Below are 72,089 nucleotides of genomic sequence, written 5' to 3'. Positions count from 1 at the left end.
CAATTCTTTGTTCAAAGAGCCAAGAACCTGGACACCCTACACTGGTAACAGAACTGTAAGAGAACAGGACTGTGTTTCTTTAAGGCACTACATTTACGGTAATTTGTTACAGTAGCAATAGGAAAGTAATACAGTGGTTAAGAGCTTGGGCTCTGCTATCAGACTACTTGAGCTCAAGTCCCTTTTCTACACCCTACTGGCTGTATGACCTTGGGCAAATTAAATTCTCTATACCTCAGTTTCATCTTGATAAAAGCAGTGATGGAAGAACTAACTCTTCTGACTTATTGTGAGGTTTTGAGGAAGTGTCTAGGATCATCTGGAAATTAGTAATTTATTTTAAAATTGCTAATTTAAAATTACTACATTTATTTTAAAATGTAGTCATTGTTCTCTTGTTGAGAAGCATCTACTTTAGGAGCCGTGTATACAGCTTCTCATCAGATCCTTACAACCAGTAGTGAAATAGGTATGATGGTAAGTTTCCATATGAGAAAACTGAAGCTGTGGGAGGTGAATTTTTCCAAGTAACATAGCTAGTAAGTGGACAAATCAAAGTGGCTGGTTTACCACGAAATTAACTACATTTATGTGCCACATGATGGTGAATGAACAAATATGTGCAAGTAATCACAGCAGTGGGCACTCAACCACTAGTGCGGAGTCTAGACTAACTGCCACTAGGTCACCCCATCTGATCCACACTGGCGCCATTCCCTGTTCTTTACATTCATCCCTTGTTTCCAGAAAGGGCAGAGGAAGCGAGGAAAAAGTGCGTGGCCTGAAGTGACGCCTGGCGTTGCCCGAAGCCCGCCCAGCGCTGCCAGGTGACGCCACTGCGACACAAAGGCGGGGATTGCGTAGGGAAAGGCCCTAGGCCATAAACGGGGGTGGGGCCTCCCCGGAGGCCAGTGCGCGGCCGCGGTGCTCTACCGGCGTGTCGCTCCGCCCCAGGGAGAGCCGGCGCTACCATGGAGGAGTACCATCGCCACTGCGACGAGGTACCGCCCCTTGGCTACCTGGGAGCGCCCCCCACTCCCGCCTTCCTCTGCGCGGGGCTCTTGCCGGGTGGTCTCCCAGCGAGGGCGGTCCCAAGAGTTGGGGTGCGGCGTCCTCCGAGCCCGGGTCCTCTCCCCTGGGCCCGGGATCCGCCCCGCCCGACCCGTTCTCCCCACCCCAAAGTCCTGAGATTCGGGGTGGGAGGGGTGGCCAGGAGCGCGCGGATCAGACGGTGGGGTCGGGGCAGGGTTGGGAGGACGAGGCCTGACTTGGGTGCGAGGAGTGGGCATGGGGTGACGGACGCCGCCCTCCTACCGGGCGGGCCTCGAAAACGGGTCTTCCCGCTGCTGCCTCCGTCCCTTGGCTTCCTCAGCGCAGGTGCTGCAGCCCCCATGGCTCGGGGTCTCGGGGTCCTGGTGGCACTGCCATTCCCGCTCCCGGTAATGCTTGCCAGGATTAGGCAAGGAGGTGCTTTATGGATTACGAGCCCTTGCTTACTGACTCAGGCTTTCCCAACCCTCACCAGAAACCCATGATGTCAGTTGTTATCTCCCTGTTATTGATGGGGACTCCAAAGAAAAGACTAAGTTGTCAGACCACTTTATAGTACTAAAGTGATATTAATCTTGAGTTATCAAGTATTTTCATAATCTTTAATTTGGGAAAGGAATTTTTGCCTAGAAATTTTTGCCTAGCATAAGTTAAAAACAAAATTGAAAATAGTCTACTAAGCATTCTCTTCATTCTCTCACTTAGCTGAAACCATTTCTATATTCTTATGACACATAACATCCTCATAGTCACCTCTTGCTTATTTCCTACGTTTTACAATACAATGATTCTTAATCTAGGATGTTCATTAGAATCACCAGTATAAAGCATTTTTTTTTTTTTTAAAATGTAGACTTGCAGGCTCTGCCCCAGACCTCACGAGTCAATCTCCAGGGAGGTAGGTAGGGAAAGCATTCAGTATTTTTAAGTGTTTAGGGGCAAGATTGGCCCCTTCTGTAGACCTGATGCCCTTTAACACTTTAACACCTGTCTAGGCCAGCCTAGGATATTCTGTGTAGCGTCATACTTGTAAGCCTGTGTTGAAAGCAGCTTTACCTTTTGTTTTCCCTTTAGGTTGGCTTCAATGCTGAGGAAGCCCACAATATTGTCAAAGAGGTGAGTCATACATTTTGTTTCTCTTGAAGCTTGCTGCACTGGTGGAGATTTTTAAAAGCTATATTTTGAGTTTCAGCACAAACTTAGAAACCTTACTGTTAAAAGAAGAAGATTTTGTTTTATTTTATTTTATTGTTTTTTGAGATGGAGTCTCGCTCTGTCACCCATGCTGGAGAACAGTGGTGTGATCTCAGCTCACTGCAACTTCCACCTCCTGGGTTCAAGCAATTCTCCTGTCTCAGCCTCCCGAGTAGCTGGGTCTACAGGCGCCCGCCACCACACCCATCCAATTTTTGTATTTTTAGTAGAGACGGGGTTTCACCTTATTGGTCAGGCTGGTTTCGAATTCCTGACCTCCGGTGATCCACCCGCCTTGGCCTCCCAAAGTGCTGGGATTGCAGGCGTGAACCACCACACCCGGCCAAGAACAAGATTTTAAATATTTATCCACTAACTCTTTATAGGGGTCCTTCTATGTTTTGTTGTGTGCTATCAGCATCTTGAGGCTTATTCTGAAAGAGATGCTTAAGGATTTTCTTAGTCTAGAAAACTGGTTTAAAATTGATGCCCTGTCTTTTGGATAAAATAACTTTTATTCCAGAAAGCAAACATTATTTTAAATGTTAATGCTATAAAAGTATATGTACGCATATATGTGTACACACGTCAACTTTTATAATGTAAAGTATATGTATAATATATACGTATATTGTATAAAATAGATAACAAAAGCCCTAGAAATATCTGCCTTTGGGCATGTACACTTTTTTGCCCAATATAATTGGAAAAAATGATCATTTAACATATTTTAAGCATTGATATGATAGTGAATCAAAATTTTAAGAAAAATATTTGAAACTCCTTTTAGGCAAATAGAAAAGAAATTATTTTTGGGAATTAATTCTGGCAGGGGACCTTTCATTATTTTAGAGGTATCACATACAGACCACAGTGTGGGAAAGGTATTTTTTGACACCCAGGTCTGGCCTTACACAGCTAGAATTAACTCAAGGTCTGAGAGGAATAGACAGGCACCTGAAAATCCTGCCATATTTTGATACTTCAGAATTATGCATTCTATCTATGTAGCCTGAGAGTATTTAATTATTAAAAGTAGAAAGCAAAGGTTTTTAATACCTTTACAATGTAAAAGCACAAATGAGGGAAACTGGGAGGTGGAAGAGGGAGTGGAGGTAATGAGAAGGGAGTGATCTTAGTTTTCAAAGTGGCAAGTCAGGAAAGACTGTCCTTGGTTGATGGAACATAAAAGAAAGAATGCTGGGCTATTTGGGATTCCATTTAAATAGTGCCTTCTTCCTTAAGTTCTGAACCAAATGAAAAGAAAAAAGAGCCAATAGAAAGAGAACAAAATACCACCTTTATTATTGATAAAAACCAGTTTGATGATTGTACCTTGTTTTGCTAACTCCCATTCAGTTCAGCCCTGGGAAGAGTCATCCAAGAGAAAGTTTGAGTCAGCAGAGAGAAACACTTGTTCAGGCTGGTGCCTTTCATTGGTTTGGGTGGAGAGGGAAGGAGAAACTAAAGCCCAAGTTTAACACATTTGGGAGACTCCCAAATGAGATGTTAGAACAATGGTTATCACCCACCAACCAGGTAACTCATTCCACCTCCATGGGGAGGAATAACTGACAGGACAAGAGGCCAGGAATGTTAAAGAACAATCCTCTGCGTAGAAGAAAACATCCAGAGTGGAAAAGAAACATGTTTCTAACAGTGTAAATATATTTAAGTTAAAAAATCGTGATTTCACTATATTGAGAGAAGGGGGCGGGTGGTCTGAGGGAACCAAATTTTCATCTATCATAGTAGGAGTTACATGGATGTTGCCTATAATTCATAAATCAGGAAATAGTGAGATAAACATTATTTGGAGATACATAAGTAACCCTTGGAAGAAATAAAAACAGTTGTACACTGATGAGTTTCCTCTGGGGAATGGGACTGGGGATGGGAAAGGAAAGGGTGGGAAGGAGACTCTTTTCATTCTAAGCTTTTCTGTTCTACTGGAATTTTCAAACCATATGCCTGTTACTTTAATATTATATCAAATTAAAAGAATCATGCTTTTTCAACTGGGAAATACATACTTGGCAGTGGCTAGGTGGTGCTAGAAGTCACTGGATGCATTTTAGAACATCAGTTTTTCTTGAATATTTGTGAGAGGGAGTTAAGTAATATAAATAATATAACTGAAAACATTTTTGAATAAAAACAGACTCTGATGCATTATGTAGTCAAAAGCAAGCTTCTCTTGAATTTTTATATGAAATATGAGACTGCAAAGAAACTCAGCTTTGCTACAGGTTACTTGCAGCTAAATGTCTATCTTTCCTCTTCCCATGAACCAACCCTCTTCTGCCATTGAAATATTTCCATTGAGACATTGGAAATGCCTGAGAATGAGCAACATTTTAAAACAGTTTAGCACTTCCTAGATGATTACATAATTTCAGCAGTTATTTCTGATTTCCTTACTGATCTTATTTTCTTATTGATCTTATTTTCTTTCCTTTGATTTCTTGCTCTGAGCCCCTATGCTAATATGTTTTTCCTTCTGAACTCAGAGACACCCATTTATCAGTAATATGCATACATTTTCTTTAGTGTTAGTAATAGAAATTGCTTCCCCAAAAAATCGTCGAAGAAAAAGTGAGCTACAAATGACTTAGAATTTAGTCTAAAGTGTATTTGATTTAAGATACCCAGCGAGTATATCAAAACCAATATTGCTTCAACAACATTTGTTGAATACCTGCTAAGTGCCCAGGTCCTGAGTTTAGCACTGAGAATACAGAGCTGTTTAAGGACCTCATTGTCTCATGGGCCTCCATGTTAATGTAATTAATTAGGCTAGATGTTAATTAATAGTAATTAGCAGGGCTATTTACAGTGGCACCCACACCCCATGGTGTTTTCTGCTGTTTAGAGCAAAACTTGGAGTGGTCCTACTATATAACCTGAAAGAAAAATGAGTGCTCTTACTTTATCCTTAAGGAAAGGTGATCTCAAGAGAGGAATAGGTTTGCCCAAAGGTCACCAGCTTAGGAATGGTAAAGCCAGAATTAAAATTCTATTCCCCTGATCCTTAAGCCACTACCCTTCCTACTTTGTCATGTTATTGAGCTTTCTAGGAGAAAAATTTGAGCCATATTACTTTTATCAACCTTGCTAAAATATTTAATTTCTCTTTTTATATTTTATCATTAGTGAAGATTTTATACTATCCAACTTAAGATTTTGTATTAGTGCCTTCATAAATCTTTACTGTGGTCTAATTATAGTAAATAAAGCTGCATGTGTGTGTATGTGTGTATTATTAAGCTAGATTCTAAAAATGAATTAAATGAGTCTAATGATAGTAAATGAAGCTGCATGTGTGTGTTAGATTCTAAAAATGAATTAAATGAGTGCTTTATTATCCAGGCTTTATCACTCAAATATAAAATATAACAGCAGCCATATGATAATAGTAGTTAACATTATTTATATGCTAACTCTGTGCTAGTCCTGTTTGAGCACTTGGTATTCATTGTCTCATTTCATCCTAACAACAACCTGATAAGATGATGCTGTTATCCTTACTATAAGGATTAGGAAAATAGGGATTTGAAGGGGTTAAGTCACTTGCTAAAGGTCACACAGCAGATAGGTGTCAAAGTAGGCCTTAAAACCTAGGATTGTGATACTAGAGCCAGTGCTTTTAATCAGGTGTCAGAAGTGGATGAAATTAAGCACTATGGGAAATTATGATATTTGACTTTATCTTTCTAGAGCATCTTTATTTACTTTCAGTGGCAAGTGTGCTAGTTGTTTCATAGCTAAACAATCACATAGTATGAATGAGAATATAATCAGTTGTTGTTTCATAGCTAAACAATCACATAGTATGAATGAGAATATAATTAGTATACATAAGAATTATGTTTTTAAATTAGTCCCATCCTGTTTCTAGCATGTGAGCCCTAGTTCAAATCCCAGCTGTTTCAAAGCTACTTGTTAACCAATTGATATCACCTTTTAATTTCCCCACCATAATTTTTATGACATAATTTATCATTAGTCTTCCTTGTGTTATAGATATTCGAATTTTTTTATTAGCTTCCCTGCTAGATTAAGTTATTTACACAGAAGCCATGACATATTTATCTTTATATGGCCCATAGTATCTCATAGAGTGAGATAATGCAAGTGGAAACTCTTTCAAAACTCTTAAGCAATTAGAGACAGTGCATAATCAATGTTTACCAAGTGTATGTTTTCTAAGATGCCTTATTGAGCTATAAGTATATTTTATGTTTTGAATAAATTTTTACTGCAATTTGTGTAAAAATTGTTCTTTTTGAACAATTTTACTGACTAAATTAACTGCCCTCTGTGCCCTTTTAGTGTGTAGATGGGGTTTTAGGTGGTGAAGATTATAATCACAACAACATCAACCAGTGGACTGCAAGCATAGTGGAACAATCCTTAACACATCTGGTTAAGTTGGGAAAAGCTTATAAATATATTGGTAAGTATCAGTATCCTTCCTCACTAGTTCACTTGCTTTTGTCATTGTGATTTTCTCTGAATTTTGAGAAGGTATATGTACAATAGACATTTAAGTTGGATACTAAAAGGGTATAAAGGACTTCTGATTTACTCATTCAAAGATAATCTATAATAATACTTAAAAGATGAAGATCTTTCACTACTCAAAGGCAGTTTGAGCTACTTGTCTTTGGTAGCATCACCCTTTGCATTTCTATCAGTTCTTTCTTTCCAATGAGACCCCCCCTTAGCTTAACTGTGTTTCTTTCGGTAGTCCCATGCCTCTTTACCTGTAATTCCACACAGCAACTGTTTATAAAGTGGAGTATTTCCTGCATTTCTGTGTCTGAATTCTGCCCATGGTACAAAGCACAGAATTTGACTGATATTTTTCCTGCAATACAATCACCAATGGTAATGACAATGGTCAGAAAACCAACTGAATCCAGTGGGGTCAAAATCATGATGGTAGATAAAGATGAGAGTCTTTTACTTTTTTTTCAATCTATTTGCTGAACGCTTTGTTTTCTGTTTTTTTGTTTGTTTGTTTGTTTTTTGTCTTGTTTTCGGCTTGTAGAGCTCTGAACTCACACACTTTGACCTTGGTTCTCTTTTCCTTTGTCTGTAAGTGCCCTCATTCTGTGACTTTATTTGCAGTGACCTGTGCAGTGGTCCAGAAGAGCGCATATGGCTTTCACACAGCCAGCTCCTGTTTTTGGGATACCACATCTGATGGTAAGAGATCTTAAGCTGATTTACACAAAATCCAACTTTTAGCAAAGTCAAACTGCACTTTTTAATCAAGTACTTATTTAATTCTGATTAAATTCTGAAAAGACTATCAACAGTATTGCTTTGTACCTAGTAACAAGTATACCTTCAGACCGATATGAAATGTGAAAACTTAACAGGTTGAAGGAAATAAGATATTAAAACATGTGAAAAATGTATATATATATATGTGTGTGTGTGTGTGTTTGTGTGTGTATATGTGTGTGTGTGTGTGTGTATATATATATATATTCTCTGATAATTTTTATGTTTTGCTGGTATTTCAAAATCCTTTTTTTGTGTTTCAGGAACCTGTACCGTAAGATGGGAGAACCGGACCATGAACTGTATTGTCAACGTTTTTGCCATTGCTATTGTTCTTTAACTGACTAAAAATGTTGGGCTGAAGCCATTAACTTAAGAATTTGTCAGTGTATCCTTTCCAAAAAGAGTAATAGTTGTTTACTAGTGTGCTAGATGAAAAGCGTGCAATATGCTTTAAAGCTATCAACAAAAACTGAATATTATAAGCAAGCAATATCATAGTAATTGGCAGATTAGCTCATATTCTATACAGCATCGTTTAAATAGGAAAAATTTAATGCTAGCAAAAAATAAATTTAGAAATATGGCATGACATGAAAATACAATCTTATATTTACACCAGCTTTTCACTAATATTTTGTACCTAAGGTGATGGGGAACTCCATTCAGATAATAAAATTCTCTTTCAGCTAGAGAAGTTAACAGGAATAAATATATGAACAAAAAAGCTGCAAGGATAAATGTGGAGAAAATGATGAGAATTAGCTAACATTTTTAAGTTTTTTTAAACTTTCTTCCCCTCACTTAGTTGTACTTAATATTTAGTGGAAAGTAATAATTTTTTAAATTTTCTATCAACTAATAGTATAGTAACAACTATGATTAACTTGTTTACTTTTTCTGAGGATTAGTAAATCAATTTTTTTTAATTTCAAATTTTTGGATTTACACTTGAGGGTAAATTAAATCTGGTAAACTGAATTTCCTAGTTAAATAAAATTAGTTGCAGTATATGATGAACAGTGTATGACTCAAACAGCTGCCTTACAATTCACTCATTCCATGTGGAACAAACATTTATCAGATGCCTATTATGGGCATATGTCTCTGCTAAGCACTACAGTTGTCAATGTGCTGTGCAAACGCTAAGTTCCTTTTAGCAATTGTTCAGTTGGAAGACGTATTAATATTTGGGGAAGGAAAAGAAAATAGTTGTTTTACAAGGGAGGAAAAAAGTGAATCTGGTTACACATATGGAAGTAAGCAAAATGAAAAGCACTTATTGCTTTCTGACAGAATTATAGATGTAATTTTAAGAGTTGCTCCTAGCAAGTTAAAAGTGCATATAAAATATGCAACTCTTAGTTAAAGGCCTTATTATCAGTCTTACCTATACAAGTAGTAAATTTTGTCATTGCTTTAGTTACAACCATCTGTAAATAACTTAAAAGACTTATTATGTGGGGTTCAAATTGAGTGGAATAAAGTATAGATTAAAAGTATACAATCCTTAGCACATTATCTCAGGGCTTATGAAATGTAATTAAATTTATTAAGAAAATAGATGAAAAATTAGGGTACACAGCTGGCCACCAAATGCGAAGTCAATCTGCTACTTAACCCTGAAAACAAAATCAGTTTTGCATATTACCACTAACACTAATACATATAGAGAGTGGAACCATAACTCATTGAATTTTGGAGAGGAATAAGCTTAGCGTTAATATTGACAATATTAAGGCAATATTCTTGTAGGAATACTATGTGCATGTTTGATATTTTGCCAAATAACAATAATTAATAATTGTTCAATGTTTAAGAATAATATTAACAAAATAAAGGAGTTTAATGCAGTGATCTTTGTTTTTGGCACATCAAAAATTCTCAGTCATTATTCATGTTTCTTTATGCTGCTGGCTTTTGTGCCCTGGAAGATTATAATAGTGACCAAAATATACATGCAGACTTGTTTTTTATTATTGTTGTTTAAGCCTAATTTAAGAAAAAAAATTTTTACCTGGTGAACTTGCTATCTGCTCTGTTTCTAGTTAAAATATAATAAATATTATCTTCCTGTGCTGTACTTTTGCTTCTGGATAATCATTTAATAGTTAGAGAAATGACATTCTGCTTGCTCTTAGAAATTCTAAATAGAAGAAATGCTGGGGGTGGTGGCTCACACCTGTGTAATCCCAGTACTTTGGGAGGCAGGTGGATCATTTGAGGTCAGGAGTTTGAGACAAGCTTGGCCAACACGGTGAGACCGCATCTCTCTTAAAAATACAAAAATTAGCCAGGCGTGGTGGCACACATCTCTAATCCCAGCTACTCAGGAGGCTGAGGCAGGAGAATTGCTTGAACCCGGGAGGCGGAGATCGCAGTGAGCCGAGATCGTGCCACTGCACTCCAACCTGGGCAACAAAACAAGATGCCGTCTCAAAAAAAAAAAAAAAAAAGAAAAAAGAAAGAAATTCTAAATAGGAGAAATGAATATGGGACCACATAGATATATTATGCATATTATGCAGAATAAATACCATTAAAATAGCAGCCCAAATCCAGTATTTACCATTACAACATAATTAATAGCTTCTATTTTATGCTTTTTATTTTATGATTTGAACACAAAATTTCAATTTCAAAAATCAGTGTAAAAATATATTCTGTAACTACTAGTTTTTAATGATTATTTTTTGCAAGGGATTTTGTCTTATTTGTCAACTTGCAATTGTGTTGTTGTTTTTAATTAAGGACTTTAAGTTTGTAAAATTAGGGAATTCAAAGGATTTTTGTAACGCTCTAATTTTATGTTTGTAAAGTACCCACATGCTGCCTAAATGATGGCAACCTCTCATTACGATTTCTCTAGTGAAAGTACTTTTCTGCTCTTCTTTCCAAGTTGAGTGTTACCTGCTTTCATCATCACATTCTTTAATCTTAAGACGTCCAGGATTATATTTTCAAAGTTTAAGTAAAAATAGTTGCCTATTTTTGATAACAGTTTTTTTAAAAAGTGGGAGAAAAAGTGTGTGACTTTTTGTGGCAGAAGTCATTCTTACAGCAGATACCAAAGCAAAGATTAAGGCCGGGCATGGTGGCTCATGCCTATAATCCCAGCACTTTGGGAGACTGAGGCGGATGGATCACCTGAGGCCAGAAGTTTGAGACCAGCTTGGCCTACATGGCAAAACCCTGTCTCTACTAAAAATACAAAAATTACCTTGGCGTGGTCGTGCATGCCTGTAGTCCAAGCTACTCGGCAGGCGGAGGCAGGAGAATCGCTTGAAACTGGAGGTGGAGGTTGCAGTGGGCCAAGATCGTGCCACTGCACTCCAGCCTGGGCGACAGAGCCAGACTCCATCTCAAAAAAAAAAAAAAAAGATTAAGAGGTAAATAAATTTCACCTCATGTGCTAGAATCTACCCAAGGGGCATTTGTTTTATAACCTAGAAGGTGGAGCTATACTTGTGGTTAAAGAGGATTTAATGTCAAGTAATTCTCTAAAGTTAACCTTTGTGTATTTATGAAATTTTTTTATTTTTTTATTTTTGTAGGTGGAGTCTTGCTCTGTCGCCCAGGCTGGAGTGCAGTGGTGCAATTTCGGCTCACTGCAACCTCTGCCTCCCAGGTTCAAGTGATTCTTCTGCCTCAGCCTCCCGGGTACCTGGAACTACAGGCACACGCCATAACGCCTGGCTAATTTTTATGTTTTTAGTAGAGATGGGGTTTTGCCATGTTGGCCAGGATGGTCTCGAACTCCTGACCTCAAGTGATCCGCCCGCCTCGGCCTCTCAAAATGCTGGGATTACAAGCGTGAGCCACCCCGCCTGGCCGAAAAGATCTCAAACATTCATCTCTTACAAGATTTAGATGACTATCATCAATATGCCTTAACATCAGTAGTTTAGGAGACTCTAGCCCACTTTGTCTAGTTGCAAACTGTAATTCTCCCTGTGGTCCCACTGAATATCATTCCACATCATTCTTGGATATATATGATGTATTGACAATTCAGGTCTAGATAGAAATGGCCCCTATTGCTTCATGAAGAATATCCTTTCCCCAAATGGCTTCTGAGGAGCTCAAGATTAAAGCTAGTATCCTGTACAGACACTTGCAGGACTGCTAGTATGATATATATTGTCCCTATGGGAGACAAAATGTGGGCAACCACCCCCATTCTGGGATCCTTAAAAGATGAGAACCATATCAGAAAGTTCCTTCACAGCTACCCCCAACTAGTTCAGGGAATTTGATGCCTGGGCTTACCTAGTAATAAATATTCAACTTTATGGCAAATGTATACCTTTTAATTTTATTGAATGCTTTATCATTTTAGATACATTTTTCATGAATGCCATTGTCTTAGTCTGTTTGGGCTTCTATAACAAAATACCATAAACTGGGTGGCTTATAAACAATAGGAATTTATTTCTCACAGTTCTGGAGGTTGAGAAGTCCAAGATCAAGGCACTGACAGATTCAGTGTCTATTGAGAGCCTGCTTCCCCCTCATAGATGACAGCTTCTAGCTGTGTCCTCACAAGGTGAAAGGAGCAAGGCAGCTCTCTGGAGTCTCTCTTGTAAGGGCACTAATCCCAATCATGAGGGTTCCATACTCATAACTTAATCACCTACCAAAGGCCCCACCTCCCAACACCATCACATTGGTATTTAGGTTTCGACATGAATTTGGGTGAGCCACAAACATTTAGACCATAACAACCAGCTTTAACTTGAGATATTTCAATCTAGATTTCTCAGGGCAGAGTTTTATATGAGGAAGTATTATTTAATGAAAATTCTGTCAATTTATTTTTATTTCTTATAAGGCCTTATGGAGAAAATCTCTTTGAAAATGATTAGATTGTGGCATGTACTGACCCTTCTATAACCTCTAATTTTGTAGGCTAGGAATTTGATATGGGTTAAGTTGCATGAATTAACATGGGCTTTTGCAGCTAATGCTCATACAGAATACCGCCAAAAATGATCAGGATTGGTATAATGGGTTCTTGGTAATTAAACAAAGCAAACTTTTTTTGTAAAGGGCCAGCTAGTAAATATTCGAGGCTTTGAAGGCTTTTGCAACTACTCAAGTATGCCACTGTAGTGTAAAAGCAGCTGTCGACAAGTAAATGGATGGGTATGACTGTATTCCAATAAAACTTTACATATAAAAATAGGTAGCAGGCTGGTTAGAGTTTACCAACCCCTACATTAGAGTAAGAAATATTGTGTGGTCACTTTAAAAATTATACCTTAATGATTCGAGCCTTTGTTTTAATTGTTATAAACAATCGAACACAAAACACATTTACCTATTATGATTTTATCATGTTGGACTCAGAGGAACCTTATCAGTAAACCAAACTTGTGGTCTCTTTATTATAAGAAAGAAGGGCTATAAATCAGTTTTTCCAAAACTAGATTATTCCTTTCTGATGCGCATCACCTAATTTTCACTGGATTACAGATTATATTTTATCTTCTTATCTTGGGGTTTATTTTACAACCATATTTTTTGAAGAACATTATTATAAAAATTCAACACTTTGTGGGTGTTTTATTATTTTTGGCTTACTTTATGATTAAGATGGGCTTCTAGTTTACCTAGAGAATTTTCCATGCTTGCTGGACATTGCAGTCATGGCCCACTCAATACCTCCTGTTAGCAGAAATTGCATAGCCCACAGATCAAATAATCCTGCCCTTCAGCTTGGGGAAATAGATGCTGTATTTAGGAGTGAGTACATATTGCATTAGGCATGAGCACCTGACCCAGTGATGGTTCATCCATAGATGGATTTTAAACCCATAAGGCGGCTGGCACATTAGCTAAGCCAAGCAAACTAGTTCCCTCTGAATTTTGGATTAGAAAATAAGCAGAGTATTAGTTAACAGGCGGAGAAGAGGGCAGATGAAGAGAGAAGCAGAAACACTTGGGTCTGGTTAAGGATTAGCCCACGTTTTCTTAATGTCAGAGCTGCGGCTACAGATGCCCTCTCGTCTCTCTACCACTCTCCAATCCAGGGAAGACTGTCCAAGCTTCAATACTACTAACACCAGCAGCAGTACTGATAATGGTATCAGCAGCAATTGTGGCAGAGAGCATGATGTACTAGGCAGGAAACAGGTTGATGGGAATAGTCTACTCCAGTAAATGACAGAATTTCCAGGTGATAAAAAATCAGATCAGTAACCTAGACATGAGTGTTCATAACAGCTTTATAAGTAATAGCAATAATCTAGAAACCACTCAGATATCCTTCATTGGGTGAATGGCTGAACAAACTGTGGTACATACATAGAATATTACAAAACAAAAACAAAAACCTACTGATACGTGCAAAAAAAAAAAAAAAAAAAAATATATATATATATATATATATATATATATATATATATAGCATAAATCTCCAGGGAATTATACTAAGTAGAAAAGCCAATCTCAGCTGGGTGCAGCAACTCAGGCCTGTAATTCCAGCACTTTGGGAGGCCAAGGCAGGAGGATCACTTGAACCCAGGAGTTTGAGACCAGCCTGCGCATCACAAGCAGACCCCCATCTCTACCAAAAAAATAAATTAAAAAAGTGGCCAGTGTGGTGGTGTGAACCTGTGGTTCCAGATACTTCGAAGGCTGAGGCAGGAGGATCGCCTGAGACCAGGAGGTCCAGGCTGCAGTGAGCTGTGATCATGACACTGCACTCTAGCCTGAAAGATAGAGTGAGAACTTGTCTCAAAAAAAAAAAAAAAAAAAAAAAAAGCCAATCTCAGAAGAATGCATACTGTATGATTTAATCTATATAAAAATTTTTAAACAATAGTTAAAAAATGGAGAACAGATTAGTGGATGTCAGAGGACAGAGATGGTGAAGGGAGAGGAACCTCCTCCATCAGGAGGCAGGAGAGAATTCGGTATGGTTACAAAAGGGCAACACAAGGAATCCTTTTGCTGGACCTGTTCAGTATCTTGGCTGTGGTGGTGGATACACAAACCTAGATGTCATAAAATTGTGTAGAACTAAATACACACACAAATGAGTACAAGTAAAACTGGGAAATCTGACTAAAATCAAATCTTATCAATGCCAATATCCTGGCTGTGACATTGTGCTCCAGTTTTGCAAAATGTTAACCACTGGAGGAACTGGGAAACGAATACATAGGATCTCTCCCTATTATTTCTTACAATTGCATAAAGTCTATTTATCAATACAGATTTCAATTAAAAATGAAGGTGAGATAAAGATAATTTCATACCAAAAACATTTTAAAAGCAGATCAACTTTTGGTTAGTTTTATTATTGTCTTTAAATTTCCTTTAAATTTAAAGGACAATGCACCCTCTTATTGCTTATACCCAGGGAGGACCATTCTGACTACCCTCCTTGATACAACCCTGGGTAGAGACATAATGAAAGATAAAATGAGATGCCAGAACAGCCAAGCCATATTGCAGGGGGAAGGGTGTGCCATCAGGGAGCAGGTAGGTAACATATACGGTATTAGAAAAATCAGCTGCTGTGAATAGAATTAAGCTTTATTTTTTAAGCTTTGATGTCAGTATTAATAATTTGTACAACATTGGAAATTATGTTTTAAATTTGAAATTTAAAAACCAATAGAAACAGGAAAATTTTAGTTTTGCTTTTGTAATGTTCTAATCCTTTCATGTGAGTCTAACAACATTTTTCTTCAGGCCCAAGATGTCAATGTCAAGGTCTTTTATTTCTCTTTGTGATGTGCAGTAAAGAATTTAGCCTAGATTTCTTTAACTGGGAGCATTACATAGTTCTATTCAGTTCTTAGTTTTGTCCTGAAGAAACAGCTGTTCACAAATGTAGTTACTTCCAAACATGAATAAAAATTTGCGAAATGGCCCAGGATAACTTCTTCTGAGGCACTTCTAGCATTCTGATTGCTTGATGTCATCATCTTTAATTTTCAACACTGCATTTCATGAATTTTATCTGTTGCTCTTTATTCACTCTATCATTGGTGATAGAGTATGATGTATCTAAAATAATTAGAAAGCATGTTTTCAAATTCAGTTTTCAACTATCCACCATTTGAGGAACGTGGATCAATTTATCACTGTCAATCCTAGAAGGAGTTTCTAGGCCAGATTACTCCTCGAGGTTTTGTTTTGTTCTTTTTTAAAAACAATCCTCCAGCCAGTTTCACCAAACGTTAACATTTTGCCCTATTTATTTTTATTAATTTCTCTTTCTAAAATATAAGATAAACATTACAGATCCGGATGAAGATCTCTTCATGCCCCAATTTTCATTTCTAGCTGCTCTTTTCCAGAGGTGTTCACTGCCATCAATGTGATGCTTAGCATTCCTTTGCATGTTTTTTTACTATTACAATTTTGTATGTACCAAGAAAAAATGTATGGTATTGTTTGGTATGTTGCCATACTTCATAAAAAGAGTATTATTTTTATGTATTACTATGCATTGTATATCATTCTGCAACTTGTTTTTCTTACTGCACATTATAATTTAAAGATTTAGTCATGTTGATACATATACTCTATGTCATTCATTTTAACTGAGGTATAATATTCCAGTGCATCCATTCATCCATTCTCCTGCAGAGGGACATTTATGTTGCTTATTACTATTGACCATGCTGCACTAGTCATTTTTGGACAAGTCTTCTTGTGCACATATATGGATTTCTCTAGAGTACGTAGCTAGATATTGCTAAATCAACATCTATAGCTATCTCATTCTTTATTAAATGCAGTGTAATGCCAAAGTACCCTCTGAAGTTGTTGCATCATTTTACATTCCCTCTAGAAGGTACTATTTCTCCATATATTTACCAAAATGGTATCGCTATACTTTTTCATTGTTGCCAATTTGATAGGTATCTTGCTATACTTGCATTTCTCTGATTACTACTGTTACTAGTGAAGTTAAATATTTTTCATATATTTTGCTATGTGTTTTCCTTCTTTTTTCTTTGAAGCACATTTAGCAAATGTCAGATTGTGCTGAACAGGTTGGCAGGAGAGAGTGTTGATTGAACAAGCTTTGATTAATAATGCACTGACGGCACAGCCATGAGTAGGAAGGAACTGCCTGCGCAACACTCCCCAGGTTTGTATGACGACTGTGGTTCTTACTTCAGAGCCTATAATGTCAGAAGAGAAACATGTGTCCAGACATTTTTTTAAAAATTTATTTTATTTTTTATTATACTTTAAGTTCTGGGATACATGTGCAGAATGTGCAGGTTTGTTACATAGGTATACATGTGCCATGGTGGTTTGCTGCACCTATCAACCCGTCATCTACATTAGGTATTTCTCCTAATGCTATCCCTACCCTATCCCTCTACCTCCCGACAGGCCCCGGTGTATGATGTTCCCCTCCCTGTGCCCATATGTTCTCATTGTTCAACTCCCACTTTTGAGTGAGAACATGTGGTGTTTGGCCTCAGCCTCCCAAGTAGCTGTGATTATAGGCACCTGCCACCATGCCCTGCTAATTTTTGTATTTTTAGTAGAGACAGGGTTTCACCATGTTGGCCAGGCTGGTCTTGAACTTCTGACCTCAGGTGATCCGCCTGCCTTGGCCTCCTAAAGTGCTGGGATTACAGGCGTGAGCCACCACACCTGGCCACCATTATTACTATTACTATTATTATTATTATTATTATTATTATTTGAGATGGAGTCTCGCTCTGTTGCCCAGGCTGGAGTACAGTGGCACGATCTCAGCTCACTGCAACCTCTGCCTCCTAGGTTCAAGCAATAATTCTCCTGCCTCAGCCTCCTGAGTAGTGGGGATTACAGGCACGCACCACCATGCTGGGCTATTTTTTGTATTTTTAGTAGAGACAGTATTTCACCACGTTGGCCAGGCTGGTCTCAAACTCCTGACCTCAAGTGATCTGCCCCCCTCAGCCCCCCAAAGTGCTGGGATTACAGGTGTGAGTCATCAGGCCTGGCCAGATGGAGGCTTCTAAATGGCCATCTGACTCCACCTCAAACTCTATATATGCTGTATCTAAAAGGGCTTCCTGCACAAGCAATTTTTTTTTTACTTTATAAATAACTGTACTTCCTAATAGCATCACCAATTTGTTTTCCAAAGCAAACATTGTTGACATTTCAGTTCTTTTTTTTAGTTTATTATTTTTATTATTAAACACTTCCATGTTTCTATCATAGTTCTTATGATTTGTTTCATAATGGCACTTTAAGTTATACTCTGTCAACAGACATCTTTTGCATGTTAAATATGCAGTAATGGAATTCACTTGCTGTATAGTTAGAATGCTTTTAATTAACTTATTTGGAAGTCCAGAAATAAAACGTATTTCAGGTTGACTTAATCCTGTGGCCTAAGGTCTGTTTCTCTGTGATTGCTTCATTTGTGTCCCACCGTTTGTTGACTTTATCCTTAGCCTAGCCTACTCTGTTAGTTGACTTTATCCTTAGCCTGACTTTCATCATTGTGCAAAAATGGCTAAAGCAGATCCAGGCTTCCCATTCGTATACCATATTGAATAGAGGAAGAAAGAAAATATATTTGAATAGTTAAAAATAAGAAAATTTCTTTCCCTTAAACCTCTGCTAAGCATTCCTGTAGTGGATAGTGGCCTGCAATAAATCTCTTCTCCTGGTATTCATGCCCTTGTGTAGTCACTTTCTTCATTGACTCTGAACTTGGACATATGACTTGCTTTGGCCAATGGGACATATGATGAAAAAGCAAAAGTTTATTTACACATTGTATTTTTCTCTTTGTGTTCTTGCATCCTTGTCTCTTGGAATGCTCCTCCTTGGAATCTGTTAACCATACCGTAAAGAAGCTCAGGTTAGACTACTGAATGAAGAGAAGTCATCTGAAGATGGACTCCAAAGAATAAAAAGCCACCTTTGGAATTTCTACCTCCTGCCAAACTCCTAGCTAAATGCAGGCACATTAGTAACTCTGTTACACCATGTGGAGCAAAAGAATCTTCCAATTGACTTCTGCCAATCCATTACGTTTTGAGGTTGTTTGTAATACAGAAACAGGAAACAATTTCACAGACTTGCACTGGTAAAAATTAGGTCACTAGCTAGAAAGAATACAGGAAGAAAAAAAACAAAATTAAGCCACATGCCCAATATTGAGCCAATCTCTTAATCTGGAAATTCTATTCATTGACTTTCTTAAATTTGGGCTCCTGAATGATTCATTGTAGCAAGGATAGAATCACATTTAGACCAGAGAAGCATTAGTTTTCCCTAAAGTATATCAAAGATATGGGAGAGCATTAAATACTTAAACAAAAATCAGAGTACTTTTAATGAAAGGTAAGGGGAGTGTTGGATGCTGGCTAAACTATCAGCAATGTAGGCTGGGAGTGGTAGCTCATGCCTGTAATCCCAGCCCTTTGGGAGGCTGAGACTTGAGGATCACTTGGGGCCAGGAGCTCAAGACCAGTCTAGGCAACATAGTGAGACACGGTTTCTACAAAAATTTTAAAAGTTAGCTGGCTGTGGTGGTGTGCACCTGTAGTCCTAGCTACTAGGTAGGCTGAGGCAGTAGGATTTCTTGAGTCAGGAGTTTGAAGTTAGAGTGAATGCCACTACTGCACTGCAACCTGGGTGACAGAGTGACACACTGTCTCTTAAAAACAAAACAAAACAAAACAAAGAAATACTCTCTCACATTATTACTGAAATGTATAGCCATCTTGATCTAATTTGTTTTCCCTCTCGTGATAGGTGTACCAGTATAAGAAGTGTTTGACTTTCTCCTTAACTTTTGTATTGGTTTCCGATTGCCACTTAAACTTGGTGGTCTAAAACAACACAAATTTATTCACTTACAGTTCTGGAAGCCAGAAGTTCAAAATGGTCTTGCTGATCTAAAATCAAGGTATAAGCAGAGATGTGTCCTTTCTGGAGCTTCTAGGAGAGAATCCTTTTTCTTGCCTTTTCTACTTTCTAGAGGCTACTTAAATTCCTTGGCTAGTGATTCCTTCTAGCACCCTCAAAGGTAGCAGTGTAGTATCTTCAAATCCCGTTCCTTTCTGACCTCTACTTCCATCATTTCTGACTCTGAGCCTCTTGTTTTCATATTTCCCTTATTAGGAACCTCGTGATTATATTGGGCCCACCCCAGATATTGTCCCTATACTTAATCACACCCGCAAAATCCCTTTTGCCATGAACATATTGACAGGTTCTGAGGATTACAATGTGGACATCTTTGTGATGGTGGGGGGTGTATTACTCTGTCTACTACAATTTTATTATCACATGAGGCTCAATGTCAGTGGCCTCTCATTCTAGGTATCAGATAATAGGGAATAGTAAGGACTGTGATAAGTTGGATAGCACACAATTTAGAAACAAGGGCTCAGGGTTAATCTTCCAGTTTTTTCAAAAAATCCAGAAATATCAATTATGATGCACAATCTCTCAATTTCAAAATGTCCATATTTTAGAACATGGTGTTTGGGTTTAAGGAGGTCCAATAAATAGTACATCTCTTTCCTAGTTTAGTTCTGAATCAATTGGGAGACAAAGATAAAGATAGCTTCAAATAAAAATATTACCTTTCTGTTCCAGAATGGAACTTATCTCAGGGCAGCTAGTCTTTCTAATGTTAAACTCCAGAATTTGAATTATTGCCCAGTTGAAGGCAGAAATGTGCTCTTCTGGTGAACCAGCTACAAAGAAAAAGGGAAAAAGGAGCCATTTTACCTCTCATGGAAGGAGTGAGGAAATAAAGAAATATCAGGGGTTTTACATGAATTGATAAATCTGTACATAGAGAACGACCTGAAAGAAAACATCACAAGTTGGGGATTAAGCACTGTTCCTTTAATGCTTACCACTGAGTCATATTTTTTTACACACTCTGTAGCCCAACATTATACAGGCCAAAAGAAACATGTCTGTGGGTCACATGTAGCCCATGGGTCATTAATTTGTCGGCGTTTCATAGCTCCTGCAGATTTAGTCTTCTAGTAGCCCCTCTCACTCTACCCCAGCTCCCTCTATTGATTGGGCCATCTGGTCAGACATTGCACTTGTTCCACCAATGGTCAACCGACAAAGGGAAGGAAATGAAGCCAGCTATCATCTGGACTTGAGGCCCCATCAGAACGTCTGGGTGCAACTGCTATTGTAGCAAGCTTGGTAATGTAAACTAGGGAGTTTACATGGACAGAACTAATGTTCTATGAATCATTAGCATACTCTTTCTAGAGGGCAATTTGGCAGCATCTGTCAAATTTTTAAGTGCTTATGTTCCATGACCAGAGTATTAGAGATCTATACTACAGAAATAATAACATGGGTGAGAAAAAGAAAAAAAGCAAACAAGAATTTTCTTTGTAATAACAAATTTAAAAAATGAAAACAACTTTAAAGTGTCCACCAAAAGGGGAAGGGATAAATAAATAATGGAAAAGTAAAGATGAAATATCACTTTTTATTTTACGTATTATATGATTTGAAATAGTTAAACAATTATATATTAATTTTTAATACTTAATTTAAATTACACAATACATGATATTGTTTTTCAGCCAAAACATTATGATATAACAAAAGCCTAAAATGCCCCTTGCCCTTCATCTTGTCTTCTCTTTGTCCCCCACCTTCCCATGTACTCCCATGAGGTAAAATATACTGTCATTTTGATGTATAAGATTCCAGGCTTTTCTGCACATTTACATGAATAAATGAATGTATTTTTTTTTTGTAAATAATATATATGATTCTGCAGACTGCTCCTTTTATGGAACAGTATGCCTTGGGGATTTTTTTCATGTCAGTATATACAGACTCACCTTGTTGAGTTTAGCTGCCATATTGTATCTACAGTATGGATAGGACACAGTTTATTCATTTTCCTATTGATGAACATTTAGGTAGTTTCTACTGTTCCACTCTTACAAAACAATGCTGCTATGAATATCTTTGTACAAACTTCATTGGGTCCATGTGTCCACTTTAGAAGTGAGATTACTGGGTTATAGGATGTATACCTTTCAAATCTTAATAAATAGTGTTTCTTCTGTAATTTAAAAATAATACTTTAAGAAGTGAGAAAACAATATTCTTAAAAATAGCAAGTGGCTCTCTCATGTACAGATATACAATGTATAGATATATAGCTAAAGAGATCCTGTGCCAGCCCTTAAAATTATCATTCTAAAATGGAATTCATTGTGAATCACAGCTTACCCCCCAAAAAAGCACAACAGTCATACACACTGGGCCTACTGTTTTTGGCATGCTTGAGATATAATACCCGCCGTTCTCTTTACATATACTTATGGGTAGTGTGTGTGTGTGTGTGTTTGTGTGTGTGTGTGTACATGCGAGCATGTGTGTGTGTGTGTGTGTGTGTTTGTGTGTGTGTGTGTACATGCGAGCATGTGTGTGTGTGTGTGTCTCTGTGTGTGTGTGTTGGCACATGTGTGCTGCATAGAACTTGCAACAGGGTTTCTTCTAGATGACTCTTCTGAACAACAGCAATTTCTGTGGAAGTTGGAAGAAAATTGATGAATGTAAGAGATATCATGGAGTTGGAATCCCCTGGAAATCATGACTGGTAGGTCTAGGCGGCCAGGCACAGAGCAAAACTAAGGATGTCATGAAGTTTAGTTTCTTGTTTGCTGAGCTGAACGAGGTTTGTTGAACTATCTAAAACCACAGGGAGCACTGTTGACTGGGGTCAGCTTCGTCGATGCTCATAGCTTTGTCTCTCTGCTGCCAACAGCAGCATTTGGTAAGGTGTAAGAAGGCCTGCATTCTAGTCCTGGCTCTACCTCCAATTGGCTATGTGATCTTGAAGTAAGCATTTCACTGCACTTAATTCATCTATAAAATGAATAGGACCTTTTTCACCTTTAATATCATGGACTAACAACTCCAAAACAAGAATTGAACAGACATTTAGATATCTGTTACACATACCTAAATCTATACAAGCTTGCATCTAACAGATATAAAATGCTAAATTAATTCTTTTCATCTGTGCAGGATCTATTCTGGTATTTTTTCTTCAACAATACTTGTTGTAGGGTTTTGCAGAACTAAAATGGGACAAATAGAAGTGAATCCAAAGATGATGTAGATGCTTCCAACAAGTGAAAGCCTGAAGTGGGAAAATTTGGAATGCCCAGACTCATAGACTGGAAGGGGATAGAATGAGAAAGAATCATCATAAAGTTGTAGAATCCCAGACTTTAAGGTTGCCTATACAAACCTCCAAGCTTCAACAGATAGCAGTTCTACAAACACACCTGGCAGATGGCTATGAAAGGAGCTTGTTTGTGGTCTGGACTGGGGAGTGTGTTTTATAGCAAAAGGTAGCTGTCAGGGTAATGTCTTCCATTCAATTGGTCCCCTTTAATGCTGAACTCAGAGTAAGGCAGCACGGACATGTTTCATGAAAAAGAAACCTTGGGAGATCTTTATGCTAAAACACACACACACACACACACACACACACATATGCACTGCACACACATGTGTGGTTGGTACAGGCTTTGAAAGATATTACCTTGAAATTATTGTTTTGTTTATCTTCAAAGACTTTATCTCTTCATGCAGTTTAGCTGTGTGGCCACCAGGGGACAGAAGGATGCCATTGATTGTATTGTGAATGTAAGCCTCGAAGTTTGTGCTCTCCCTAAGATTCAAAATGATGGCTCTCTGCTCATTTTGACCCCCTACCCAAGATATATAGTGACAGATATCCAGCTTTTTCTATAAAACGAATGCCTTTGCTAAGCTGATTAAAATATGTCAAACTTTAAACTCATCATACTGGAACCACATTTCCTAGGCCCCTGAAAAACAGCAGCAGTCTCTGGTTTGTAGCAACTCTTTTTCAGAGAAATCACTGGAATTCCAATTCCTTCTGTTTTTTTAAGGTCTCTCAGCTGTGTCTCATTTGGATTCCTCAGTGGCCTTTCCAAGGCCTCTTCTGCCTAACTTCCCAAGACTCACTCTCCTTCGTTGGTCTCTTTCTACAAACGCAACATGGGGTTAGGTCAGTAATTCATGCAGTAAATATTTACTTTGTATTCACTGTGTGCCAAAACAGCCCAGGCTCTCAGGAAACAAATAAAACTTTTCTGTCCTACAGCTTACATTCTAGTGAAAAGGCAGACAATAAACAAATATCTTCAGATGGCAATAAGTGCTATAGAGAGGTAATAATAAGAAATAGGAGAGGGAGATTGGGAGTTATTCAAGGAGGGGATGGTGGCAGGGCTGCTATTTTAGATGGTACTGTCAGAGCGTATTTCTCTAATAAAGATGGCATTTCAGCTGTGACCTGAAGGAGGTGAGAGAGCAAGCCACATATTCCAGGAAGTTGGGGAGGGGCACAAATGTAAAGATCTTAAGGTGGCACTAGTTTCAGTATGTCTGAGGGGCAGCAAGGTGGCCAGTGTAGCTGGAGCTCAGTGAGAAATGGACAGAGTGATGGGAAATAAGATCAAATAGGTGACAAGGAATCTGATCTTGTAGGACCATATCTGTGAGATGATGCAGCTCTGACAGTTTTGAGCAGAGGATTGACATGGTCACTGTGGCTATAGTAAGAAGTGTGGGAGAAGGGATCATATTCTGGAAATGGCTTGAAGGGAAAGTTGACAGGATTTAATAATGAATTGTATGTGGTAAGTGTGAGAAAGAAGAGTCAGGGGTAGGCTAAATATTTGGCCTAAGCAAATGGAGTTTCTATTTACCAGGACAAGAAAGACTTGGGGACAGGCAGTGAGGTAAAAAAGAAAACTAGAATAGTGTGTGTGTGGTCCTGAAAGCCAGGTGAAGAAAGTTTTGCAAGGAGGAGAGAGTGATCATCTGTGTCCTACACTAATGAGGTGGATGGCATCCCTTCTGGCTGTAGCTATTGCTACAGGTGTTACTTGCCTCACAGACTCACTGACATTGCTGTGCTTTTCTGCCATGTCAGATACTTGCTGGATTGGGAAATGGTCCTCAAGTGTTAGAGACAATTCCACATGACTTCAAAACACGATGGTCCTCTATAGTCTGTTCTCAGTTCCCAGTTTCCTGGAGCTCAACTAGTTAACAGACACCTGAACTCTCATCCTGCATTAGGGGACAAAGGGACACACTACTCAGTGCTGCATTCAAAAAGCTCCTCTCCACCACACTCTGTTCAGCTTCCGGAGCAAAGTCTGTGAGAGGACCCCAGCTTTTTCCTTTTATAGTGGTTCTTTTCCACCTAGAATGCTGCCTGGGGTTGAGCGTCTACCTCAGCTCTCCCATACAAATCCTAGGGCGTCAAGCAATACTGCCTGTTTGATGGCCATTAAACCTTCATGTCCAATCTACGCAGATAATCCCAGGCACTCCAGGACTCACAGTGGCCCTAGACATACAAGCTGTACTGCACTAAATTAAAGAATCGTGCCATAAGCATTTTGCTGAGTAAATGGAATTACTAAAATAGAGACGTTATTCTCACCCAATTTTTAGCTGTTTGTTTAACATCATAACATAATTTTGCTTTTATATACTGTCACTAATTAAAATTTTAGGTTTGAAATTATCATTCTCTTCCAAGATCAGTTTTTGAGATAAACCCCTACCCCTTCTTCCCATCCCAGTCAATTTTATTATCTCCATTCATTTACCATGACTCTTCATAAATATCTTACGAAGGTATAGGGTAAGCTTAGGGGGAAACACGTTGTCCAGATTCAAGTCCTAACTGATTTGTTTCTTAGATGCATGACATTGGGAAAATTGCTTAATATCTCCATGACTCAGTTTTCTCTCCTAGAAAGCACAGATAATAATTGTTGTGAAGATTAAACAAGATGAAGTATGTAAAGTTCCAGGCACATTGTAGAAGCAAGAAGATGGAGTCCATCTTAGCTTGGGTCCATAAGAAAGAAAAATGTTGGCCCCAGTCAACATGCAATGATCACATAATGTAGCAATAAATAAGCTCTAGTTGCTTTAAGCCATTGAGATTTTGGGGGTTGTTACTTCAGCAGAACCAGGTGCTAAGTAAAACAGAAATTGATACAGTGGGTAGGGCATACTATAACAAAATCTAAAATGAGTGACTTTGACAGAGTGGTAGGTTGGTGGGTGTTAAGGAAACATATTGAAGACTGAAAAGATGAAGATCCCTGTTAAGCAGAGGCAAAGCATTTGTTATAAATGTTGCCTATAGTCACTTGGGAAGAAAATCATATGCCTATTGAATGTCTAGATTTGGAGGGAAAGATGGAAAACATAATGCTGGTAGTCTGTTGTTTGCTGTTAACTGAGAATTGACTGGCTTGACAGTAGAAGTGATGGAAACGTCTCAGTATCAACTAAAGTTTATGGACTTTGCACATAATGCTGTGACAGGTTGGAAGAGCTTTGAGATTGTCCCCTTGACAGTAGGTATGCTATCAAGAAATGAAGAAGTAAAGCAAAAGGAGTAAACTCAAGCCAAATCATGAAATCTCTTTTAAGCCACATTAAGGAGTTAAGTCTCTTTCTTGAAGCAGCAGGAAGCCTTCGAGGGTTTTTGAAACAGGGATGACATGAGTGGCCTGGAAATGAATTTCTTATCAAAATTTAGAAGAAGCTAACATCTTGTAAACAATATATGTGCACAAATCAGATCATGCATAATCTGAATTAAAATATTCAGAAACAACAAAGCATACATAATATAAATTAAAAATAAAAATTCCTTTTCACATAATGCAAATTCCTCTTATTTCCGCAGATTATCATATTAATACTTTGATGTGTGTCTTTCCAGACCTTTGATATGCACCCAAACACATGCGTGTGCATGTATGCCCCCATTCCCCCATGCATGCACACACACATAAACATAGAGTGTTGTTTTGTAACATGAATAGAGTCACACATATAGATCTAACTATATGACTATTTAACATGTGTTCCAGTGTGTGGATGCACTATAACTTCTTTTTTTTTAATTTTACTTTAAATTCTGGGATACACGTGCAGAAAGTGCAGGTTTGTTACGTAGGTATACATGTGCTATGGTGGTTTGCTGCACCTATCAACCTGTCATCTAGGTATTAAGCCCCGCATGCATTAGGCATTTGTCTTAATGCTCTTCCTCCCCTTGACAGGCCCCAGTGTGTGATGCTCCCTTCCCTGTGCCCATGTGTTCTCATTGTTCAACTCCTACTTACGAGTGAGAACATGTGGTGTTTGGTTTTCTGTTCCTGTGTTAGTTTGCTGAGAATGATGGCTTCCAGGTTCATCCATGTCCCTGCAAAGGACATGAACTCATTCTTTTTTATGGCTGCAGAGTATTCCATGGTGCATATGTGCCACATTTTCTTTATCCAGTCTGTCATTGATGGGCATTTGGGTTGGTTCTAAGTCTTTGCTATTGTAAACGGTGCTGCAGTAAACATACATTGCACTAGAAATTCTTACTGATGAACAATTAGAATGTTTCCAATGTTACATTAAATAACTGCACACATCTAGAGTAGTTGTAAAGCTGTCTCCAAACTGAGGTGTGCACGATGTATGACTCTATTTTTCTCTAACAAAGTGTAATTCTCTTTTAAGCACCTTCTATCATGTAGCAGGAAAACTAATCCCAGTCTTTTTAGGATTATGGACTTACTGTCACCCATGGAATTTGAGTCATGGTTCCAGAATCTTATATAAGTCAACAGGGTTGGGTGGGGCCCTTGGACATAGTGTCATCTGTCCATTTTTCCTATCAGATCCAGTGTCTTTCAGCTACTTCTGTGACACATCTGGGCATGTGAAATTATTTCTATGAAACTTCCTGTTGTCATATCTACATAAACAGATGACATATCCTTTTTCTCCCTCAGGTGTGGTCAATATTCCACCCATTCCATTGTGCTTTTATATTGTCATGGTTGATAACTTTACATTCTATTTTGTAATAGTCTAAGTCTTCTGTAATTTGTCTGTTAATTAATTTTAAAATTAGAAAATCAATACACATTTACATTATTATGAAAGACATCTTTTCAACATTGACCTGAGTGGTGTGCTAGGAGTATTTTTCTTTCTCTACGAATCTAATATCATGGCTATACCACTCAAAGGGAATATTCCTAGAGTGATGTTTGAATAGATTCTTTTTTAAAACTCCCACCAAATGCTTTCACCCTATGCTCAAGCTGTTCCTGTAGATCTTGTCGGAGCATTGTCCCCTGCTTCTGTCTGAAATAGTTGTTCTCAGAGCCAACTGTCCAGCCATAATCATAGAACATTCTTTGCTCTCCTGGGGTAAAGCCATTGCTTTTTAGGTCTTATTTCTTCATTCATTTTAGATTACTTCCTCGGTTTTCAAAAATACAACCTCAATGACTTCTCAAGAATGATGCAATTTTAGGTAAGGTTAATTTTAGTGTACCTTCTTTCCCTCTATGGTCAGAGCCCCATCTGTGTGGGGTTGCCCCTCTTCTTCCCGATTTGGATGTAATGTCCCAATGCAAGGTGTAAGGTCTAGTTCCTGACCTGTCACTGAGGCTGGATGATGTAACCTAGAAATGTATATGAGTGGGGGGTAAGAGTGTGTATTGTATCGTGGAGTTAATCTTGACCAACGAAAAACAGATAGGAAGGGTGCACCCTTGTACTGAGTACACACACATGCTGAGTATGGTTCTTTGGGGCTCATTGTGAATTGGTGGCTGTGTGGTGATGCTTCACATCTTCCCATGCCTCACTTACTGGGTTTCTCATGCTCACCACCTTAGGCTTATACCTCCCAAGCAAGATATAAGTATTTTAATCCCTGCCTGGAACTTTGCTTTTTAGCAGAGCGCCTAGGCTAAGCTAGCCAAGTATAGTATTCTAGGTTGAGGCTGGGCACGGTGGCTTACACCTGTAATCTCAGCACTCCGGGAGGCCGAGGTGGGCAGATCATGAGGTCAGGAGTTTGAGACCAGCCTGACCAACATGGTGAAACCCGTCTCTACTAAAAACACAAAAATTAGCTGGGCATGATGGCGGGTACCTGTAATCCCAGCTACTCGGGAGGCTGAGGCAGGAGAATCGTTTGAACCTGGGAAGTGGAGGTTGCAGTGAGCCGAGATTGCACATTGCACTCCAGCCTGGGCAAAAGGGCGAGACTCCATCTAAAAACAAAAAGACATCTAGGTTGAATATCATTTCCAGCAGAACTTTGAATTTCTATGAAACTTCCCATGGACATATGTACATAAACAGATGGCATATCATTTTTCTCTCTCAGATGTGGTCCCTGGTCCATGGGGCTTGGTCCATAGACTTCTAGTTTCCAGTGTTGCTGAAACAAGTTTGATTCTTGCTACTTTATGGGTTAGCTGTGTCTTGATTTGTTTTGTTTTGCTTTAATATTTCCTTTCTGGAAGCTGTTGCAAATTTACTTGAACCTCGATGTTCTGAAATTTTGTAATAATATGTCTAGACATAAGAAATTATTTTCAATGTGATGGCTACTCTGTGGACTCTATCCGTATGATGACTTGTATTATTTAGCTCAGATAAAGTATCTTATAATTTCTGACACTTTTCTCTCACGTGCTATTTCTATACTCTCTTTCTGAAACTTCCGTCAGTTGGATGACAGACTTCACTCTTCATTTCCATGTTTCACTCTTCCCCTTCTTTGTATCTGGTATTTCCATGCCTCTAATTTCTCTGGAATTCTTCAGGGAGATAGGCATCTTCCTGAGCCTTGTCCCTTCCTCAAATACTTCTAAGTTTGATTTCTTTCAAATTAATTCATAATTTACCACTTCTCTATCAATTATCCACCTTCTAGGAACATGGTAAAAATTTTTATTTCTTGATAGTCCTCTTCTATTCTCTTTACACAGGTTATATCATTATTATTTTTATTTTATTTTTTATTTTTTGAGACCGAGTCTCACTCCGTCACCCAGGCTGGAGTGCAGTGGCACGATCTCGGCTCACTGCAACCTCCGCCTCCCGGGTTCAAGAGATTATTCCTGCCTAAGCCTCCTGAGTAGCTGGGATTACATTTGCCCACCACCATGCCCACCTAATTTTTGTATTTTTAGTAGAGATGGTGTTTCACCATGTTGGCCAGGCTGGTCTTGAACTCCTGGCCTCAGGTGATACACCTGTCTCAGTCTCCCAAAGTGCTGGGATTGCAGGTGTGAGCCACTGCACCTGGCAACCATAATAATAATAACATGCTAATTAAAAGACATGCTAATTATTATTATTATTATTATTTGAGACGGAGTCTCACTCTGTTACCCAGGCTGGAGTGCAGTGGTGCGATACTGGCTCACTGCATCCTCCACCTCCCAGGTTCAAGCGATTCTCCTGCCCCAGCCTCCTGAGTAGCTGGGATTACAGGCGTGAGCCACATGCCCGGGAATTTTTGTATTTTGGGTAGAGACGGAGTTTCACCATGTTGGTCAGGCTGGTCTTCAACTCCTGACCTCGTGATCCCCCCACCTCGGCCTCCCAAAGTGTTGGGATTACAGGCGTGAGCCACTGCACCTGGCCCCATTATTATTTTTAAAATGCCATTTAAGAGTCTTCAGAGAGAGAGAGAGAAAGAAAATTGCTTAGGATCAATTCTTCATCCTGAACCAGAATTGTCTGAATTTTTATGATGTAGTTGAATCTGTGTTTTCCATTTAGCTTGTGGGTTTCAAGACTGCTTAACAGGGCTGTGTTTTTCCTGTATGTTAGACATGCTTTGGATTCATTCAGCCAGTTTAATATTTACCGAGTGATGGGTTTACGGTTTGTTGCCATCTTAAAGCAATAAACACCACCTGCAGCCGACCTTCATCTAACAGATCAAGACTTCCTCATTTCTGAAAATAACTGAGTTTTTAAATATCATTCAGAAAGCAGAATGTAAAACAGTTGCTTCTTAGTATAATCTGTATTTTTCATTTTCAGCTGAAGGTTTAAAAAATTATTTTTAGAAGAATACAACTTTATTTTAAGTTTTATTTTCTTAAAAAAGTTTTAATGCCTCAAATAAGATGTATTTTGATTTTCTTTCCCTCCCTTTTTAAAAGCAACCTAGTTCTTTATTTTTATCTTTAAATAAATTGTAAACAAATTTCTACCTTTTTTAGGCACAGTCTTCACAAATTCTTTCCTCCTTTCCTCTAAAACGTGGAGGTTCCTGCACTAGAAATGGAGACATATTAATAATACTTCAGCCATCCGAGAACACCATGAAATGAGTCATTCTCAATGGCTACACTTTTCTGATACCCTTTAGACTTAGGCAAAAATCCTATTTTGCATAAACATTTAGGCCGGCTTAACTTGAATTAACCCTTTTGTGAATAGACTGTTAACAATATCATTGCCAGATTGTAAACTCTAATTAATAGTCTCACTCCTTTAGGTTCTAGCCAGTACAATGACCAGAGAAAAATCTCAGTATACACAGCATTTGTTGAATAAACATGTGAAGTGAATGAATGAATAAATGCAGTACAATGATGCTCTTAGGTTCTATTGAGGCATATGGAGCTCCTTTTCTCTTACACTAACTGGCCCCAAGCTGCTATGCTTTTAAGTGTTTGAGTCTGCTTTGCAGTGTTTCTTTCTTTGCCCTTCCTTAGGTTCTCTGATGTCACTTGTTATCATTGTGTATGTACCTATCTCTAGAAGTCTTTCTCTCTTAACTTGCTACTTCTCATCAACTATGACTTTGGGACCAACATGACTAAGCTGGTTATGGCAAGTACACAACAACTCTGAGTGAATTTCTGACTGACTTCGCCACTGTTTAATGTACCGTTTGTGGATTTGAGCTCCTTTTTGGTTGCTCAGACATTGTCCTCACCCACTTACCCACAGTTCATACTTCTATTTCAGATAGTGAGATAGCCAGGTAGCTTATTTCTACATGAATGGAATGACGTGCTAGTTATTGGAGCAGAATTGAAATAAACTACCTGTACTTTCCAGATGGCAACACCTTTTATCTGAGCCCAGGGACTTTCACACTTCCAATATGACTCCACGTAATTCATGACAATTCAGAGGATATAGTATTTTACTCATAGCAAAGCTAATATATTATTCATGGCAATCCCCAAAAAAGGGCTATGTGGTATTAGCACAGATACAATCACCTACAGCTCTCACCCTGAACCCCCCTCTCTCTTTCAACAATTTTTGATGCCATTTGCATCAGCGGTTTTGTTATATAACAAACTACTCTGAAGTTAGTGGCTTAAAACAACAATCATTTAACATTTCTCATGCATCTACAGGACATCTGGGTGGTTCTGAGGATGTGAACTGAACTTACACATGTATCTACAGTCATCTGTGGATGCCCTGGGCAGTTTTGTTAGTCTTGGGCTCTCTCTCACATATCTGGGGTCTTAGGGCTGGGACTAAGTAGGCTGACTCTGCTCTGCCCCATAGGTTGCACCCTTGAGCGGGCTAGCCTGAGCATTCTGTATGGAAAAGGTAGAGAAGCAAAAGAGAGAAGAGAAGCACACTAGGTTTCCTGAGACCTAGACTCTGGAACTCACACGTCACTTTTGCCACATTCTATTGGTCAGTTCATGTTACGAGAATAGCCCAGATTCAAGGGATGAGCAAAAGGAGTCCTCATGATGGAAGGAATTACAAAGTCACACTGCAGAGGATGTGGATCCAGGGAGAAGTCGGAAATCTGAGCCAATTTGCAATCAATTCAAGCATTACTGTTTAAAAAAAAAAACAATAAAAAACACACTATTCATTATAATATTCCTTATCTTGTTTTTTCTATTAATATGGTTACCATTCATTTGTTTTACATTTTCCCCCGATTCCCATCCTCTCACCATTTGATAAACAATATCTTAAAGAGGAAACGAATTTCTCAAAATGCATTTTTATATTTACCAAAAGAAAAGGAAAGGAAAGTTTTGTGATTATTTTCTATAAAGGAAGGGCAAAAACTCATGTTCTTAAAGGCTGTTTTGCATCTGACTTTCTTTGTGAGTTGGGCATGGTCAAGCTTGCTGTTGCCTTCGATCTCAGTAAAGCCATAGGCATGTTTGTCCCAGCAGAATAAGCACTGGGTAACGAATGCAGCAGGAAGTTGATAACGCAGATGTGAGTGTGATATTTTAGCCGCGAGTTATGCAGAGCCCCCACCTGGAAAACAGGATAATCAGATAGCTGTGCTGATCTCCAATAGCTTGGTCTGGAATAACTCCCATGTTAATAGTGTGCCCTGATGGTTTTCAGCCAATGCAAGCACATTTGCTATTCCCAAGAGATGTTTAGGTAGCATAATTTTTTTTTCTTATCAATCGACATAAAGATTTCTAAGAATTGCCCTAGAATCTCTTGGAAATAACAAAGGCGTTTTCATTCCTTATGCCCTGACTTGCCCTCATCTGATCAGAAAAAGTGATGTTTAGTGTTTTCTATGAGCATAAGTAGGTTAGTGATTTTATTATCACTGAAAAGAGGAAGTGATATTTAGCAATCAAGGGATCTAACATAATGCTAAACTTGGTGATTTCTTTATAATCGAATGTAATTTTAAGATTTATGAAGATCTTTTGGACTTTATTTCTTATATAAATCAAGTTTGCTGTCTTTGGAGCAGTCCTCTATGAAGTAGGAAGAAAATACTTTGGGCTATTTTCAAAAGTCAGATAGGCACAGTCTTCATGTCATTAGTTCTTCAGAGTAAAATCTAGAAAATAAGCTCACAGTGGCCTCTGCTCATGTACAACCTTTCCTAGTATTTTTTAAATCCAAGAAGAAGTGTATTTCAGGATTTAGTTTCTTCTTATAATTTATAGCATCCCACTTCCTTGAAAATTATGAATCTATTAGCAATAAGTATTAACTGGAATATCCAATTACTTAGACTACCTCATTCCCCAACCACTACAACAAGATAATAAAGGCTACAAGTTTAAACGAATCTCAGGCCACTTGGTTGATCATTTTTCCAGGTTTTAAAAATCTCTAGTGGTCAGATTTCCTAGTCTCTGTCAACACTTTGTTTTTTGCCCAACTGCATTTACGGTTGAGAAATTTAGCTCCTTCCTCATGCAATCTTATTACACACACACACACACACACACACACACACACAACTATAGACAACAGCTGGCCATTCTCTGAAAGACAGAAACTGTTTATAAATAAAATAAATATAAATGAAAAAGTAGACTTAATAAATATTATTGAGTCACCATACAGCCTTCTTTTCTCCAAGCAAAATAATTCCATTTTTTGATAGGTTCTATTTTATCATAATTTAAAAGTAAAAATGAGCATGAATCAGATTAACCAGTGCTTCTAAACTAAGATACCAAGCTACTTAAATGGTACAAACTAGAGATTTATGTTACCACTGTTACCCAGCTATTCTTGGTACATAATTTGTACCTAGCATAATTGCTTTGAAAATATCCTTAGTTTTTGGCCGGGTGCGGTGACTCACGCCTGTAATCGCAGCACTTTGGGAGGCTGAGGCCGGTGGATCACCTGAGGTTGGGAGTTTGAGACCAGCCTGACCAACATGGAGAAACCCCGTCTCTACTAAAAATACAAAATTAGCCAGGCGCGGTAGCGCATGCCTGTAATCCCAACTACTCAGGAGGCTGAGGCAGGAGAATCACTTGAACCCGGGTGGCAGAGGTTGCGGTGAGCTGAGGTCGTGCCATTGCACTCCAGCCTGGGCAACAAGAGCAAAACTCCGTCTCAAACAAAGAGGAGAGAGAGAGAGAGAAAGAAAATATCCTTAATTTTTTATACCTAGTGTAATATGCTAGTGTAGTATAAAGGACATGGAGTTCGTCCCCAGAAAGATGTGGATTGAATGTTGACATAGTCACCCAATAGTTATGTGAACTTTTCCTTCTCATTCATCTTCGTTCAGACTGTTTTCTTATCAACAAAATTGGGATAAAACGGCTACCTTGTAGTGTTGCTGAGGGATTAAATAAAGTGTATGTAAAATGTTTGGCATAGTAGGAGGTGTTTACCAAATGTTGGCTATTTCTATTATTGCCATTTATTTTAGGTAATGTCCTTTCCCTCCATGGCAGCACCTGTTGACTCCCACAGGAACATGTCATGCCCACACCCCTATGCATTTCCTAAATAGTGGAGATCGTAACCGGTTGACTCATTTAGAACAAGGGCTATCACAGAAGCACGAGCATATATGCCCACAATTGCTCACAATTGCCCACAATTGTCCATATTGCCCACAATTGATGATACTCAATTGTGAAGTTAGAACATGAAAGTTCAGTAGACGTGGAACAAAGATGTCACACTGGGGCTTCTTCGTTTCTGAAATTCTGTCTATGACATTAAGTTGCCCTCCCTGTCCCTTATATTAGTGTTGTGAGGATCAACAGTATTCAGCACAGAACTTAGTCTTCAGCTTTCACTTCCCAATCCATAAACCATGAAGTGTTTGGCATATCATATACAGAAACACAGAGTGTCTCAACCCCACAGGGGTAGAGAAAATTGTTACTAGCTGAATTTACCCTTTAATACAAAGATCAGTAACACAGACACAAAGAAAGCTCATTCATTTTAATAGTTAAGCGCAGTTTTAAGAATTCCCCTAGGAATTATCTCCCAGGTCCCCCCCTAGAATTATTCACATACAAAGCCTGCAAGTATTCAAATTTCACAAACACAATTGCAAAAGCAGAAGAACTAAGAAAAGCCTTCATAGTCTTAAGATTAAAAACAATGCTTCATCATTCTTACAGTACCTGTTAATAAATGCTAAATACTAAGTGCTAAAAAAAAAAAAAAGCTAGGCTGGCAGCTGGCTGCTGGTGGCTGGCAGCTGGTGGCTTGAGAGAAGAATAAAAAAGGAAGCTTTTATAATGACAAGCACTCTTATATTCATTTTTTATCTCATAACTGGATAACACAGGGCAGATCTCTCTACTTTCATAACTTAGTTGGTTTTGAAGATAGAAAACCTTGGAGAAACATTCTCGGAGCAACAAATGAAGCTGGTTTTAATTATGCACATAGGTTAGAAAGGGCCAATATTCTCAGACTCCTTATAACTGAGGTACCCTCTCCAGTTCATACTTTGGTGTAAAGAATTGAAACAATAAACGGAGCCTGACGCATAGTAATAACACAATAAATACCTGTTGAATAGATGAATTGATACCTGAGGTGCAGTGTGAACAGGCTGGACCTAAGTGTCTCTAAGCAGAAACCATCCTGGTACATTTCAGAAAGGCTATATTCACACAGCAGGCCTTACTTGTCAGACCTACCCTCAGTGCCCTGAGGATTCTGGGAGACCAAAGGAATAGTAGTATGACAAAGAACAACTGAGTTCTTATTTAGTTCATCCTAGTCCCCTGAATAATCCCCCTCAGCATCAAAATTTGTGACCAGATTTTAAAAGATTCAATACCATAGATAATCAAAACAACATCAATATGTGTATACCTCCTTCAATTATATTCTATACATATAAAACTTTAAGAAATCTGGGGCAGGGAATGACCAATATGAAAGCCCCTTCCCCTCTCTCTCCCTTTTGCCTTTTTTATTTTCTCTCACTCTCCCATTCTCTTTTCTCCTTATTTCCTTTTCCTCCTAAACCAGTCTTCTGCCCTTCCCCCAGCTCTTTCTCCTTCTTCCTCATTACCAAATTTGAAGAGTTCTAAACATTTGTGGCTCCAAGGGGTGGGGCAAATAAAACTGGTTTTAGTTCCCAGAAATGGGAGCAGTTCTAAGAAAAAAAAGAAAACCCTGCTCTTGGCCACACTAACAGTGATTTAGAGACTCTCTCTTGAACATATATTCAGAACATACTATTGAGTGTGAATTTGATCTCTGTATAGAGATTTTTGTTTCTGGGTTGTTAATTTTAGGATGATGATGATGATATAATACAAATAAACCATTAGTCACATAGATGCGATCCATTTTGTGTGTGTATTTACGGAAAATAAGGGGTGGGTGTTATTTAAAACAAATGACCATATCAGATACATATTTGTCACAATTCCTAAGTTCAATATTCATAAGGGCTAGCTGGAGAAGACCACTTTGGGCAGGAAATTAGTCTGCATTTATTTTATAGCACAAGGAGCAGGACTAGATGAGCCAGAGTCATGGCAGGAGGTTAATTCTCCACCTCCAACCCTCTTTTTTCATGCTTCAAATAAGAATGTGCAGAACCCTTCCGGCCGTCCTATTGGTTAGTATCCTTAGCCTGTTCTTGACCCTAGGGAGAATCAGATTCCTTTGGTCTATAACAGTAATAGAAGTTATTTCTTTAGATAAATTTTGTTTAAGGCTTTAAATTAATTCTATCTTGGCATTGTGTGGTTCTAACTTCATTCATTCATTTAACAAAACTTACTTGAGTATCCGCTCTCTGCCAAGCACAGTGGTAAATGATGAGTATTACATTAACTCCAATCAATCCAATATTCTTTTGTAGAAAGAACATCTGACCCAGTTACCCTGCTGTATTAGTAAACTGGAGTATGCTCAGATGTCAATACTGTCACTACTAAGTGTTGAGACACTCTCAACACATATTATGTCCTAATGATCTGGAAAATTTCCTTCAGTATGATAATAATGATGGCAAAAATGACACAAAGTAGAAATATATAGCTACTCCTTGGTTTCCTTCTTCTTTTGGGGAATATAAAAACTGATTTTGAGGATTCTGAGGCAGCTCAGTATTGTGGAAAGAGTATCAAACCTGGAGTAAGATGGGCTAGATCTGGTCACAGTTTCATAATCTTAGGGAAGTTACTGAACCTTTTGATCCTTTCCCTTTGATTCTAAAATTGAGTCCAAGAATCTTTTCCCTAACTTCCACTGACGTTACTGAGAGGAAAAAAATGAAATAATGTTTGTAAAAATGCTCTCAAAACCATAGAGCTCCACATAAATGTAACTTATCACTATCAAACAATCTTTGACATTCCTTTAAGGGAAAACAATTACATTATAGTTTCTTTTTGTCCATTTTTAAGCAGGGGGTATTTATATTATCAATTAGCATTATTTGAGCATTTGGCAGCACAACCCACATTTATTTCCTCATGGAAGAGACAAGTTAGAAGTTTTCCTTGTTGAAAATGAAATGCACTCCCCGAGGGCCAGACTCAGAGTTGGAGATGCTTTGTTTACTCAGGGTTTCAGCCAAGGCTTCAGGTCCACAGAGGAAAACTCCTATTCTGGTACTTTTGGGAAAGAAAAAAAAAGACAATTTCAAGCTTTGGGATGAGGTGTCTACAAAGCAGGTAGGTGAATTTCCCATTAATTTGAGGCCCCAGGGCAGAGTCCCCTCTGCTCCTTTTTCTTTTCCACAAATAGCAAAGGGATCATATTGCTCAGAGGGAGTGTGGTTCAGCCTGTTTGTGTGAGCATCTGGATAGTTCAAAAGGTAGTTGACTTCCCTGGCAAAAGTAAAATCCAACCAAGGTTTTTGGAAACTTCTATCACAGAGAAAATGGTGGTGAATTCATGAGTCCGTGGGCTACTTTCCTTCAGGGCTCTGTGCCCCCTGGCATCTTGAAACTAGGAACAAGCCAACTATGCCAACCACTCGGTGTGGCTTCATTTCTCTAAATTTTAGAGTCTAAATCCCTGTTCAAAGTGTGGTTTCTGATCAGTAGCCTTGGCGTCAGCTTTTTAAAAAATGCAGATTACCTGGCCCTACCCCAAATCTTCTAAATCGGTATCTGCATTTTAAAGAGATCCCCAGGCACTTTGTATGCTCCTTACAGTGCAAAAAGCAATAGTCTAAAGGGTACACGTATGGTGATCTCTTGAGTTTCTTAGGTGTTCTAGCAAGATAAGGGATCCCCCTCAAGGTTTTATAATGACTAAAGTTTTAGTGAGAGCAGAAAGCACCTTGAGACATCTGTCAACTTAAGATTTTAGACCCAGAAGCTTTTAGAACTGAAAGTGGGGACAGTGTCTCCTTAACAATATGTATAAATTATATTGAATCTTTAAAAGAAGTAGATACACTAATGAAATTTAGGTGACTAAAGAAAAGAACTAAGCTGTGGCCCTACTTGGGACAGGCAGGTTGAGAAAGTCTGAGATGGGGACCTGGAAATATTTGTTTTTAATAAATCTCCAGGTAATTTGGTATAATTTAAATATCCTTCTTAAAGTTGAAGATATCTGGAATCTTCTGTTGGGCATGAATTCAACCTTTATATAGTAATATACATATTTGAGTTTCTAAAATATATAAGTTTAGATTTGTATAGGGGCTGCTGCTTTAGGCAGATGCAAGCCTCAAAAACATCTTGGTGACAGACTCCTTACTTAGGGTGTTGACTTGCAATTGTCTTGAATTCATTATCCCAGTTGGGCCGTCCATACAAAGTCTTTTGTTTCAGGCCTGTGATCACATCTTTCTCCTCATCATGGTGCACAGCAAAGTGATTGGCCTACAGGAAAGGACATGAATTCAGAAAAAAAAGAGACATGCTGTAAAAGCACATACAATGTATTTACATCCTTCACAAACTATTCTAACCAAGGCAGCCTGCTGGATGCTGAAAGGTAAACAAAGATAAATAAACTGGATCTCTCTCAAGCAATTTACAGTCTAGAAAGGGAGACTTCGAAGTATAAATATAAATAATCCCATATGTCGAACAGGGTATGATGTGTGTCATGAAGGAGGCACAAGCGTCCTAATGAGAACAAAGAAGGAAGTTGAAGTGGAAGAATAGGGGAAGGGTTAGGGCCGCATTATTTGAGTCAGGCATTGATGGATGAGTAGTGTCTCACTGTTTTTCTCCCTGCTCTATGTTTGACTTTTTCTCTTCACCCTAATATACTTCCACTCCTTTGGGAGAATTACTAAGAGATGTAACAATTTTAGACTAAAATGCAGCAATACTTTGGTAGCATAAGACATCAAATCAAGCCTAAAGCTAGTGCGTGTGTATGTGTGTGTGTGCACGCACGTATGTGTATATAGTCACATGCTGTTTTTCTGCTACCATTCTAGGAGGCTTCAGTTTGAGCAACAGGTATTTTTCATAAAAGTGGTTAATTAAATTTATTTTTAAAAAGCAAATCAGATTTGAAATTCACTAGATGGATGATGGGCATAGAGGAGGTTAAGAAAGGTGGGCACTCCAATTTAATAATTCTATAAAGATCAGTTTTGCAAAGCAAAATAATTACTTTTTCAATACAAATAAATATCTGATTTAAAAAAAAAACCTGTGCCTGGCTTTTAAAATAACAGAACAGTAAAGCAATTTATATACTATAGATTTTTTTCCTGAGTTTTATTTTTATCAAAGCATTTTTGTTTTGTTTTTAAATTGCAGAAGTGGCATTTTGAAACCACTTTTTATGGAGCAACAATTCTTATCGTTATGTTTCCCTAATCTATATTTGCTACAAGATTCCTTTAAGACTTGGAGAATCTGTGATAAACAATATGTCGAAACCCAAATGGGAATTCAGTCTTCACAGTGACAGGGTGCACATGGAAGATTCCCAGGGTTGTGGAGTCAATGTCTATGTATACCCAGTTGCTACAGTTTGAATGTATCCTCTCCAAAATTCAGATGTTGCCTATGTGATAGCATTAAGAAGTGGAGCCTTAAAAAGGTGATTAAGACATGAAGGATCATCCCTTATGAATGAGTTAAGGGCTTTGGAAAAGAGTCATCACACAGTATTTGACGAGCCTTCCCTTTTTCTTTCCACCATGTGAAAACACAGTATTTCTCCCACCCAGAAGATGTAGCCTTTGCCAGACAACCAAACTTGTTGGTGTCTTGATCTTGGACTTGCCAGCCTCCAGAACTTTGAGAAAATAAATTTCTGTTCTTTACAAACTACCCAGTCTCGGGTGTTTTGTTATAGCAGCACAAATGGACTCAGACACCAGCTGAGACACTGGACAGAAATATGCAGAGACTCTTGCCTTAGCTCCTCACTCATGGTGATAGCTTATGCTGCTTCCAGGCCAAGTCATTAATGTTTGCTTATTTACAAAGATGTTACCACTCCAGGAATCATTAACTTGTTTCAGGGTTTGTCAATTTCAGCACTGTTGATATTTGGGACTGTATAATTCTTTGTTGTGGGGGGCTGTCTTTTTAATTGTAGGATATTTACATTGCCAACTGTCTCTGGTGTGTGTCTTGGGGGGGAGCAGAGCAAAATTGTCCCAGTTGAGAACTATTGGCTACTTTATTATAGTGGTCTCCAAACATTTTTGAAAGAGCACTCTCATTGTACACACACATACATGCATATATATCACCTTCATTAGATATATAGTAATTTATTTATAAATGATAATCATGAACTACTGCAAGATGCTGAGAGGACAGGCTGTGGCACATTCTGTCTCTGTCACTTACTTGTTGGGTACTCTTAGGAAAATGACCTAACCTGGTCTGAGTTTTTTCATCTGTAAAGTGTGGATGATAATAGGAGCTACTTCATAGGGTTGGTGAGATGATAAAATTAGACAATCTATGTGAATAGATAAATAAGAATAATACCTGGCAATATATGTGCATAAGAATTATAAATGTAGTGAGTATATTATAAAACATACAAAAGCATATAAATTAAATGATTTTATAAATACATATATACATAGTACATATAAATATATATGATACATATATACATATTAAAAATATATATACAGAATCCTTTTTATGCTTATGTATGTTATATAAACAGATGCTCCTCAGCTTACAATGGTGTTATATCCTGATAAAACCATCACTAAATTGAAAATACCATAAGTCTAAAATGGGTTTAATACATCTAACTTAATAAACATCATAGTTAGTTTAGTCTAGACTACCTTAAATGTGCTCAGAACACTTATATTAGCCTACAATTGCACAAAATCATCTAACATGAACCCTATTTACAATAAAAGGTTTAAGACCACATGTAATTTATTGAATACAGTACTGAAGTATGGCTTGTACTGAAGTATGGCTTCTACTGAATGCATATTGCTTTCACTTCATTGTAAAGTTGAAAAATCATAAGTTGAACCATTATTAAGTTGGGGAGTGTCTGTTTTACACACACACACACACACACACACACACACAGAGAGAGAGAGAGAGAAAGAGAGAGACAGAGAGAGAGACAGAGAGAAAGAGAAAGCTAAATTTTCCCCAAAATAACCCTGTGCATCATCTCAATCACCTGGTTTCAGAGTGCCTGGTGGGAGAACTGCTCTAATAATGTCAAAGTGATGGCTTTTATTCCCTCACAGGCTCCTTGGCTTTGATTCTAATCTGAGCAGTGTAAATATAATGTGGCGATACTAAATGAGAGTGAATGGACTGGATCACCAAATCCACTAAACATACTTAGAAAAAATAGTACACAAGACACACCAATAACCAAGGGGAAGTTCGTAAGCCCTGTACACTATGGGAAGGACCTGAGCCTTGGAGTCTTGTCCTTACCTGAGACTCATCCCAGCCAGTGAGGTAGATGTTGTAGCTGAGGAAGCCGGCATTGTTCCTTTCCTGCATCTGGCTCTCCAGCAGTTGCAGCAGATCTGCAAACCACTCGAAGGCATGTGTGTCCCGGCACAGCCAGTAGAAGTAGATCTGAAAATGGGGTGGATCATGAAGCAGATTATATTTGGCAGGCCCTATCAGCATTACCATGTGGAATTCCACTTTCTGTCACCTAAACTTTTTCTTGATGCTCAGAATGCCTAGAAACATAGATTTTCAGAAGGCTCTGGACATTTCACAGGGTAGTTTACATGAACCTGCTCTGGCCTTCACTCTAGCAGGGCAGTAAATAAGTAACTTGACCTCAGAAATACACAGCTTAAGAAAAAACTATTAGCCCACCAAGTTTCCCTCTGAGTCTGCTCTTACTCTCCCAGAATCTCTGGCTTCCTTCGAACCTCTTCTCAGAAAGCCTGATGGAATCTAGACTAGCAGGGATTGCCACAGAAATTCTTCCCTGGCTGCTACTGCCAGACATTCATGAGTTCCGAGGGGAAAAATAAGGTTCTATGCACATCTCCTCCACATGGAAAAGAGGTACAGGGAGAATGAAAAGTCAAGGTAGGCTTAATGTCCCTATTAGAGTTTATCTTTACAGTTATTAGAATGGCCTGAGGTTTATTTAGGATACCCTTTATTACACAATAAAACCAAATTTATAGGTAACCAAAAAATCTCCTGTGAATTGATCCTGAGGAGATATTCATAAGTAGAGTTTCAGGTCTCCTCTCCTCCCTTTGCAAAAAAAGTATTGGGTGAGTGGAGGGGGTGGGGCGCGGCTGGAAATTGAATCAATCTCAGTATCTAACACAAGATGAAAGAAAAATTATTCAATATCCTCTCAATAGAACATGAAGAGATCATTTAAAGTCATCATTATAAAGCCTGTGAAGATGTTGAAAAACACTTTCTATAATGTTTTTTTAAAAGCAGGACATGAAATTATACATACTTAATATTTACAACCTTCTAAAAATATGTAAACATGGAAAATATTAGAAGAGAATATACAAAAATTACAGCTATTAATTTGGGGCTGTGAATACTTTCCCAACTTTCTTTCTTCTGAATTTCCAGCAACACTATACAAATACAATATATTCCCTTCACTAATAGGCCTACTTATCTAGAAGCACATTAGATTTAACAAATATTCTTTTGAAGAAAAGCCTTTCTCTCTGGAACCACCGGAAGCTTTTCTTCACTGCCCATGGTCTCTGCCAACCTTAGCCCTGAAAGCACTCTCAGGCCTCACATGGCAGAGTATGGTTACTGCTCTAAGGCCCTCCGATAAATGAAAGGACTTACCTTTTTGAGCTTCAGATTGGTGGCGTTATTGCAATATTTGTACCAGACTGACTTGAGAATGGATGCGAAGGGTGTGACCCCAATCCCTGCTCCCACTAACATCACCACCTCATAGCTGAACACATCTTCACTGGCAGTGCCAAAGGGCCCATCAACCGCTATCCTGAAGGGAAATGGGGAAGAGATAGTTACAGAGATGTCTTGCTCTTCAGAGTGAGATGGGGCACCCATAATTATTGGGGATGTGCAACATGTTAATTCAAATTGGAATAAAGTATCTATTGGGTGCTTCCTTCTGTGAAATAGCTTTCAATTAGCCAAACTTAGTGCCAACGTTGGGTTTGGAAGTAAAAAGAGAAATATTTGGCTAACCAAAAACATTCGGTAACTCAGAACAAGTTTTTTTTTTCTTTTTTTTTTTAATCTCCCCACCCCTCTTCACACACAACAACGCCCCCTCCACACACACCCTATGTCTTGCCAGGACATCCCACTCTTGAAATTCTTGCATACGGTGCACCCTGAAGTGAGGATTTGCTGCATCATTACATCTTGTAGATTTAATGTCTCCACTTTTCATTTATCTATTCATTGAGTTATTCAACAAACTCTCAAACCTTTCTTTAGCATCTACTAAGTGCCTTATAGCATGTTAGGCATGCAGGGAAAAGGAGGCAAAGGGGCTAATATATGGCATTTAACCTCAAATAAATTATGCCAATGAAAATTTAAGAATATTTTTGATACACTACAATTATATTTGTTAGGAAAGTTAATATAACTTGGCCTTGACCCTTACATATTTAAAGGAATTTGGGAGTATTTATTTCTAATATTTGATTCAAAGGTTTCATATTTCACATAAGATTTATGAAAATATGCATAAACAAACTACACATATGAAACGGTGACCACAGAAATAGCTACCTATATTCTTAGAACCTGTGTGTTTTGTTGGAGACTTAGTAAAACATGGAGGAAGAGGAGCTATTTAGTGCCATTTTTCCTGAACTCATATACGTTGGTAATATGTACTTTTTACTCACTTAGGTAGTTTCCACGCATCTTGAAACTCCTGCTTATCACAGCCACAAGCATTGAACAGCCCCTCTGTCCAGTCGCCAACGATGCGGATATGGATACTAAAGAAGTCTTCCTCAGGGGCGGATGTCAGTGTAAAAGGGTGCCACTCCAGCTTGGACACCTTTGGGCACTTGACAAAAATGTATTGTCCCACTTCCATTTTGAACCCCTTCTTCTTCATCTGTAGCTCGATGGTTTTGAAAGGGTGAGTGACCACCTATAGAATAAAACATACGTCTGGAAATGACATTTTTCCTAAATACTTGCCTTTTTAGTGTCCATATGGATAAAAAAAACTGAGCTAAATTGGCCCACTTAGATCTCTGCTTTAGGGACAACACAGGAGTTCCTCCAGCAGATGTGTCTGTCACAGGGAATTGCCCTCAGTTGTAGCCCATTACTAATGATGGGCTGATTAAGGGATACTAAGGCCTAGTCCCTTTTCCTTAACTTAGGTTAACTCCAAGGGGCCATCTCAATTTCCACACTCCCTGTAGTATCAGCTGAGGCCACAGTTACAACTAGAAAGAGGATCAGCTTTTCTCTCTCCCCATTCCTGCCTTTCTTACTTCCTTTCCAGGTTTATCTCTTATAGAATTCCTTAGAAACCTTCTGCATGCAGTTATTTCTCAGTCTTTACCAGGGAATCCAACATAAGAAATCAGCCTATTGTGATTTTTTTTTCCTCTCAGAAGTCAAAAAAGTGCTAAAAAATTTACAAAAACTGATGTTTCCTGCTCAGCCTTCCTATCCCCCAAGAGGATGGGAGAGGGCCTTAGTATTAGATTGGTGCAAAAGTTATTGCGGTTTTGCCATATTTTTAATGGCAAAAACCGCAATAACTTTTGCACCAACCTAATAGCTGGCCAGAAGAAGGAGATCCCATTGACTGGTTATGTAGCAACATTCCCCAAAACAAGACTAACTAAGTTGGTCTATCTTTGTCCTGAATCACACCTTGAATCTGCCTGATTCCATGCGTTATTTCTACATTTCTCCCTAGCTGGGGAGTACACCATCTTTTCTACCCACCCATTGCCATCCTCATCTGTCTACGTACACACGTTTATAACAGCTTTATTCATAATAGCAAAAAACAGGAAACAATCCAAATGTCCATCAACTATTGACTGGATAATTTTTTTAAAAAATGGAACACAGTGAAGAGCAATACAGAAAGTAATATACTGTTTCTTTGATGATTCCTAAGACTTCTAGAAGAACCTTATATGTATAATTAAAGACAAACCAAGGGACATCAAAGGAAAGAAAAATCAATAGAAATAAAATAGCAGCTTCCTAATGTTAACTGATATTGCTGGGCTTTTCTCGAACACGGAGTTGTGGAAGAGTGAAAAATTCTTTTTTAAAAAAATGTCAAACGTTTCCAGAACTTGTGATTTAAATGCATCTTACATGATAAAAACTATAACCAACTTCCCTTCTGTTCTGAAATAAGGAGTTGTAAAGCTTCATTTTGAAAACAGAAAATTAAAATTATGTTGAAAATTGTTTACCATGTTGCAATTTTGTGTTGTGGAAAAAATTTTTACCATATTACAATTTTGCTATCATAGGCACAAATGAGATGTAACTAAATAAGTGGACAGCATTCTCATTGGAATACTTTTGGATAACATCTTGTTTCTCATATTTATTTATATGAGAAGAAAACAAATATCTATTTTCTTCAAAGGAAAACAAGTTTTCCTTAAAAGTATGTTTAAGAAAAATACTTGTCTGACTCAGTCATCTCTAGTCTAGTAAGGGAAATTTTGCAGCAACTGTTTTTGCTGATCTGTGGGATTGTTCTTATAATGCAATATAAATATCACAAAAGGAGAACTGTTGTGGTTTCCTATATTTCAAGACTTCCAAAGCCAGCTGAACTAACTTTACTATGACCCACCATAGACAGCAAATGAGGAAAGATAGGGTGGAGGACAGGAAGAATTTGTGTGTTTTGCAAAAATAACCCACAGTAGGGTTTTGGCAAATACTTTTTGAACTGAGTTGAATTGAATTAAATTTTATTTGATAAAGATAGACTTTCCTAGTGTTTCCTGAAATTATAACAAGGAGTTCCATTTACATTTATTTAGTTGGATATTTATTTATTTTGTGATGAGAAACAGATTAGAGTTCAGGAAAAGCCACTCTAGACTTGGAATTAGGAGAGCAAATTTGAGAGGCAGCTTATTTACTAACTTGTTGAAATTTTGGGCACTTCAACTTTCCTATTAGATTATTACATACACAGCACAGAAAAGGTGGTAAAGACAACCTGAAAAACTAGCTCAGCCTCAATGAGACCTACCCTTAGATCTCTGGTTCTTTTGGCATCTGAAAATTTTAAGACTCAATTTATGCCCCTTTGAACTCACCTCTTTTTCTTTTCTGCTCTTAACTAACCAAATAATGCCTCTGTCACCTTCCCCTCCACAAACACACACACAGACACACAGACACACCCAGACACACAGACAGACACACACACACACACACACAATGGGTGGGGGAGATTGATGCCCAGAAAGAACTTGGCTTCATTTTAACATCAAAAATGGTAACTTGTAGTTTCCCCAGTTAAAGGCTCAAACATTTGATTATTGAGCTAAGTAAATTGAAATAAATTGTAGGTCTTCTCTCTGCTGTAACATCTGATCAATGATATAGAGGAGTTGGGAAGACTTGTCCATGATATAGTTAGACACTGACCACTAGTAATTACTAAACCAATCAGTACCTTGGTGATGACCACCTTCTGTTGAGATCGCCAAAACCGCACCAACCTCTCACAGAGATACAGAAACATGGGACCCACTATCCATTTCCAAGTCTGTAATCAGAGCAAAAATGAAAATGAGATACATTAAGTGGTAATAGATAACAAAATATTCAGAGGGAGAAAAATTTTAGAAGCCAAGTTAATCTTTGTAGGCTTGCTTAAATATTTGACATTAGATAAATAAATTTCTTCTACAATGGAATATATGAAAATATGTGAAACTAAGATAATTTTGAGCCAGTAAAAGTAAACATTCTCCTTAGTCACACTGGGGAACTGTACTGACAAGATAAAACTTTCCCAAGAGGAACTGCTCACAAGAATGGGATTTCCTCTCAGTGTTGCAACTACAGTTGCAGTAACCCTATAACAAAGCAAGGTTGGTTTCAGAATTAACATTTCTTTAAAGGATAACATTTCAGCAACACAATATTTTTAATGCAACACTGTGATTGCTTTCTCTTAGTTATGTAGTCACAGTGACAAATTTGCAAGATGACAAATTTTATGCAAGAGTTTGGCTGTTTCTCCAATATTCTGAGAAATTCTGGGAGTATGCAATGCCCTTGCTGAATGGAGACAAACCTAGAGCTTTTCAGACTTCTTTAGGTATCTCTTGGGTCAGAACATGCAGAACATGCAGTGTTTCTGAACACTGGAATTACTCTGTAGCATTATTGGCCGTATAAAAACATTGAGGTCAAACAGATCCATCCTGAAACTCAGACAATTGGATTTCTAGTTTAATACCTAAACTAGCAAAGAATTTTAGACAGCAATATTATCTAAAAAATGACTTTCCAGAATGTATTCTAAGGGGGAAAAAATAAGAGAGTGCTTCCGATAGTCTCACATATAATCTTTCTACTAGATTACTTTTATAGGAAACTTACTGTTGGAAATTGAGAGCACCTGAATCTCTCCATCTTCAGCCAAACTTGAAGAATATTTATTTGCCCCAAATATAAACAATGTTCTGTTGTTGGCCTTTGTTTTAATGGGATAGATATTTAAAACAGTCTCAAATCATCTATCTGTTTCCTGAGTGCTACCATGGAGCCCCACTGAATGGAGCCAGATTTGGATATTGCTGCTAGTATACCTAGAAATTCTTTGAGGTAGGTTTCTGCTAAGGTACTAGTACTCTGACTCCAGCTGTCATCGAGGAAATGTGCCTTCCCCTGCCCACAAGAGGATTGGCAATACAGTTCCCCTTTTATCCTTTCTATTGATGTCTGCATGTAGTGGAGCCAATTCACTGATATGTCTGGTTGCTTTCATTAATGGGAAAAGATGCTTAAAGATCCTACGTCTTCAGATAGGATGCTGTGTCTAGAGTAAGAGTGCTCCTATGCTAAGACAGTAGGAAAAAAGAAAGGAGAAAATGGAATGGAAAATTTGCCTTTATGTTATACTGTGCCTAAGGAAAAAAAAATAATCCTCTTCAGAAGCCCTGCACAAATGTTGATTTTTGCCTAGTTTTATACCAGTGGCTAGCACAATAACCAACAAAGTATACCGTCTGCCAATGGGGGAAATGATGTGAAGATTACAAGGCCCACATCTTTATGGAGCAGTGTTATGAGAATACACAAAATGGAACCCTTCAGAGCTCCCAATAGAAGGAAGAAAGTATTTCACCATGTATTTCCTTGGTCACCCTTGCCACACTTCTGCCCACCACATGATGCCATTGGATGTTGGTATGAACCTCGCCGTCCAGCCTCCTTTATGCCTCATAAACAGAAAACTTCTAATGCCTAAAGGTAGCCTTATGTACCACCTCATCAATTTCCTTTTCAAATCTGAAAGCTGTATAGAAAGTATTATGTGCTGGTATCTGAAGAGGCCCTTTGCTCCTTATAAGTGATTTATTTGAGCTATCCAACTCAGCTCAAGATGGAATCCCAAGTGTCCCCCTAAAAATCATTAGCTGGCGTCGTCATGAAGAAAAGAGATGGAACTTCTTGAACCAAAACAGCACTTCTAAAAACACTATTTTCCCAAGTTTTATATCAGGATGTTAATAACAGAACAATGCAAAGCTTAGTTTTCAAGAAACAATTCTATCCAATAAGTATAGCAGAGAAAAGTAGACACACGTTTTAGCTGTTCCATGACATTCGTAATGGACATCTATATACATGTATAACATCTGTACATGTTTCTTAGACACAGGTTAAAGATTGTCAGTAATGAAACTGTAATAACAACAATGAATTGTACATACCATAGGAGGGTTTCCAGCAAACTGAGGGATTGGGCATTCCTTTATTTTTCCCCATTCTGAGATTTTTTGTTCACAAACTGTTATATTATGCACAGCCAAACTCTCTGCGGTCTGCCCACGTACAATTCGTCTGGGTGAAAAATGTAAGTCCAGATCATTTAGTAATAGGAAATTAAATTGTTTTATTAAAAGATTCTGCATATATTTTAAGTGCTCTGATGTAGGCCCTGTACTTTTCACTTAAAAGCGATACCTTATTGCTCCCTCTGAATAGATGAAAGGAAAGAAAATGCATAATACTCAGCAACAGAAAAAATATATGTGCAATTACCAAAGGGATATTTACATGTAACATCATAGAGGGTAAGTGTTGGATCAAATTCTCTTAAGGGAGAATTTCTACTTCTGTCTCAAGTATCATTTTCATTTACAAACAAACAAAAGCAGAAACATTGCAAATCTAACAGAGTGACTGCTGGCCCCTACAGTGCCTTTGTGCAAATTAGAAAATGGTACCCTTCCTATGAAGATAGTCCTATAAGCAAAGGGCACAATCATCAAAGTGTGGGCTAACTTTATTGTCCTTGGCCAGGCACCCACTATAGTAGACAACCGAGACAGTCATATACAGTAGCCCTGAAGCTTACAAGAAGTGCCTTATTTGTGGGTTTGGAAATTATCTAAATCAAACCAAATTTTGAAACCAGTTTGAGATACTTAACTATATAGGGATTATAACATTCTCACAGACATCAACACTAATAGTGTGTACCTTGAATTGCTCAGAGCCCATTCATTTCAATTCAATAAATGCTAGTTGAGCAACTACCAAATCATAAGACAATTATTGGTGATAGAGAGATGAAGGCACAACGTTGAGTAGACTTCAAGGAATATAAATGAGAGCATCTTCAGAATATATAAGAAGAAAAGACACAGAAAACCCATTGTAAAGGTTTGTTTTGGAGACCTAAATTTTATTGTGTCATTTGGTGTATTCTGAGAATGTTTTAATTCAAGTTCATTAACCACTCCTTTCTATCCTTAGGTCTTGGGGAAGAGAATTATCATGTATTGAGCACCTATCATGTGCCAGGCTTGGGGAAAGTCATTTTACACAAATTATCTCAGTTAATCCTCATGACAAGCCTGAGAGGCAAGTATTATTACCCCCATTTTACATTAGAATGTAAATCAGAATGATTTAGTAACTCAAAGCAGAATGTTTTGGTGAAAACAATTCTGTTTTGTGTCAGACAGACTTGGGTTCAAATCTCATTTCTACCCCTTATTAGTTTGGTGGACTCAGGCAAATTATTTAACTTCTTCTGAGCCTCAGTTCCTTCAGCTGTAAAACAGATGTAATAGTACCTCATTAAAGGTTCATTATAATAAGCAATTTGCATGATGTATAAAAAATGCCAGACACAAAGTAAGAGTCCAAAAAATAACTATTAAAGTTCAAAATGCCTAAGTTCCCATGGGAAGTAAATGATAGGAAAATAATCTGATTTTCTCCTTCTCTTCTCAATGCCAGGACCAGGAGTCCAGAAACCTGCATTTTAAACCCAATTCAGCTGCTACGGAGCCATGAGACTGTGAGAAATCACCTAACCACTGTAAAGAGCAGATTCTCTTCAAGTGGAGAAGGAGATAAACATATCTCCTCTGTCTGCTTCAAAGGAAGATGAGTATCTGCGAAACCATACAAACAGAAAGTGGTGGAATTACTAAATTGGAGAGGGGAAGAAATTATTTCTCTTCTCTAGGATTACCTGAAACACTGGATTATGACTAAGTCCCATTTAAAGATATTTGAGTGCTTTAAGAGAGTCATCAGATTCTTGGTCTACATTGATTTCTCCATGCTTACAAAGAGTTTATCAGGGGTCACAGTCAGCAAGTAGTTTAAGAATGCAGTGCCCAATGCAGCTTTCCCCACCCTTCTCCTTTTTCACAGTCATGTCTTGGCCACCAACTGGGCTCTGGGCAGAGTGAGTCTTGAGCTTCTACTTCCTTCAACCCTAATTTCCTGGAGCCCTATACCCACCAGGGAACTTCCCCAGGCCTGCCTTTGTGTGCAGGTGGTATGAAACTGCACACAAAAGGAAACTTGGTATGAAAGAGGATTTCCAATCAGGCAAACTCTCCTAACCACATAGCCAGAAACTGTGTGTCTCTAAGAGAACATTTATCACAGCCTGCTTTAGACTGCCTGGCTCCAATCTCAGCTGGGCCACTTACCAGAGAGGTGGCTTAGGCTGCATATTTTAACATTTTAGCTCCAGGTTTCTTGTCTACAATTACTATCCCCAAGAAATGGTGATAGTGAGAAATCTATACATTTTGGGGGTTAAAAGAAATATATCATGTCAAACCCTTAGCACAGACCCTTAATAGAAGTTAGCTGCTACTTTCATTATATTAGAATGTTTGAAGGCAACAACCACATATTTTTCCTGCTTGTATTTCCATGTATGAGATAGGTCCTCATACATGGTAGACAACAAATAAATGACTGTGGGCTTAAATCAAAACTTATTGAACTATAACAAACCTCTTCAAATGATTAATCATTAACTCTTCTAGTTTGGAGGTTTGTTTAATTTACTAGTGATTAAACCATAGAGGATATCATTGCAGATATTCCAGATCCTACCAGTGCTCTCAATATGTTTTACACATTTGCAAAGATACTCAGACTTTGGTGTATTTTTCAAGCTTGCTATATATAACTTCACCATGAATAGGAATAGCAATTACATGGGTGCATGAAACAAAAATGCCAATGTTGAGTGGTTTCTACCAAACTGACCTCTGCTATCCTCTCACATTCCCTTAGCAGACAGGCTAACCACACACAGGCAAGGAGGTCACTGTGCCTCTAATGGAGCATCCTGCCTAGAAATTGAGGGACATGAAATCCTTGACTTCAGAATTTAAACACTCACTCAGCTCCATGGATGGCAAGGCCAATGAAGAAGATCACAAAGAGATGATGTGTGTACCAAAAGACTTCAAAGTAAGACCTCCGGATGGTTTTGGTGGAGGAAGTGATAATTAATATGAGGCACAGCGTGATGACAACTCCAGTGATGCCTGCCAACAGGGTCACAGCCAGGTACAGGCCTCCTTCAGGGTTCTGTAAAATATAAACACACACACACACACACACACACGTGCGCACGCACAATATTATAGGTTCTCAAATGAAGGACTATTATAAAGTGTCCAATGTATAGAACAATAGATATTTTCACCCCCTCTTTGAATAATCCTAATCATCCCTCACAGAGAGATATAGATTTGAAATAGATGTTTCTAAATTTTAAAATGTCTTACATGGTTAAGATGTCATAGGAAATGTGAACTGATGTACTTAGTTATTTCTAAGGGGGTAGAAAATAAAGGAAATCAATCAACTACAGGATGTCCTAAAAGTGTCTGAAGGCTCTTTCTCCCTTTGATTTTGAAAGGGCCACAGTGCTTAGTTTGCAAATATATTCTGGGAATGCTGAACATCATCAGCTGTGCTCCCCAGAAGCAGATCCTGAGATGAGACTTCATGGGCAAGTGACTTAGAAAACATGTGCTCCAAGAGAAACAGGTAAGAGAGTAGGGAATAGGATAGAAAAGACAAACAAGTCAAGCAAGGGGGTGAAATCAGGCAGTCTCACAGGGGATAGCTTCAGCCTGATCCTGCAAGGCAACTCTGGAGGGTAAGTTACAACTTAGAGTTTATCCTGTCTCAAGGCAAGGAAGCCAGGTTTCATAGTCTGCATCCACCAGTTATTGGCTAAGGGTTGCACAGGAACAGGTAACCATTCAGCCGCCCCCCACCAACCTTCCAAGACCTCTGAGCCTGTGAGCAAAGGGACTTTAGTAGCCCCAGGGCAGTCCTCTGAGGAGGAAACAGTTACAGGTTATTGAAAATGAAAACATTTAGAAGAGTAGGAGAGCATAGATACAGTAAAAGTGATCCAGGAACAACTGAATAGAGCATGATAGTGTAGATTTACCTAGTTATGTTAATGTTGCCACCCTCATATATCATTGGGCAAACAATGAATAATGTAAAAGAAAAATTACCCAATATATTGTAGAAAAAATCTGTTTTTTATGATGCTGTTTAATTCCCTCCCTAAGTATATCAGGCAAGTTTTTCTCATGTAAGTCTGAGGATAATAATTATTTTTTCCAAAACTAAGGATGTTTTCTAAACACAAGAAAACATTTTTAGAATTCAGTGCATATTAATGTGATTTAGTCATCTTCCCAAGTCATTGGGTGCATGAAGACTTGGAGCTTCTGTCTTTGAGTGTAGGAAGCTTCAACAACTGCTGGGATAGAAGTTCTTACTTCTGGATACCCTCCTGGCTACCCCTAGAGAAATGCTAAGTTACTCCCAGTGCACCTGTGCTTCTCAAGGAATGACAATCTGTAGACACAGGCCATCCCTCAGATGTTGTTGGTAAGAAAAGAAAAAGGCATCACACAACTGTCAGCTGGTGGCTGGCCTTACACTAATACTTAGGCCAAGATGTTCCCTACTTCACATAAATAATTTCACAAAACACCAGCTTCCGAGGAGGTCACTCTGTGACTGTGATGGAGTGAGATAAAAGCAAAACCACTCCAAAATCATGTCTGAGCCTAGACAATGACTACTGCTTCTTTGCCTATTATAGACTTAGTCCTATTCTGTTCCCTCTGCCTCCAAGAAAAAATAATTAAGATACCTTATCTGAGAACTACCCCCAATTCCTGACCATAACTGATCCAGAGAAAATCCTTGCATTCTTAAATCCTCCCCCAAACCATCTAACAGAATCCTAAATTCTAAATCCACTTTACATCCCCTTGAGATGCCCAGAGTTCCTCAAGGTGTGAGATTTCTTTTGCTGTAGCAAGTAATAAACCAAACCTTGTTCGACTAGATATGTGTTCCCAGCTTTCTTTGACTGGTGGGCATAGTCACAGGTAAGCCTGAGTTACTCCAGGCTTCACATGCACACATTCTCATGGATGAGCTTAAAGACCTGGAAAACATCTAGAGACCTCCACACATGAGGTGAGGAGTGTGGGAGACATTTTTTTCTATACTCCCATTATTGTAACCTACAGACGTGTCCCTCTGATGGTTAGCCAACTTTTTTTTTTTCTGGCAAAGTAGAGGTCTTCACTCACTGAAATCTAGTCCTCAATTGTAATGGCCTAGAGAATATCCAAATCAGATAATGAGAGGCTTACCTTTATTCTCTTTCGAGCAAAATTGAGATAACTTTCGTTTTGCCTGTCTCCAAGTTCAGAGAGTGCTACTGAATAAGGATCAGAATTATTGACTCGGGCATTCACACACCATTCCACATTAAATAGATGTGCAATGGTGTGAATCGCTGAAAAGGGCAGAGAAGAGAAACAAAGAGAGTGAAGAGTATGAACAAATTTATTGTAAGCTGGGTTTCTGGGACAGCCTCTGACTCTATGATAAGCCACAGGGAGACAAAGGGAGGCCCAGGACACTTATAAACAAGAACTGGGTCTCCAGAACCAAGGAGACAAGGCAATTCTAGTGGGTAAGATCCTCTCTAGTTGTGTAATTGTGGGAAAATGACTTAACTCTCTGGTCTTGGTTTCCTAATTTGTAAGATGAAGATGTTGAGCTATATGCTCCTAAAGACTCAACCAAGTTATAAGATTCTACACAATAGCCTTAGTTTCTGAAGGTGTTTAGATATGCTCTCAGTATCTCTCTCCATAATATATTTGGGCTCAAACAAGAAAACGCTCATGTAATGAATGCCTAATTGCTGGCCCATTAACCTGACTCTGAAATTACCTCCAGAGAGAGATGACAAATTTGATTGAATTGATACAAACCTATGGCCATAAGGTATGAATCTCTCTGTCTTAAAAATTGCATTCTTTATTAATAAACACTTACATAGGGCTTACTAGATGCCAAGTACTGTTATAAGTACTTCACAATTACTTAATCCTTACATTGACTCAGTGATGTAGGTACTATTAATATCAGCTCATCTTACAGATGAGGAAGCTGGGACATAGACTGCTTTAAAACCTTGTTCAAGGTCATCAAGCTAGGAAGCAGCAGAGTTAAGAATCAAATCCAGTACATCTGGCACGCAAATATGTGCTCTTAATCCGTACACTATGCCAGTTTCTAACAAGATTTTATCATATATTTCTTTTGAACTATTTATTTGCCGCTGCTAAAAAAGCCTGCCAGATCTACTAGTAGAAGAGAAACTCAGTTAAATGCCTGTAATCTAAGCCTATTTTACTCAGGCTAGGAACAGACTTTTTAAGGGCAGAGTACAAGTCTGCTTTATCACTGTGCTTATATATTCTCTGGCACATGAATGATTTGTTGAGTGAATTAGTGGAATTAGATAAGGGTCCCAAATACAGCCCTTCTTGCACTGACACTACCACCCTAATAATTTTAATAATAACATATAATATCTATATACACACATATATATCCATTGTATGGATACATGCAATAACAATAACAATAGTAATAATAATAATGAAGGTATTTAGCTGATAATGACCGTCTTGAGGGATTCTCAATTTATGGGCTATGGCTCCTGTATGTTTGCTGCAAAAAGTCCACAAATTCACACGTGCAACCAAGAACTTTTTTTAGAATAAATAAGTTTTCATGAGTGAATTAACATTTTTGACACTAGAAAGAATAGCAAAGGGTGAGGACACTAGGATTGACTTTTCTGATGGCATATTTTCATTTTTATAGGAAGATCCTGAAATAAAAATGCTTTAAAACCTAAAGGAATAAATCCTAATATTGAAGTGGCAGAAAGTGTGGTAAACACTTTTGAGCAAAACTCATGAAAAAAATACAACATATCCAACCACCACTTAATCTAACTATAAAACTGGTTGATCTCCTATATAAAAAGGTATCTATGAATAGAGGGAACTCCCTGGTTCCAAGTTTTCTTTAATAAACTTACCAGAGTGAAGTGCAATCATCCATGCCACCATTTTATGAAAAGTGAGATTCCTGTCCAGTTGTCTTCGAACTCTTGTTGAGCAGCACTTTGGATTAAGGGGGAAAGAATGGAATAGTAATTGTTAACAGGAAAGCTTGCTATGTGTCAAACATTTGATACATATTATCTCATTTAATTTTCATGACCACCCTGCAAACTATATCATTATATCTATTTGATAAAGGAGGAAACTGAGGTTCAGAGAGATGCAGTCATCTTCCTCAGGTCAAACAGCCAGTAAGTGACATGGCTGGCTTAACTGGTATGTTTTCTGTTCTCATACTGGTGACATAAAGTCTCCTCTGGAATCCATTGCTTAACTGTATAAAAATATAAACTTGTACAAAAAACATATCTAGCTACATAGTTTCTAGTTCTGATTAATTTACTCATTAAACAAAGGATGTAGAAATTAACATCACATACCTCATAGTCAAGTGGGGACACAGACAAGTGAACAGTTCTAGAACAAGTGAATAGTTTTCAAACAACACTGTTCTAGGACATACACACTATGAGAGGAGAAAGAAGGGTACACCTGCCCATGTAGGTGAACAACATCACAAGGGAGATCATCGACCAAATGCTAATAGCCAAAATAACAATAGCTAACATTTACCAAGAGCTTCTGCAACTGTTTTACATGCATTGACTAATTTAATTCTTACATTAATCTTTAATGTAATTGATGTAATATTTAATTTAATTTAATCTTTAATGTAATAATCAAATTAACTCTTTAATTCTTACGATAATGGTACAAGGGAGGTACCATTATTATTACTACATAACAGATGAGAAAACAAAGGGATAGAGAGTTTACCTGGCCTTAGGTCACACAGCTAATAAGTTGCAGAGCTGGGATTTAAACTCAGGCCATCTGATACTAGAGTTTATATAAACATTCTGATATTTCATACTTTACATGATTTCCTTTGGCATTAAAAATACTATTGTACTCAGTATTTTAGTGTATTTGACGAACCTACATATGTTAGAAAATGTGAGTTTGAATCTCAATTCGTGCCAATGCTCAAAGAAAGAAAAAAACTGATTTAAACTGATTTATGGTTGAATTAGAGCTTGGCTCTCCTGAAAACTGGCCAATGTCTTGCTCTGGTTGCATTGTTCCATAGTCTAAATGCACTGTCACAGAGATTCAGGGAACTTTAAGAACAAGAGAGTGAAGTACCAAAGAAAATTTATGTACTTAAAATATTTGGTTCTAAATGTTTTATTCAATTTAAATATAGGGGTGTTTAATATTTGGCTTACTTATTTTTAATAAAATACTCTGATTTTGTAGAAAATATAATTGCACAGAAAATTGTGCTTACTCCACCATCTATCTCTCAGTTAGCCATAACTAGGGAGGGCAGGAAGTTTAAACCATGAGGTCAGGTTCTTGAAATTACAGAAATAGTAGCAAGGAAGACATTGAGGATTCCAGAAAAAGGAAAAATAAAAAAATTATGCTTATTGAATTCCTTCTGTGAACTAGGTAGTTTACCCATAATCATTACTCATTTAATGCAACAAGGTAAATCTTAATGCCCTCATTTTACAGGTAAGAAAACTAAAGCTAAAATTGCACATTGACTGGGATCCAAGTCTATTTGTCTATAAAAGGTTAATGCCCTTTTCTACCAAACCAAATGCAGGAATATAGTCACTATTATTCTAAGTGCCTAAAAACCTGTGACAAGAATTTAAGTGTAAGTATTCTATCCGGAAGATGGTCATAGAAAACGAGGGTAGAAATGAGACTGGGAAGGAAATTAATGAAGAGTGCATTATTATATCAGCTACCATGATCATATCATATCATTGGGCTCGATCACACCAGGGAACTCTGGGAGACTGTGTAGAACTTATCCCAAAGGGTTTTTTATTCATTTACTTTGTTTGTTTCATTCTTTGGTTTTTACCTAACGGGTTAAGAAGCTTAGGTGTTCAACCACCAACTGCCATCCATGATTGGCTGAGGGCTGCTCTGAGGGATGCTCTCAGGACATCAATCACCTGGGATTTCAGGCTTGCCCCAGGAGAAAGCTGAAAGAAAATCCCCAGGCAGAGAGTGAATGATGCTTGCAAAGGGCAGTTGTCGCATGGATTGGAAGTGCCAGTGCTTAGGGAATATGGTGGAGCACCAATGCATCGGTTATAATTAAATGTTCACCAGTGGAGCTGAGCAATGACTCAGACTCTCAAAACAATGGTTTCCTATTTGAAATAAAAACTTGTAAAATACAAATTTTCAAACTTAATGTTTTTGAAATAAAAATTTATTTGTAAAATATATTTTACTGATCTGTTGTTGAAAAGTTGACCATCTTTGTTTTCTTATATAGCCGCCTTGTCTTTTGTGTTCATTACAAGTGCTGAAAATTATTTTCTACTTTGTATTCCTTAAAATTTTGAGGAAATAACTTTTTCCTGTTTCCCAATTGCCATGTTCCTTTATAGTTTATTTATTTATTTATTTATTTATTTATTTATTTATTTTCTTTCTTTCTTTCTTCCTTTCTTTCTTTCTCTTTCTTTCTTTCTTTCTTTCCTTCTTTCTTTCCTTCTTTCTTTCTTTGGCTTCTTAAATTTCAACTTAATTTCCTCTATAGTTTCTGAGAGTCCTTGTGGTAGACAGAATTCTAGAATGACCCCCAATGACTTATATAATCTCCTCCCCTTGAGTTTGGACCTGTGAAAATGATGAGACATCACTCTGTGATTTTGTTACATTATATGGCAAAAGGGATTTTGCAGAGGTAAAGTCCCAAGTTGACTTTAATAGGGAGATTATCTGGGCCAACAAACCCAATCACATGAACTCTTTAAATCTGGGTTTAGAAGTCAGAGATGGAGGAAGTCAGAGATTTGAAGCACTGCTGCTGGTTGGAAGGTGGAGGAGGGCATGTGGCAGGGAATGCTGGAACATCTAGGATTTGAGTGGCCCCTAGATGATCACCAGCAAGGAAACAGGGACCTCTAGTGCTACATCTGTAATGAACTGAATTCTGCCAACAAGAATGAGCTTGGAAGAGGGTTTTTACTTAGAGTTTCCAGGTGGGAATTCAGCCCAGAAAACACCTTGATTTCAGTCTTATGATACTCTGAGCAGAGAACCCAGCAACTGGGTGCTGGACTTGTGACCTACAGAACTGTAAACTAATAAACAGGGGTTGTTTTAAGTTATTGTGGTAATTTGTTACACAATAGATGATTGATACAGTCCTTACAGGAGTGGTGAAACTAGGTTGGAGTCCAAAGAATCAGAGAATGAGAATTAGTAGGGTTGGAAAGCAGTACTGAATTACACATTTCAGAGCAAGTTTTGTCTTCAGATATACCTATGTTGGGTCCCAGTCCTCCCACCTAGCCGTGTGACATCGAACAACATAGTCTCCAGTTTCCTCACCTGTATAATTATCATAGTTAGTCCTTCAAATCCCTATTGCATATATTCATTGACAGGTATTTAATCAATATTTGATGTTATTTAGTATCATTATTTAAGTTTTCAGTTAGTAAGGCTGCACTCCCCAGCTAGCAGGTAAGCTTCCTGTGTGAAAAACAGTATGTCATGTACTTAAAAAAATCTTTTAATCATTATTTGGCTGCATAAATGAAGTACATTTTCATGCCCTGGAACTGGAGATGATTATACTAAACCTATAGAGATGTATTTACCCCCAAGTCTATACTTGCCACACACTGTTCTTTTCTATTTGTTGACAAATCCTTTTGAAATTTTTTGGGGAAAATTCACTGGCTCCTGCACGCCGAATTTAAAGCAAACGAATATGGTTTTGTTGTGGAACATACACTGTCTTCATAGTCCTATCCTTATCATCATAATCACCATGGATCATAAAAAATGTAAAATAACATATGTTGATGCCCCCTGATAGCTTTAACTGTAGATCCTTAGAGAAAAATTAACTGAAAGCCAGAACAGTGGAGAGATGTGATTGGGAAATACATTGTCCATTCAATGATACTCTGTTTCATCTTAATAGGTAATTTTTAAAAAGCTAGTTAATGTAAAACACATATATTATATTGAAAGGAAAAAGTGAGATTACTAGTAACTAATGGATCAGTGGAGTGGGTCCAACCATCAGGGCACAAATCCCTAATTTTTCCCACCTACCCTCTTTGGTGTGGACAGGAATGGCAAACAAATCCAAAAAGAAGCCACAAGTCATGCTGATACTGGGCTTTTAAGAATACCATCTCCTCACCACTTCCTTAAAAAAGGAGGTGAGACAACCGGTTGGTGGCATAGGAAGGAAGGACTTTACTGTCTGTGACTGCCCATAATTTTTTGTTCCCCATCATCATGCAGATTGCATTTATATGCTTTGAGTTACTTCTAAATTATTGCCAGCCACTTCCCAATTATCCACGTTGCCATCATGCCCCATAGCTTCCTTACTAACTTACTTTACTTTCTGCCATTGACTTCTAAAGGGAAGCTTCTCTGTTACTGTCACCGGAAGCCTTGCCCGATTTCAATAAACTACCATTCTAATGCAAGGGAGATTATTGAGTCACTTCAGCAGATTTCTATGCTCTATTGAAACTGAGTAAGAAAAAAATATTTCAAGAAAATGGGAAGTGGAACTAAAAAGAAGTACATATTTTATGGGGTGTAACATTTTACAGAAACTCAAAAGCTCTACTTTTTGTACACTTGATCTCACCACACGCACCATCAATGTATCTGATTTAGATATTTATACGCAACTGGGAGAAATTACAAAATCCAACTTTGAATCTACAGAACTCAGGCAAGTAAGTTGACAGTAATATCCACACCTGCTGGCAGTAGAATATCTGATAAATATGAATAACACTACCTTATTTGCATAGCACTGTTTATAATTTGGAAATTCCATATTTATTCTCTGTCTCTCCTGTTAACACTCTAAGCTCCTTAAGCTCATGGCCTATCTATAACTTAATCTTTACTTACCACATGTCCCCAGTGCTTAGCACATAAATGGCACTCAACAAATATTTATTGACTGACAACTCACTAATTGACAGACTTAAACAATTAATATACTTTTAGACCAACATATGCCTTCTTACATTTGTGTTAGTTGACCTGTTTTTCAACTAAAAAAAAAAACTATGAGACAGAAAGCCCAAGAGACTAGTGCTAGACCACGTGATTAAAGATAGAGGCACAGTGAGTGCCTCTGAATCCCAGACTATATAAGGTAACAGATAAAACCTCACCCTCTCACCTTCCTGTTTCTTTCTGATCTTAAGACTAGGACTGCCATCCAGACAGAAATTAGTTTCTGCATGGCAAGTTGGGGGTTTTTAAGGCTTCCTCAGAGATTTTTGTATGCTGAGCTTCACCCATTCTCCATTTTTCTCAACAAAGCAGTCTGAGAGCCTTTACCCCTACCTTTCCTGGAGTGGTGGGGTGGGCAACCCTGGGGCTTTCTTTCTCTAGGTAACCAGAAGGATTACAAAGCAAAGTTTCAATGATTGAGACCTCTAGAAACTGAATGCAAGTTCGTGGTTATTTTGCTTATATAGTGTCCTACTATTGAGTCCTTGTATTTATAACATCCTTGTCATTTCTAGTCTAGGTTACTTGGCATGCTCAAACACTCATATATATAATGGCTTTCTAAGATCATAATACTGCAACAGCACAATTTCAAGAAGTTTTGGCAGCATGATTTAAAGTGAATGGGCTCTGGGGACACAATGACCTGGGTTTGAATGCCAACACTTCCATTTAATTTTGTTCCCACTTTACTGGTTTGATGTGCAGATTTCATGCGGTGAATTCCATTAAGCTTCAATGAGTGGCAGCTATATGATTTCCAACATTAGTTACAGCACACTCACTCATTTTAATCACAATCACAGAAGATGTTTTATTAGAAAAGTTCACATTTCAGGTTAGGAATCCCAGAAGAAAGTACATGCTTGATCTATAAAAGAAGGTTGCTTGCTGATAGTTTTAAAACATATTCTTTTATATAAAGATCTATGTAGTTATACAGCCAAGCTTCTCTGCAATTTGAAGGGCAGTCTCATTTCATCCCTGTCTTTAGAGACTCTCATGCAGATCTTCCCTCCTGGGTCACAGGAGGCATAAAAGCTGGCATTACAACATGTGCTGCTCATGGGACATGGTGCTCACCGGCAGTGAAATTTGGACTTGTGGAGTAACCAAGATTTCTTAACAGGCCATCTTGGTGAAAACATTGCCTGTTTCTCAGGCTTTACTTCCTCTAAATAGAAACTATTCTAATGGGGGTAGGGAGAATAAAAATGAATTGTGTCTCCTTAGAAACAAGGAACTCGCCAGGCAGGTGACTCATGCCTGTAATCCCCATATGTATGGAAGTCAAGGAGGGATGATCACTTGAGCCCAGGAGTTCCAGGCTGCAGTGAGCTATGATCGTACCACTGCACTCCAGCCTGGGTGATAGAGAACCCAACTCAAAAATAAGCTATAGTGCATGGGCTTCATTTAGCAAATGTTCACTGGGCACTTACGATATATTAAACGTTATACTTTACAATAGGTGGCTCATTAATAAAACTTTCAATTGAGTGTAATTTTACCTCTGTGGTTTCTTAAATTTGGAAGATTTTTTGGAAATCCTTGTAATCAATGTTTAATACCAAGTACTGTTGTTAGTTTTTGGTTTTGGTTAGCTCTCAGTTTGCAAGACAACATTGCGTAGCATAGAATTTATGGCTTAAGGAAAGGAACCTCATCACAGAATTTTTCAGAGGAAGATATCACGACTCTTTCTGGAACATCTTAAATTGGTTATCAACATTCTTCTTCTTTTTCTGAGGAAGCGAAGGTGTAACAGTTATTTCTGCCAACTTCTACTTTAGATTTGTGAGAGCCCAATTTTGGCAGTTGGTTTAAGATGAAATGGTATTTTGTAAATAGTTAAGTCATAAAATAAAAGCTAAATTATAGCCTCTAGTCCTATATTAGTAAATTGAATGTTATATGTTCTTAAAGAAAAAAATTCTCTGGATCAGCATGAATTTAGTGTAACTAGGAAAAATGAGGCAGAGTTCAAGGCAAGTTATGCTTGTTATTACAGTTTAGTTCACTGCCTCCTTCAAATATTCTGTAATTGCCAAATTAAGCATGAACTCCTCAACTATACATATGCAGTTCTAGTTTACCAGTAAAATCCTACCTCTTTTCTCCAGCCTTATGTCAGGCATCTGCCCTGTACAATCCCTACATTCCCACAAAAGTAGTTTGCTTTCTGCTCTCCTCCATAAATGATCTCTACTTAATAAGTATTTTTTTTCAAAAAGCTTACTATACCTTTTATTTTTTTAAAAAAACCCAGAAGCTACTAGTCATTAATGAACCACGGAATTGGTCCCACCAGGACACCAATCCCTACTTTTTCCCAGCTACCCTCTTTGGTGTGGTCACAGGTGGCAAAAAAATATTTATAATAATAATACAAAGAGAAGCCAAGGCTATGCCAATTCTTGGCCTTCAAGAATACGATTTCCTCACTATTTCCTGTGCTTCTGTCCATGCCATCTTCTCCACATAGAATGCCTTTCTCTCTCCTTTACACCTCTTAGAAGCTTATTTTTATATACTCATCTCTAATGTCACCTTCTCTAAAATGCCCTTCTTCATTCTCTGCCCCACCTGACACAACTTCTCTCTTGCTTCCCCATAGTATTTTATTTGTAAAGCTTTGTGGGACCCATCATATTTTGCTTTGTATAATATTTATTTGAGTACACTTGTAGATTTTAAGTTCCTTGTTTGTCATCTTTGTACAATAATACTAGTAAGAAATTTGTATACCATTTTATGGGTTACAGAGATTCTTCCTACTTATTTTTTCCCCCTTCTAGCACAGTACATTTAGTGGCTTACTAAATTGTTGAAGTGAGAGTCAAAGGAATTCTGGACATTTAGAAAGCTCTATGCTCCCCAGTTTCATGAAGCCAACACTTCTTGGTTACATTCATTATAGTGTGACTCTGTCCATTGACTCCATCTCCTTGAGATATTATCCACAGAAGATATTTCCTCTGACTTAAATTTTTTTGAATGACACTGAAAGATTAACTCCCAGATATCACATGTCAACTTCCTAAAGCTCTGTATATATGCATATCTATCATATATATATGTGTGTGTGTGTGTAAACGTGTACGTGTGTGCTACTTCATTGCTATTGTTGAGGTATAGGTGGTTTTGTGTGTTTTTTCAAAATTTGTTTTCCAAATAGTTGTCTTAGGGAGCTCCATCCCCAAATAGCACAGAAATATACTAGATAATGGCTTGGCTCATGAGTATTCTACAGAAGCTGGAATCCTCCCAAATCATTCATTTGTTTTTACCTAAAAAAGGGCATTTTGCTTGATGGCCTTTGAAAATTAGAGGAACTTAGTAAAACATTTTCTCTTACCGCACTGGAACCCCTGAGGAAGGACAGCAGATTTCGACAGACTGGCAAGAGAATCAGCATGCAGTTGAAATTCAGGCAGGCTGCAGGGGCCCTGGCCAGTGCCAGTGCTGACTAGAAGAGGCGGGAAAGGGAGCAGAGTGACTTTTTTGAGCACAGAATATGCCCTGTCCCCACCTCCCCAAGGTTCTTAGCATGAGGCCACACACCAGAGACACCAAGTGATCTGTACAGGAAGGTCCTTCAGAGCCAACGGTTTTCCTTTAGGGCTAGCTAGGACCCTTTGTTTTCATCTGAAATTGACCTTTTGCCCTAATTCAACATTTTATTATTAAAATGTTCAAACATAAAGACAAGTTAAAGGAAATTTACAATAAATACCTGTTTATTCATCTCCCAGATTATACCTTTTATGCTTGCTTTATCACATTCTATCTATCCATTCCTGTATCCATCCATCAACTCATCTAATTTTTGATGCATTTCAAAGTAAGTTACAGACAACAGTTCACTTTCACTTTAACACTTAAGGTGCATATCATTAACTAGAGTTAAGTATCAAGACTTTTAAAGATTTTAAATATTTTCTTAGCACTTAAATTGATCTTAACAGTATCTTAAATTGGTATGGTATAATGCTTTGGCATTATAATTATTATATTTGTAATGTCTAAAGAAGTTGCATATTTTGGCGGAAGAAAGCATCAATGTGAATAAGCTAACAACAATTATAATGATCTAGCATAATTATATGCTAAAATTATTTATTTATGATTTATAATACTTATAATAATTAATATTAAGCAATTAATTCATAGTTTCAGCATGATGTAACAGATGTCTTCTGGAGGCAAGAGGCCTGACAGTTCAAGGAAACTCAGAATACTAAAGGACCCAAGGAAACTGAAGGGCCTTCACTCTACTGGCCTAGTCAACAGATGTGGCCCTTGAGCAAGTTCCTCGAGTCTCTATATGTAGAGAGAGGTTTATTTTCTGAAGATCATTTCATAACATGTGATTAGGAGCAGAGCTCTTCATGCAAAAAAGTAGTAGGAATTAGATGACTTAGAAAATATGGAAAGTCCCACTTGTCCCACATGTGTCACTCCTGGATGGAAGGCTCCAACCTGCCCTTCCATTTCAGAGTGAGTATTAGATTTCTCCTTTAAGCTAAACAATGGCACATGGTTCTTGGTTGGCGAAGGATGCCACTGGGCCCCTCTGCCCCACTTTTGTTGGTCCCAGACTGGAAGGCTTTAAGTGACTGTTGCCCAGGAAGTTGCAATGGAGGGAGTGAGGCTAATGGTACTGTTTGGGTTGGTCAGAATATTTATTTAAAATGCTAACAGGAAGATGAACAAGAATGTCTGATGAGAAATGTGAACCAGCCAATATTGCATGGGATGGAATTTATACTTACCCCAAGAAGTTTTCTTGTGTAAAAGAACTTAGGTGGAATATCATAAACCCGGTAATACCAGACAAAGAGGAAGACGTTCAACCCCAGCCAAACCAGCTGCACAAACAGAAATAATTGCATGAAGTTTCCGCATTTCCACAGTAGATTCCACACAAGACTGGAGTCAGATAAGGGTCAGGACTTCCCCAAGTCCAACTTTGACAAAGGTAGTGACAAAGCTGGATATAACCAGCTTAGAGCCAGCTCTTTCCTCAACAGTGTCACTACACTTGTCTATAATTAAAACCTCTCCACCCTGTGTTGTTCCCCATGATTGTTTTATGATTTGGCCAGTATACCAAATTATCAGTCTTACATTACCCCACTCCCTTTTTTTCCCCCTCTCTTTTGCTTAACCTTGGATAGGTAGCTGATAGCAGGCCACTCTACTTAAAATGAGAAAGGAAGGGAACATATTACTATTGCTTTCCCTCCACCAGTATGACACTGCGTTCTGTTCTCACAGGTGCTAATCACCTCCCTCTACCACACAGTAATCTAGCTAGTGAATTCTCATCAGCTAAAATGTCAAGCCTTCCGTTTTCCTTGATTAGTTTTACCTAATGCTTCAAGGAGAGAATATTGAGCATAGTGAGGGGCTTGGGATTTACAACAAAAACAGCTTTCTAGATCATGACAGTTCATTTTATCCTAAGCACTGACTGGATCAAGTGGTCACACTACCCAGTTCTCTACCTTCAGCTCCACAGTGATCTTTTCTCAACTATGCTTTGAAGCTATTATATGCCCTAGACACTTGATAATATTCTCTCTTTACAAAGAAAAAGGTGCTAAAGCAACTTCCCAATTTCCTGATCTTGTCATTCTTTCTTTACTCTGACTTTCCAAGCTGTGTTTTCACTTTCAAGTGCATGAGTATATAATTTAGAAGGAGGTCATTTCCTGGGAAAAATTGCGGCGAGAGCTAAAAGTTTAATTTGAACTTACTTTCTATAGAAATTATTTGCCCTTAAAAATGGTGATAAGAAGTTAAGTTTACAGCTTCGAATACTCGGAAGAATTCTCTGTTGCAGTAGAATGTTGGTTTGGCATAAACATTTTTTATAACAAAATATTTGTTGTTTTTATTTGTGCCGCTAGTTGCTTTCTATATTTAAAACTCAAAGACTCATTATTTTTCATGATAAATTTTTACAAAAGCTCCATTCATATTCCATTCATAATTGTACTTTTTAACATCTGTGTAATGCTTCTATTGGTTATTTAGAAAGGCTATTTAAAAATCGTATTTCTATCTACCCAATTTGTCCATTATTGCTTTGCTGATAACACCATTTTAAGAGAATAGTTGATTTTCTTTGTTTTAAAAAGTACAGAAATCATTCTGTCCACTTGTAAATTAGCTATATCTTTACTTACATAGTTTCTCCAGATAGATTATATTGATTTATATATATATATACAATTATATATAAATATACATACTACATATTTATGAATCTAGATGACTTATTTCAATTCTGTTCTTTTGAATTTTTATAAACCTTGTAAATAACTCGTTTAGATCTCTGAAAAAAGAAGGTACTTGCTTTTGAAAATAAATTTGAGAAGTTTTATTATATTTAGTGTAATTACTGAAATAAAGGCCTACTTCCCATACATGAGTCAATCTTATATTTTTTATTTAGAAAATGGTATAAAATTTCAATTTGTCATTTTTAAAGTAGTATAAACACATAGACATGTGCGTCTGAGTAAACATTACTAAACAACTCAGAATCAGAGATCATTAGCATGAAATATTTTCTACTCCTTCTGCGAAATGCTGGCTAATTTATTCCTCCTAGGAATTCAGAAGTAAGCTAGAAGTGAGCCCCCAGATATGTTCTTTCCATTAAGGAATTTGGAAGAATGGACTCAGTCTGTTTACAGATAGATATAGGTTCACATGGTAAATCAGTTTCAACACAATTCCTCAAATGAACAAAAAAGCTTTGGTCTATTTTAGTTCCAAGATAACCCCGAGAAGTCAGAGAATTTATAACTTATCTCTTGTTGGTACTTACAATGACAAAAATGGAGAGCCCCTCATTCACAGCCCAGTTCCCCATGGTGGCAGAGGTTGAATGTGTTGTGTTTGCCTTTCTTCTATACTATGCTTCTTCTTCCAATGAGGAAATGAAAACAGCAGCCCTGGGGCAATCGGTTTCCTTTTCTTTTATCAGAAATTGGCTAATAATCATTGGTCAACTGAAAAGCTTGCATCCATAACAAACTTAAATCTTTAAACCTCAACAACTACAAAAAAAGGGTCTATAATGATCCAGTCACAATTAAACATAGTGGAAAATGAAACCAATTTCTACAACTAAGAGATAAATAACAGTGCATTTTAAGGGATGTATTTTACACAGTGAAATAACTTTTTAACTAACCAGCTATTTGATCACAATTTTTAAGCCACTCAACTAGACATGACTTCTTTCTGGGTAAAACACATTAAACAGGTGTGATTTTGACAGGCTGGAACAGCATTCATAGCCTTGCTGAGAAAAGTAGTAACAATTGTAATGGTTGATATTTACAAGATGCTTAATATGTGCCAATTTTATGTGCTATATATGTCTATATATGTGTGTGTGTATGTTCATGTATAGCTATCATATATATATATATATATATATATATAATTTGAAACATACATATATAAATACAGATGCTTTGGCCAATGATGAACCACATGTATGACAGTGGTCCCATAAGATTATAATGGTGTTGGCCAGGCACGGTGGCTCACGCCTGTAATCCCAGCACTTTGAGAGGCTGAGGGGGGTGGATCACTTAAGGTCAGGAGTTTGGGACCAATCTGGCCAACATGGTGAAACCCCGTCTCTACTAAAAATACAAAAATTAGCTGGGCATGGTGGTGGGCACCTGTAGTCCCAGCTACTCAGGAGGCTGAGGCAGGAGAATCACTTGAACCTGGGAGTCAGGTTGCAGTGAGCCGAGATTGTGTCATTGCACTCCAGCCTGGGTGACAGAGCAAGACTCCATCTCTCTCTCTCTCTCTCTCTATATATATATATACACATATATATAATATAATATATAATATAATATATATATATACTTGTGTGTGTGTGCTGAAAAATTCCTACCGTCTAGTGACATTGTAGCATAACACATTACTCATGTGTTTGTGGCAATGCTGGTGTAAACAAACCTACTGAGCTGCCAGTTGTAAAAGTATAGCACATACAATTATGTACATTACATAGTACTTGATAGTAAAAATAGATGACTATGTTACTGGTTCATTTATTTACTAGACTATACTTTTAATCATTATTTTAGAGTATACTCCTACTTATAAAAAAGTTAACTGTAAAAGAATCTCAGGCAGGTCCTTCAGAAGGTATTCCAGAAGAATGCATTGCTGTCATAGATGACAGCTTCATGCATGTTAGTGCCCTTGAAGACTGTCCAGTGGGACAAAATGTGGAGGTGGAAGACAGTGATATTAATGATCCTGACTTTGTGTGGGCCTAGGCTAATGTGTATGTTTGTGTCTTAGCTTTTAACAAAAATGTTTTAAAGGTAAAAAATAAAAATAAAAAATTTAAAAACAGAATAAAGCTTCTAGAATATGGATATTAAAACATTTTTGTACAGCTGTAAAATTTTTTTTGTTTTAAGCTTAGGGTTATTACAAAAGAGTCAAGAAATTAAAAAAGCAAAAGTTTATAAATAAAAAGTTACAGTAAGCTAAATTTATTTCATTATTGAAAAAACAAAATGTTTTGCATATTTAGTATAGCATAAGTGTACAGTGTTCATAAAATCTATAGGAGTGTACAAAAATGTTCTAGGCCTTCCTATCCATTCACCACTCACTCACTGACACATAGAGTAACTTCTAGTTCTCCAAGCTCTACTCATGGTAAATGCCTTATACAGGTGTACCATTTTAAATCTTTTATACTTTATTTTTATTGTCTATTTTCTATGGTTAACTATGGTTAGATACCATTGTGTTAGAATTTCTGACAGTATTCAGTACAATAAAAAACGATAAGGTTTGTAGCCTAGCAGCCATAGGCTATACCATGTAGCCTAGGCGTGTAGTAGACTATACCATCAGGTTTGTGTAAATACACTCTATGATTTTCACACAACAACAAAATCACCTAAGGATACATTTCTCAGAACAAATCCCCCATAGTTAAGTGATATGACTGCATATATGTGTGTATTACACATATAGACACACATGCAAACACACACACATCAATTCATTTGATCCTCACAACTCAACCACTGTAAAGCAGATTCTATTATTATGATTATATTTACAGATAAGGAAACTGAGATCCAGAGCAGTTCAGTTACTTGGCCAAGTTCACATAACTAGCAAATAGTAGAGTTGGGATTTGAAACCCAAGAAATTTGGTTATACTTTTGACCAAGATACTAGAAAAAAGCCTTACTATGCCTACACTAAAAACCCTACATTAAATCACTCCACATACAACTATAGGAAATGAAAACATGACAAAATACAAGAAATATACCAAAATGTTTAGATGGCAATCATGTTTCCAGGCAAACATGACATCCTATATGCTAAGTGAGTAAACAGGGTCAGCACAAAGATATGTCAGATATGGTAGATGCCAAAAGCTAAATGTAGCATTATTTCCCTTGTTGGTACCCACTCTTCAAGACATGAAAGAGACAGGAAGGTAGGATAGTAACCCCATTATGAGATCAATATTGACTAATTGCACAAGGGTAGTTGTACAGCAGTTATAGCTAATATGGAGGTAAAAAAAAAGAAATGGGAGGAGTGAAAGGGAACAAAAGAAGGAAAAAAAAGACATAAGTACTCTTTTGATTGTTGTCTATGAACTACTTGGGAAGCTTCTGTAATTATGATAATTAGCAAAGTAGTAGTGTTTTTCACTTCTTAATATTCAAGGAAAGGTACTTTTTAGAATGCTATGGCTCTTAGACCATGTGTAAACCACATAAAGAGAAGTTAGTCTCGTGGTTCTGTTCCACACAGAGATGAATTCAAAGAAACACACTTAGACAATTAAAACATGTGCCAATTATTTGCCTCTTGCTCTCAGGTCTATTCCCCACTTTCCTTGCTCTACTGTGTTTCAGAGAAAATTGTATTGCCAGGCTCCTTGGCCCTCTGGCTTCTAGTATGTTTAGCTGAATTGGAGAATGGATAGCAGGAGATAAGCCATAGTGTTTCTTCCCTGAGCTTTCTGCTTTAAGTGGCATCCATGAAGGGGCTGCATCTGCACTGAGGCTCCAACTTTCACCAGTCAGCCTCTCCCCCTGTGGCATGAGCTAGTCCTAGCCATCACCACTGTAGCTCAAGATTCCGCCAAGTGGCCCTGGCTTCTGAACTCAAGTTACACCACCACCTCCTAGTTTCCCTCTAACCCCTAGGGTGGTAACCACTTCCTGTAGTTGTTCATCTTTATATTATGTTGCCTCTGCACCCCATGTTGGGATTCTCTACTTTTCCATAATCCATGTAACAAATTTCCTGGTATGAAATTCCCCCTGTTGAAATACAGTGGTTTCTGTTTTTTGACTGAAACAAAAAAGTTACTCATATCTGTACTTATTTTTTTCATGTAATCAAAGAAATGAGGCCTTTATACCCAAAGAAAAATAAAACATATTTAAAAATCCACTTTCTCTCCTCATCTCTGCCACTCTCA

General features: G+C 37.8%; 2 protein-coding genes across 3 annotated transcripts; one reads left to right on the top strand and one right to left on the bottom strand.

The window, feature by feature from the left end:
* The first annotated feature begins 845 nt into the window (after positions 1–845).
* DYNLT3 (dynein light chain Tctex-type 3) lies at positions 846–9,619 on the top strand. Its single transcript, XM_001136823.6, has 5 exons — positions 846–1,001; positions 2,125–2,166; positions 6,577–6,700; positions 7,378–7,455; positions 7,800–9,619. Exons 1-5 carry the CDS (start codon positions 972–974, stop codon positions 7,874–7,876), a joined length of 351 nt encoding a protein of 116 aa, XP_001136823.1. The 5' UTR covers positions 846–971; the 3' UTR covers positions 7,877–9,619.
* Positions 9,620–31,549: 21,930 nt separating this feature from the next.
* CYBB (cytochrome b-245 beta chain) lies at positions 31,550–68,701 on the bottom strand. 2 transcript variants are annotated; one of them, XM_009438932.2, is made up of 14 exons: positions 68,415–68,543; positions 66,349–66,444; positions 64,932–65,042; positions 56,449–56,533; positions 54,698–54,843; positions 52,399–52,589; positions 49,448–49,577; positions 47,176–47,268; positions 44,393–44,646; positions 43,347–43,509; positions 41,982–42,128; positions 38,833–38,957; positions 37,581–37,733; positions 31,550–32,228 (listed from the first exon to the last, which is right to left on the bottom strand). In XM_009438932.2, exons 1-13 carry the CDS (start codon positions 68,457–68,459, stop codon positions 37,607–37,609), a joined length of 1,713 nt encoding a protein of 570 aa, XP_009437207.1. In that variant the 5' UTR covers positions 68,460–68,543; the 3' UTR covers positions 31,550–32,228; positions 37,581–37,606. The 2 variants fall into 2 exon arrangements, with proteins under 2 accessions (XP_009437207.1, XP_521002.2); XM_521002.7 differs by lacking the exon at positions 31,550–32,228 and having other exon boundaries at positions 35,071–37,733; positions 68,415–68,701.
* Between the last annotated feature and the right edge of the window lie 3,388 nt (positions 68,702–72,089).

Source organism: Pan troglodytes, chromosome X, assembly GCF_028858775.2.
Source record: "Pan troglodytes isolate AG18354 chromosome X, NHGRI_mPanTro3-v2.0_pri, whole genome shotgun sequence".
Classification (NCBI taxonomy): domain Eukaryota; kingdom Metazoa; phylum Chordata; class Mammalia; order Primates; family Hominidae; genus Pan; species Pan troglodytes.
Note: the sequence above shows the minus strand (reverse complement) of the source record. Positions and strands in the feature narration are given on the sequence as shown.

What these genes read in the sequence shown, in the direction of transcription:
- CYBB (XM_521002.7), bottom strand. Translation starts at nt 68,459, where the DNA reads ATGGGGAACTGGGCTGTGAATGAGGGGCTCTCCATTTTTGTCATT. An exon ending in CTTGCCATCCATGGAGCTGA is followed by an intron (nt 49,578 to 52,398) that starts GTGAGTGTTTAA and finishes TTTTTCACCCAG; the next exon opens with ACGAATTGTACGTGGGCAGA. An exon ending in CTGGCTGGGATGAGTCTCAG is followed by an intron (nt 38,958 to 41,981) that starts GTAAGGACAAGA and finishes CCTTTCCTGTAG; the next exon opens with GCCAATCACTTTGCTGTGCA.
- DYNLT3 (XM_001136823.6), top strand. Translation starts at nt 972, where the DNA reads ATGGAGGAGTACCATCGCCACTGCGACGAG. An exon ending in CCCACAATATTGTCAAAGAG is followed by an intron (nt 2,167 to 6,576) that starts GTGAGTCATACA and finishes GTGCCCTTTTAG; the next exon opens with TGTGTAGATGGGGTTTTAGG. An exon ending in AAAAGCTTATAAATATATTG is followed by an intron (nt 6,701 to 7,377) that starts GTAAGTATCAGT and finishes CTTTATTTGCAG; the next exon opens with TGACCTGTGCAGTGGTCCAG.